The 62,275-nt window shown below is 41.4% G+C and overlaps 1 protein-coding gene across 3 annotated transcripts; it reads right to left on the bottom strand.

Moving 5' to 3' along the window:
- Positions 1 to 23,110: 23,110 nt before the first annotated feature.
- On the bottom strand, positions 23,111 to 51,046 carry MEP1B (meprin A subunit beta). 3 transcript variants are annotated; one of them, XM_045457897.1, is made up of 15 exons: positions 50,834 to 51,046; positions 48,381 to 48,399; positions 47,477 to 47,527; positions 47,347 to 47,390; positions 45,371 to 45,449; positions 38,430 to 38,547; positions 37,197 to 37,375; positions 35,638 to 35,856; positions 34,947 to 35,099; positions 32,916 to 33,131; positions 30,117 to 30,560; positions 28,446 to 28,625; positions 26,131 to 26,257; positions 25,290 to 25,494; positions 23,111 to 23,280 (listed from the first exon to the last, which is right to left on the bottom strand). In XM_045457897.1, the coding sequence occupies exons 1-15, from the start codon at positions 50,894 to 50,896 to the stop codon at positions 23,269 to 23,271; spliced, it is 2,109 nt and encodes a 702-aa protein (XP_045313853.1). In that variant the 5' UTR covers positions 50,897 to 51,046; the 3' UTR covers positions 23,111 to 23,268. The 3 variants fall into 3 exon arrangements, with proteins under 3 accessions (XP_045313853.1, XP_045313852.1, XP_045313854.1); XM_045457896.1 differs by having other exon boundaries at positions 23,111 to 23,283; positions 50,834 to 51,044; XM_045457898.1 differs by having other exon boundaries at positions 23,111 to 23,283; positions 50,886 to 51,044.
- Positions 51,047 to 62,275: the final 11,229 nt, after the last annotated feature.

Raw genomic sequence — 62,275 nt, 5'->3', positions numbered from 1 at the left:
GTACCACAGCAGCACTAGCAGGGACTTAGGCTTTCACTCAATAAAGAGTGACTGTGCACAGACCCTGGTAACACAATGACAAGGCACATTTGGTGTCTGCCTTAGCAGCATTTACATTCCAGAAAGGACTTGTCAAGTGTATTAGTTTCCTAGGACTGATGTAATAGGGCACCTCAAACGGGGTGGCTTAAATAACAGAAATATATCGTCTCGCAGGTCCGGGGGCTAGAATTCCAGGAGCACAGTGCAGGCAGGGCTGTTTCCTTCAGAGGGTTATGAGAGAGAGTATGTTCTGTGCCTCTCCCTCCCTAGGTGGTTTGTTGCAATCTTTGGTGCTTGGTGTGTAGAACCATCACTCCCATCTGTGCCTTCATCTTTATGTGATATTCTCCCTGTGTGCATTTCTGTGTCCAAATTTCCTCTTTTTAAGTATATTTTTTAGAGTTTATTTATTTATTCTGAGAGAGCGCATGAGCAGGAAAGGGAAAGGGGGAAAGAGGGAGAGGGGGAGAGAGGGAGAGAGAGAATCCCAAGCAGGATCCACGATACCAGCACAGAGCCTGACTTAGGGCTCAATCTCGTAAACCATGAGATCATGAATGACCTAAGCCAAGATCAAGAGTCAGATGCTTAACCAACTGAGTCACCCAGGCATCCCTAAATTTCCCCTTTTTATAAGGACACCAGTCATATTGGATTAGGGAGCCCACCCTGCTCCAGTATGACCTCACCTTAACTAGATGTAACTAATTACATCTACAAACACTGTTTTCAAATAAGGTCATATTCTGGGGTACTGGATGGTAGGATATCAACATATGCATAACAGCAGAAGGAACAGTGGTAGGAGCCGGAGCAGGTATGGCTGAATGATGGGTGCCATATGTAATTGAGTTCTTGTGAGAAAACCCCTGGAAATTCTCAAAATTATTGTAGAGGACTTAGAAGTGCCGGGAGGTCTCACATAAGCAGATGGGGACAAAAGACTGAAAAATACAATTTATTGCTTTTATCCTTTTGCTTCTTTTCCAGTTTTATTGAGATAAAATGGACAGATCACATTGTGTAAGGTTAAGGTATACAACGTGATGATTTGATGCATGTATATATTGCAAAATGTTTACCCCAAGAAAGGTGGTTAACACCTTCACATTGTTACCATTTTTGTGTGTATACGAGAACACTTAAGATCTACTCTCTTAGCAACCTTAAGGTATTATAATACAATATTGTTGACTATAGTCACTATGCTGTACATTGTATTCCCAGGACTTATTCTTCTTATAACTAGAGGTTTGTATCCTTTGACTGGCATCTCCCCTTTTCCCCCCACCTCCTGTTCCCTGGTAGCGACAATTCTACTCCCTGTTTCTATGAGTTCAGCCTTACTATTTTTATTTTAAAGATTTTATTTTAAATAATCTCTACACCCAACATGGAGCTCGAACTCACAACCCTGAGATCAAGAGTCACGTGCTCTCTAAGAGCCAGCCAGACGCCCTGAGTTTGCAATTTTTAAATTCCATACATAAGTGAAATCATATGGTGTTTGCTTTTCCCTTAGCATTATATCCTCAAGATCCATCCATGATGTTGCACATGGCAGGATTTCTTTCTTTCTCATTACTGAATAATCCATTGTACATCTATATCGTATCTTCTTTATCCATTCATTTCCATATTTTGGTCATTTCCATATGTTAACTATTGTAAGCAATGTTGCAATAAGCATGGGAGTACAGATGTATTTTTGAGATCCTGATTTCATCTCCTTTAGATATATATCCAGAAATAGGATTGTTAGATCACATGGTAGTTCTATGTTTTTATTTTTTGAGGAACCTCCATACTGTTTTCTATGGTGGCTGCACCGATTTACATTTTTACCAACAGTGCACGAGGGTTTCTTTGTCTCCACATCTTTGCCAACGCTTGTTATTGCTTTTCTTTTTAATAACAACCACTGCAACAGGTCTGAGGTGATATCTCATTATGCTTTTGATTTGCAGTTCCCTGATGATTAGTGGTGCTGGACATCTTTTTGTGTACCTGTTAGCCATTTGTGTGTCTTCTTTAGAGAAGTGTCTCTTTGGGTCCCCTGCCCATTTTTTAATCTAGTTTTTTTTTTTTTTGCTATTGGGTTATATGAGTTCCTTATATATTTTGGATATTAACCCCTTATCAGATAGATAGTTTGCAAATATTTTCTCCTATTTCATAGGTTGCCTTTTCATTTCATTGATTGTTTCATTTACTGTGCAGAAGCTTTTTAGTTTGATATGATCCTACTCGTTCATTTTTGTCTTTGTTTTTTTTGTGTTTTTTGTGTTTTTGATGTCATATCCAAAAACCTGTTGCAACCAATGTCAAGAACACTTTTCCCTATGTTTTCTACTAGGAGTTTTACAGTTTCTGGTTTTACATTTAAGTCTTTAATCCAGTTAGAGTTAATATTTCTGAGTGGTGTAAGATAGGGGGTTAATTTCATCTTTTCACATGTGATTATCCAGTTTGCCCAGCACCATCTGTTGACGAGACTCTTCCGTCCCCATTGAGTATTCTTGACTACCATGTCAAATATTAGCTGACTATATATGCCAGGATGTATCTCTGGGCTCTCTATCCCATTTGTCTATGTATCTGCTGTTGGTTTTCTTTTAAGTTGATTTATTTATTTATTTATTTATTTATTTATTGTAAGAGAGAGTGTGAATGGGGTAGTGGCAGAGAGAGAGACAGAGAGGGAGAGAGAATCCCAAGCAGGCTCCCAGCTGTCAGCACAGAGCCCAACTCAGGACGTGAACTCAAGAAACGGTGAGATCATGACCTGAGCCGAAATCGAGATTTGGATGCTTAGCCTACTGTGCCACCCAGGCGCCCCAGTCTATGTTTGTGTTTCGATGACAGTACCGTATTGTTTTGATTACTCTAGCCTTATCATGTAATTCAGAACAGGAAGTGTGATGCTTCCAGCTTTGTTCTTCTTTCTCATGATTGCTCTGGCTACTTTTAGTCTTTTGTGATTCTATATGAGTTTTAAGATTGTTTTTCAATGTCTGTAAAGTACGCAACCGGAATTTTGACAGGGATTACATTGGATCTATGGATGGCTTTGGAAGGTATGTACATCTTAACAATTTTAGTTCTTCTGATCTGTGAATACTAACTATCTTTCCATTTATCTGTGTCTTCTTCAAATTGTTTTTGTCAAAAAAAGGACTTTTTGGGGGGGTCAAAGTCTTATTGTTTTCAGTGTACAAATCTTTTAGTTCTTTGGTTAAAATTTATTCCCACGTCCTTTATTGTTTTGATGCTATTACAAATGAAATTGTTTTCTTTATTTTTTTTCTTCATTTTTTCAGATATTTCATTGTTAGTATATAGAGCCTCAACTGATTTCTGTTGAGAAATGTATGCTAATTCTGTATCCTGCAACTCTACCAAATTCATTTCTTAGTTCTAACAGGTTTTTTTGGTGGAGTCTTTAGAATTTTCTGCAAATAGGACCACACCATCTGCAAACAGAGACAATTTTACTTCTTCCTCTCTTATGTGAATGCCTTTTAGTTTTTTCTCCTGCATGACTGCTCAGGCTAGGACTCCAGTACTATGTTGACTAGGAGTGGCAAGAGTAGGCATCCTTGTCTTATCCCTGATCTCACAGGAAAACCTTTCAATCTTTCACCACTGAGTACGGTGTTAGCTGTGGGCTTGTCGTGTATGGCCTTTGTTATGCTGAGGTTACTCTTAATGAGACTTCATTTTTACTGCCCAGGCTAAGGCATCGCACACATTTCATATGCTATTCTGTTTTCTTCCAGTTTTTCATGTATTTTTTAATATTCGGGCCTGTGAAGTTTCAAATTCTTTGCAGCATATAGAATAAGCATAAATCTACATTAATTTTTCCATATCCTGATATCCAGTTACCACAATAATTTTTATTTAGTAATGATTTGACAATAGATAATATAGATATATACACTATATCTACAGAACGTACTGTACTATATTCTCCAACTATAGTCTTAGAGAATCAGGAATTCTCAATCTACTTCTATCAGCCATACCCATCCAAGTCTTCCCTTCTACCTCAGGCTCCCAAGGAACTTGGAACAAGAACTCAGGAACTTGGAACCTGCTACAAGAAACTGCAGGTGAGAAAGTCCTGCTTTGGAGGGCGCCTGGATGGCTCCGTCAGTTGAGCGTCTGACTTCGGCTCAGGTCATGATCTCAGCTCGAGAGTTCGAGCTCCACATCAGGCTTTGCATTGACGGTGCGGAGCCTGCTTTGGATTCTCCATCTGCCTCTCTTGGCCCCTCCCCCACTCACACTGTTTCTCAAAAATAAATGTTAAAAAAATTTCTTTTAAAGAAAGAAAGTCCTGCTTTGATAGAACCGAGTAGGTGTCTAATACTCCCAATGTCTCTATGTGATGAAGCTGGGCAAGAACGTGCAATATGGATCTCCCAACTACAGCCGGCACCCCACAAGATAATACCACTTTCTGGCCGGATACCAGACAGGGCAACACAATGATTTGCGGATAGAGAAGAAAGACACCTGGCAGGCCATAAGAGCACTTAGCCAAGTGAATGGCAGGAGCTCAGGCCTGGAGACAGGGAGGCAGAGAGGCGAGCTGAGAGCAGAATTACCAACCACTGCCCCCTCCCCCCACCCCCATAGCCTCTTTCTCCAGTTGTCATATTGCTTCTGTTTCATCAGACATTAATTTTATAATATATGAACAGTGGAATAGAATCCCCTGGGCAATTTATCTTCTGTTAACCTAGTACTATAATGTTTTGGTTTTTATTACTTTCTAAAATGTTTCAAATATGACAGAACAGTTTTATGTAAATATGTACATATTTATAAATTCATTTTGAGTTCTTTGGTCCTCCAGGTGACTATCAAATTGTCAAGTTCTATTTTCTATTCCGTTACAACTTCCATTGATAATGCATCAATGATGCACAAACCTATGTATTACATCCAGTTAGGAATTATTGTCTTCTGTAATGTAACATTCTCATCTGGGATGGGGCACCTGGGTGGCTCAGTCAGTTAAGTGTCCTACTCTTAATTTCTGCTCAGGTCATGATCTCACAGTTTGTGAGTTCCACACTGGCAATGAGGAGCCTGCTTGGAATTTTCTCTCTCTCCTTCTGTCTCTGCCCCTCTCCACCCTTCAAAATAAATAAATAAACTTAAAAAAAATTCTCAACTGGGAATATTATATATCTGTCTGTTTACTCTTGTCTTCTTTTATTTTTCATGCTACAATTTTATCATTTTCTCTTTTTAAAAAAAAAAATATTTATTTATTTTTGAGAGAGAGAGTGAGTGTGTGAGCAGAGGAGTTGCAGAGAGAGAGAGGGATAGAGGATCCAAAGCAGGCTCCATGCTGACAGCAGTGATCCCAACGTGGGACTCGAACTCACAAACCGTGAGATCATGACCTGAGCTGAAGTCAGACGCTCAACTGACTGAGCCACCCAGGCACCCCACAATTTTATGATTTTCTTAAATGTTGTGTGTCCTGAGTTAATCCTCAATAATTCAATATTTGCACAAGCAAAAAAAAAAAAAAACAAAAAAGAAATCAGTGATATTATGATTCATAAGAAATCATCTAAATGACCAAAATATATTTCTCATTATATTTGGTCCTTGTCCATGGTTCATGACTCGGAGCACCCAAAACCCTTGGAATTTCTTGAGCTGATAAGAGCAACAGGAGTGTTTTTTGTCATAATATTTGATCTCTTGTCCTCAGTTCCTGAAATTGCTTTAGAGTCATCACAGTGAAATGGGTGTTTTGTTCTATTTATAAGAAGACCCTTTCCAGCACAACTGGGTTTTAGAAACACGTAAGGATGGGGCTTGTTGCCAGGGAAGCCAACCTTGTGATTAGTGGGTTGGAACCTTCAGTCCCACCCCTCCCCTCACTTCTGGCGAAGGGAGAGGGCCTGGAATTTGAGTTCGATCATCATTGGCCAGTGATTTAATCAACCGTGCCTACATAACGGAGCTTCCATACAAACCCAAAATGACACAGTATGGAGATCTTCTGGGTTGGTGAACCTGGCACAGAGGGAGTGGTGTGGCCAGAGAGGGCATGGAAGCTCCACACCCCTTCCCACATACCTTGACCTTGGCATTTCTTCCATCTGGCAGTTCCTGAGTTATGTTCTCTTATAATAGACCAGGAACCTCGTAAGTAAAATATTTCTTTGAGCTCTGTGAACACTCTAGCAAGTTAACCAAACCCAAAGCACGATTGGGGGTATGGGAACATCCAATCTATAGCCCCTCATGGGAAGCACAAGAATCAACCTGGGCTTTCCACTGGCATCTGAAGTGAGGGGTGAGGAGTGGTGTTGAAGGACTGAGCCCTTCACCTGTGGAATCTGATGCTGTCTCTGGGTAGATAGTGTGGAAACTGAGTTGAATTCTAGGACACTAGCTCTTGTTTTGAAAATTGTTTGCTTATGGGGGAAATCCCCCCTCTCTATACAGACACACACACACACACGAATCGAAATTGGGTACAGAACCCATGTAGCATTATGGCATTCAAATGTACAAATAATCTTGTGTGCTTCTTTTATATATACAATTTTTAAAAAAATTTTTTTTTCAACGTTTATTTATTTTTGGGACAGAGAGAGACAGAGCATGAACGGGGGAGGGGCAGAGAGAGGGAGACACAGAATCGGAAACAGGCTCCAGGCTCTGAGCCATCAGCCCAGAGCCCGACGCGGGGCTCGAACTCACGAACCGTGAGATCGTGACCTGGCTGAAGTCGGACGCTTAACCGACTGCGCCACCCAGGCGCCCCTATATATACAATTTTAAGAACTTATTACCTCTAATAATTTTTAACAGGTTTGTTGTTTTTTTTTTTTTTAAGATTTTTTTAATGTCTATAACCAATGTGTGGCTCGAACTCACAACCCTGAGATCAAGAGATATATGCTCTACTGACTGAGCCCGCCAGGCATCCCTCTTTTTTTTTTTTAAGGCATATTTCATGGGCTTTTTTAAAGTTTATTTTTTTTAAATAATCTCTACACCCAATGTGGGGGCTCAAATTCATCACCCCAAGATCAAGAGACACACGTTTTTGTGAGCCAGCTAAGTGCCCCTAGCTTTCTGGTTTTTCCTTTCTTTTTTTAAAAAAATTCTCCTTCCTTTTATTTTTAAAAAAATTTTTTTTTCAACGTTTATTTATTTTTGGGACAGAGAGAGACAGAGCATGAACAGGGGAGGGGCAGAGAGAGAGGGAGACACAGAATCGGAAACAGGCTCCAGGCTCTGAGCCATCAGCCCAGAGCCTGACGCGGGGCTCGAACTCACGGACCGCGAGATCGTGACCTGGCTGAAGTCGGACGTTTAACCGACTGCGCCACCCAGGCGCCCCTCTCCTTCCTTTTAAAAAAAAATCCTCTTTCCTTCCTTTTTTTTTTTTTTTGTTTATTGTTTATTTGTTTATTTTGAGAGAGAGAGAGAGAGTGTGTGTGTGTGTGTGTGTGTGTGAACAAGGGAGGGGCAGAGAAAGAGGAGAGAAAGAATTCCAACCAGGCTCTCCACTGCCAGCACAGAGCCCAACGCATGGCTCAAACACACTAACTGTGAGATCACGACCCAAGCAGAAATTGAGTAGGACACTCAGGCCATGGAATCCAATCTGGTGTCTTGCTCTGCACTGAACACGGAGCCTACTTAAGATTCTCTCTCACTCTCCCTCTGCCTCCCTCCCCTGCTCTCTCTCTCTCACAAAGTAAAAAATAATAATGAAATGAAATGAAATTGAAATGAAATGAAATAAATGAAATGACATGAAAAAGTGGTCATCCAGGGGGTGCCTGGGTGGCTCAGTCGGTTAGGCATCTGACTTCGGCTCAGGTCACGATCTCACGGTTTTCTCGAGTTCAAGCCCCCTGTCAGGCTCTGTGCTGACAGCTCAGAGCCTGGAACCTGCTTCGGATTCTGTGTCTCCCTCTCTCTCTATGACCCTACCCACTCGCACTCTGTCTCTCTCTCTCTTTCTCTCTCAGAAATAAACATTTTAAAAATTAATAATAAAAAAAGTGGGCATCCAACACAAGGTGATTTCCCAGCAGCTATGTTTCCACCCCCTCCTTGGCCACAGGAGTGTGCACTTGAGCCAAAATGAACCAATCGCAACACTTTACCCACGGCTACAAGAAACTGACACCTACCCTAAACCAGGGAAAGGAACGAATCTTCCCAGGAATGCTTCAGAATGCGGCCAGAGGCAGAAAGCACCACTCCCTGTGTGTGGCCGAGTTGTTGGCACCTGAGGCTGGCACCACTGGGTGCTACATCTCCTGCTACAGAGAGGAGGCTGGTTTGGTGGAATAAAGCCAACAGAGAGAGAGAGAGAGACAGAGACAGAGACAGAGATGGGAGAGCCCAGGAGTAGAGGCAGCCCTGGTGGCTTGCATGTTTCTGATTCCTGACGTTCCTGGGGCCAGCTTGAGCCCCAGCCTCCCCAAGGTCAGAATTTCAAGCCAATCAAGTCCCCATCTCGTGAGGCAAACTTGAAACTTCTTCATACATAACCCAAGGAGTCCTGAATTCTACAGCCAAAGGTCGAGTTTCAACTTCACTGTTTCTGGAGTTTCTCTTTCTCACATCCCTGGAATGCCACTGGAATGTTCGTGACTAATCAGCAGTGATCGTATTGTCTTTAAAGACAACTGCAATTTCTTTCTCACTTCTCACAGACTCTGCAAGTCACAGTGGTTAAATGGATGGACTCTTGGGTCAGAACATGATGATCAAATCTCAGCTGGAGCATTTTACTAGCTGGGAGATCAAAGCCCAGTAGTGACATCTGGAGAAAGTGGCCTGTTTAACTGAGTTCTCTTTAATGGAGAGTCCTTTTTGTAAGCTCCTGTAGGTTGGCATATCACATGGCTTATGAGTCAGTGAGATCTCATAGCATTATCTCCAGAAAATACTCCCATTCTGTCACTCAGAGCCATCATTCTTTAGCTTTTCCTTTACCTGTTCCTTCTCCTGTTGTCATTATAAATGGTCCACGAAGCTATACCGAGAGAAAAACAGACAGAGAAGCGGCAGCAGCAGCCAAAAGAAGACACAGCTCGGAGACAAGATTAAGAATAGAAAATATAGAAGTTTCTTGGGACTGTCAGAGCTTGCAAGGAGAGAAATGTAGTCAGCCCTTTTCTGATATTAACTTCATTTTTTATAGTACCCTAAAATAGGCTTGGGAGTTTTCAGAGGAGGCTGAAAATTAATTCAGGAAACACTGCCAAACTACGGAAGCCAAGAACTTCCTTGTGACTAGGGTGTGTCTATGGCTACGGCTGACAGATAAGAAGTGTTCGGTGTCGATTGCTGACAGTACAGCCCGCCTTATCAGTGCCATCCTGACAATCCCAGAGTTCGTGTTCGTTACCTGAGATAACTTTCCTAGGCTCCATCTAAAAAGAAATGTTTCATAATCCGATCTGCTTCGGGGTGTACCAAGTCACTGTCATTAAGGTTCATGTCATTAAGGTTTATGGCATTAAGGTTTCTTCCCACAGAGGGGAAATCTTTGATCTAAAGGTATTTATCCAGAATAGGTAAGTTCTTGAGGACTCGAGGGTGATTTTTGCTTTATTTGTTATGCAGTTATCAGAAGACAATGACAAAAATTAAATCTGTCTATCATGATTGTTAGAGTAAGAATGCAATTAAACCCCAAAAGATCATGTAATGTTGAAAATATTTAGAAAAGGAAAATGTTAAAAACCCAGATAGCTAACTCAACGCTAAACTATTTACACTTGAGGTCGTTTAATGAAAGGTACCCAAGATTCCTTTTTAAAATGTCTCCTTACAGTTTAGATGGATGTCATAATGTAGTTACTGGAACACATGTGAAGAATCTAGTCACTTAAAAAATTAAAAAGGAGGGGCACCTGGCTGGCTCAGTCGGTAAAGCTCAGGGTCATGAGCTCAAGCCCCACATAGGGTGTAAAGCTTACTTAAAAAAAAAAAAAAAAAAAAAAAATAATTATGGGGCGCCTGGGTGGCGCAGTCGGTTAAGCGTCCGACTTCAGCCAGGTCACGATCTCGCGGTCCGTGAGTTCGAGCCCCGCGTCGGGCTCTGGGCTGACAGCTCAGAGCCTGGAGCCTGTTTCCGATTCTGTGTCTCCCTCTCTCTCTGCCCCTCCCCCGTTCATGCTCTGTCTCTCTCTGTCCCAAAAATAAATAAACGTTAAAAAAAAAATTAAAAAAAAAAAAAAAAAAAAATTAGAGGGGCGCCTGGGTGGCTCAGTCGGTTGAGTGTCTGACTCGGGCTCAGGTCATGATCTCACGGTTCGTGAGTTCGGGCCCCGCATTGGACTTTGTGCTGACAGCTCAGAGCCTGGAGCCTGCTTCAGATTCTGTGTCTCCCTCTCTCTCTCTGCCCGTCTGCCACTCGTACTCTGTCTCTCTCTCTCTCCAAAATAAATAAAACATTTATTAAAAAAAAAATTAGAAAGGAAATACTGTACCCTCCCCTCTTTCTCTTGCTCCTGCCCGTGTATGCCTCTCCTAAGCCTCTGGGAGACCTCTTCGTTCTGTGTACATGGGTGTGGCTGGATAGGGAGCAGGGCGAAGATCTTAAGACATTCTTTCAGAAACTGCAACGGCCATCAGCTCTGGGACAAAAGGGCTTACTGAATTTCAGAACCTGGAACCCAGGCCTTAAGTCTTAGGAAGGTCAAGAGTAGTTAGAAGCAGAGATGAGAAAAGGCCATAGGTCCAAGGCCTAGTCCTTGGATTGGCGGGTCAAATACATTCCTTGGTAAAGCAAACTGCTCAGTCTGAGGCACTCCTCTGTAGTCGCAGTCAAATTTCAAGTCAGATTTTACCTCACATTCCCAAACCAATGATTCTGCTCCCAATTCTGCTATGTAGGGAGTGAGGAGGGTGTCCCCACATCACTAAGCAATTATCTGATACCAGCTGGGTGTCCTGCAAGTCAACTCAATTCTGACACTATCTACCTGGAGATAGGAGTGTCCACAGGGACAGGACCTATGGGCAGAAAGAGCTGCACTGGGGTTGTGCGGAGTGACTGGTTATACTATGGAACTGGGGGAGGTAAAGGCAAAAAGGAAGCCTCCAGAAGGATTTTGATATGCTAAAGAGGACTGGTGAGATATCAGAGGCCTGGCAATTGTCAAGTTAAGGTTGTTTTCCCTCTAGTAAGGCATTAACATTATGCAGTTGGGAGTTCCTGGAGAAATGTTATACTCTGTATTTGCCTCAAGTATTTGTCAATGGGCTGCAGGTTATAAAGACATTTAATTTTACCTGCCGTTTCCTGCTTGCCTTTGTTCCCCACATCACTATGGAGGGGAAGGTGATATTAGGGGCTCTAGGAAACTGAGTCCATAGGTTTCTGGAGATTAAGCTATTGATAAGATTGCCTTTTTCTTGTAATTTACTAAAACATTTGTAAACTGATGGAGACTCATGTCCAGTATGACTGTGATCTCTATCAGCTGACCATTTTTCTTTTCTTTCCTTTGTTTTTGGGCAGCCAGGAGTGCCTGAGGAATATCACATATCCTACATTGGGGACGGGGGATTGTGCCAGCTTGTGTTTTGCACTCTGCTTGCCTTATGGTCCCTCAGCAATATCACCTATCACAAAGGACTCTTTTGAGAATTAAATATATGAAACAGCTTACGCAGAGCTTTGAGTAAGGCTCCCCACAAAATGTTAGTTTCCTTCCTCTGACCAAGAGGAAGTTTAGTTCCTCTGATCCTGCTGATCTCCAAGGTCCCAAAAGTTATGTGCTATCCATCTTCATGAGGCTGTTTCTGCCTCCTGGGTTGGTCTGCAATGAGCATTTAAGTAACCAACGATTGACTATATGTAATATATGATATATATATATATATACACACATATATATATATATTAATTACCTATATATATGTGTGTGTGCGTGAGAAGTAAGGGAGATGATTCATTTTCAGAAATAACAAATAAAAGCTGTGCTGTGTAGTTAACAATAGGTTTACAACCTACTGGAAATATCTACGAACCCCACATCCGCCCCCCAATGGAGTGTCAAACCCTTAGACATTTCACTTCTTGGTTTTTCTTCCCCTCTCCTTTTCACGGGCTTATTTTCATGGGCTTTGAAATGAGCATGCACCAAAGAGCAAAGGGAGGAGGGACTGAAAGTCTCTGCATCATCACTTCAGGGAATGTATATTTGTTCCAGTCTGACTACTTTCTGCCTTACATGGGCATAGGTGACGTCAGGATAAGGCTATAACCTCTGTAGCACTCAGCCAATGAGGAACCAGGGGAGGGACTTGTGCACTAGGAGATAAACTGCCTGCTCTAACTGCCCCGACTGTGCCTGTCCCTCAGACACCACCTCTTGGAAGGTCGGTTAAAGCCTCGCTTCATGGTGCTCCGAGTCTCCTTGTCCCTGAGGGACAAGGTGGGTAGGCTTATTTCTAATTTACGTATGTAAGTAAAATTTGGACCCAGTATGGCTACACAATATTGTTGGGGAAAAAAACCTTCTTCTGCCATATTGGCGTGGATTGTTGGGGTTTGGGAGCAAACGGTCAAGGAAGAATTCTTGAGATGTCTCCGGTGCAAAAAGGGTGATGTTATTAAAGCACGGGGACAGGACCCATGGGCAGAAAGAGCTGCGCTGGGGTGGTGAAGAGTATCTGATTATATACTTTTGTGGTAGAGCCCCTCCCTAAGGAATGGGGTGAAAACCTCAAGACAAGGGAAGACAAGACCTGGCTATGTGCACATGAGCTACCTTCCTCACAACTCTGTAACAGACCGGCCATTCAGACTGTATGTTACCATATATGGGAGACAAAGGAGCAAAAATGGTATAAAAGGCAACCCCTTGATGCGCTCGGGGCTCAGGCTTTCGGGGTCTTAGCCCGCTGAGCCTGTGCAGGCACAAATAAAGTTGCTTCCTGGAAAGAAAAGTCCCGACTCTCTGTGTGTGACTGGCCACTACACTTTCAAGTTGGGAGGGGTTTAGGGATAGGGTAAGTCTCTAAGGAATTTGGAAGCAAGGTTTCCAGGACCTTGAGGGGCTAGCTGCTGTTAGGATAAGGTCATTTACTACTGTCTGTAAAACCTTAATCATGAGACCCTTAAATGTATATCAGAGGTGGATGTTTGGAGGATGATTGTTAACATATATCTTGAGGGGATAGAGACAAAGGAAGTTTCCAAAGGGATTTTCATAGGTTAAAGTCGACTTACAGGATCCTGGAGGTCGGGCTAGTGTTAAGCTAAACTTGTCTCTTGCCTCTAGCGGAGTATTAATATCGAGGCAGCTAAAGCTCCTTGAGGAGGGTCACGCTGCCTGTCTCAAGTACTTTTCAGTGGGCTGTAAGTCGTAAGGAAGTTTAATTTTTCTTTTTCCTTTGCTCTCCCCATCATCATGGTCCTTCTAGCTTGACTTAACCAAATTGACATGAGACAGATTAACAGGAGAAAATCACATTTAAAAGGTGTATGGGGGCGCCTGGGTGGCGCAGTCGGTTAAGCGTCCGACTTCAGCCAGGTCACGATCTCGCGGTTCGTGAGTTCGAGCCCCGCGTCAGGCTCTGGGCTGATGGCTCAGAGCCTGGAGCCTGTTTCCGATTCTGTGTCTCCCTCTCTCTCTGCCCCTCCCCCGTTCATGCTCTGTCTCTCTCTGTCCCAAAAATAAATAAACATTGAAAAAAAAAAATTAAAAATAAATAAATAAATAAATAAAAGGTGTATGTATGGGGAGTCCAGATATGCATGAAATTCCAAAGACCATGAGGCAACAGGAAGCTTGTGTGAGCTAAGGAAAAAGGTAGGGGTCTGAGGTAAGAGGACACTTTGGAAAAACAAGGTTGTTCTATTATGCAGATGAGTTCCAAGCAAAGAGTAGCCTGTGTTAATACTTCTCTTTCTGATGCAGTTCTTTTTTCCAATATAAATTTAGGCAGTTATGGGGGAAGCAGAGAGCTTTTCCTCCATCTGTTGGGTTTTTATTACTTTCAACTCAAAATAATCTTTATGCCAAAGTGGCACATTTTGGGGCAGCCTGCCCCGGGCCCATATGATGTTAATGAATGGCATTTTACCAAAGTATACCTGTTTACTCCCTATTCCGTATGATATATTCATACACTACATATGAGTAGTATGATTACATTTACATATAAGAAATTGGAAGGGATGCTTCTATTCTAGAATGAAAAACTGTAAAATTCTCAAAAATTATCTCCATCTCAATTTGGGAATTCCTGATTATGGAGCAGTAACAGCTTGCCCGTAACTTGGTAGCATTAATCATCCAAGAGCCATGCTGTGGGAGACCAGTAAGGCTGGCTACACAAATGGTCAAGGTCCTGCACAGAAAACCACAACAAGGAGATCAACCTTTAAAGATGAATTTTCTTAACAAGGATTTTTATTGTAAACTGCCACGAACATGTACTGTGAGGAAAAGCACTTACGTAACTACTTTTGCTAATTAGACCCTAACAAAAAACTACTTTTAACAAATCCCCAAATCCATTATCACCCTTAACCAATGGCATGTGGGCAACCCTGTCTTTTCTGTTGCCAAAGTGACTTCCTACAGATGAGGGAGCCAAAAGCAAGCTGAGGACAAATCACAAGCTAACAACGTGCTAGCAACCTCCCTCCCCGCCAGGTGGGATGTGTGTGACATTCCTCAGGCACTCCTGGCTACCCAAGAACAAAGGAAAGGGGAAAACAAATGGTTAACTGATAGAGATCAGTCGTGCAGGACAAGAGTCTCCATCAGTTTGCAACTGTCTTAATGATTTACAAGAAAAAGGCAACCTTATCAGTAGCCTAACCTCCAGAAACCTATATACTCAGTTTTCCTGGATCCCTAACATCACCCTCCCCTCCATAGTGATGTGGGGAACAAAGGCAAGAAGAAAATGTAGATAAAATTAAAATTCACTTAGGGCTTGCAGCCCACTGACAAACAGACAGAGTAGAACATTTCTCTAGAAATTCCCTACTGTCTTAATGTTAATGCCTTACTGGAGAGAAAAACTACCTTAGCTTCACAATAGCTAGACCTCCAGTATCTTATGAGTCCTCTTTAGCATATGAAAGTCCTTCAGGAAAACTCCCTTTTGCCTTGACCTCCCCCAACTCCATAGTTTATAATCAGTCACTCCTCACAACCCCAGCGCAGCTCTTTCTGCCCATGGGTCCTGTCCCATGCCTTAATAAAATCACCTTTTTGCACCAAAGACGTCTCAAGAATTCTTTCTTGGCCGTCGGCTCCAGACCCTCCCTCCCCCCACCCCCACTCCAAAACCTCATCAGTACCTCTTTTTATTCCAAGTTTGTCTGAGACAGGGAAAGTCTACCGTCCATAGTCATTTGTGACAGCTCTCTTCACCTTCAAAATTGTCCCGTTTAGATAATAAATTTTATCACACTTTTTAAAAAAAATTTTTTTTTTTAACATTTATTTATTTTTGAGACAGAGACAGAGCATGAACGGGGGAGGGTCAGAGAGAGGGAGACACAGAATCTGAAACAGGCTCCAGGCTCTGAGCTGTCAGCACAGAGCCCGATGTGGGGCTCGAACTCAGGGACCGGGAGATCATGACCTGAGCCGAAGTCGGATGCTTAACCGACTGAGCCACCCAGGCGCCCCTTTATCACACTTTTAACACTACCTACTTTTCATAGCTACCATTTGTTGCATGCCCGCCATGCACCAGACAACTTACTCTTATTATTTTATTAAAAAACATAAAAATCCCCATATGTAGTGATTGTCCCCATTTGATGGCTGAGGAAATTGAGGCTCAGAAATATTAGGAAGCTTTCCTAAAATTACACAACTAGTATTTACCGAGCCGGCACTCAAACTCAGGTCACTATCCTACCTTCAGCCTTTGTGAAAGGCAAGCAGACAAGAAAAATCATCTAAAACATCACTAACTGTGTACAGAAAAGTCCAAAAGCACTACCTGCATTTCGCTAGTGCAGCTGTTTTCAAAGGGTGGCCCATAGATGCCTAACAGCCTCCCAAATCTTTTCATGGGGTGATGGAAATAAAACATATTGTTATATTAATACTAAAATGTTATTTGCCTCTTCTGTGTTGACACTTGAACTTCTGGTGCAAAAGTATTTGTGAGGCTATGATGAGATTCTACCTTACACCCACGAGGTGTAATTTTTAAATTTTTAAAAATGAAAAATAGGGCACTTGGCTGGCTTAGTCAGTAGAGCATGCAACTTTTGGTCTCACGGTCGTGAGTTTGGGCCCCATGTTAGGTGTAGACATTACTTTTATGTATGTATGTATGCATGTATGTGTGTATGTACATATGTATGTATTTATTTATCTAATATAATCTATTGTCAAGTTAGCTAACATACAGCGTATACAGTGTGCTCTTGGATTTGGGAGGTAGATTCCCGTGATTCCTCACTTACATACAACACTCAGTGCTCATCCCAACAAGCGCCCTCCTCAATGCCCATCACCCATTTTCCCCTCTCCTCTACCCGCCCTCCCCATCAACCCTCAGTTTGTTGTCTGTATTTAAGAGTCTCTTATGGTTTTTTTTTAAACAACAAAATGGAAAATCACAAGTCTGGTGAGGATGTGAAGAAATTGGACCCTTCATACATTGCTGATGGGAATGTGAAAGTGGTGTAGCTGACAAGGAAAACAGTATGAAAGTTCCTCAAAAAGTTAAACACAGAATTGCCAAGTGACTCACCAGTGCTACTCCTACATATATTCCCAAAAGAGATGACAATAGATGTTCGAACAAAAACTTGTACAAAATGTTCATGGCAGCATTATTCACAGTAGCTGAAAGGTGTCAACAACCCAAACGTCCGTCAACTGATGAATGTATGAAAAGTGTGGTATATTCATGCAATAGAATATTATTCGGCCATAAAAAGGATAGGGGCGCCTGGGTGTCTCAGTCAGTTAAGCGTCTGATTTCAGCTCATGTCATAATCTCACAGTTTGTGAGTTCAAGCCCCACATGGGGCTCTGCACTGACAGCTCAGAGCCTGGAGCCTGTTTCAGATTCTGTGTCTCCCTCTCTCTCTGCCCCTCCCCAGCTTGTGCTCTCTCTCTCTCTTTCTCTGTCCTCAAAGATAAATAAATAAGCATTTTTTAAAAAAATGAATGATATATTGATACATGCTAAATAATATGGATGAACCTTGAAAATCTTGTGTTAAGTGAAAGAAGCCAGACACAAAAGTCACATAGTATCTGATTCCATTTACATAAAATGTCCAGACTAGGCAAATCCATAAAGACAGAAAGCAGATTAGTGGTTGTCAGCGGCTGGGGTGGAAAGAGGAAGGAGAATAACTGCTTAATGCATATAGGATTTTCTTTGGCGGTAATGAGAATATTCTGTAACTAAAGAGTGGTGGTGGTTGTATAACATTGTGAAAGTACTGACCGCTACTTTAAAATGGCTAAATGGTGATTTTTATGGGTTTTTTTTTAAAAAATTAGGGGCGCCTGGGTGGCGCAGTCGGTTAAGCGTCCCACTTCAGCCAGGTCACGATCTCGTGGTCCGGGAGTTCGAGCCCCGCGTCGGGCTCTGAGCTGACAGCTCGGAGCCTGGAGCCCGCTTCAGATTCTGTGTCTCTCTCTCTGCCCCTCCCCCGTTCATGCTCTGTCTCTCTCTGTCCCAAAAATAAATAAACGTTGAAAAAAAAAATTAAAAAAAAAATTAATTTATTTATTTATTTTTAAAGTAAACTCTACCCCAACCTGGGGCTGGAACTGACAGCCTTGAGATCAACAGTCACAGATTCTACCAGGTGAGCCAGCCAGATGCCCCATGCATTTTATAGTTTAAAATATTTTACCACAATAAAAAAAATAGGAGCAAAAAGTAATCATTGGTAAAACTGCTGGTGTCTTAGCACAAATCAAGGCAGGGGTACCGAAGTGTCCTTGCCATTTTTATAGTTGCACACTCACAGCAAATAAATAAATGATTTTAAAGCCATTTTTACTTAAGAATGTGCTTAATGAGGCAGTAAACGTTACTAACTGTATGAAATCTTACCCAGTGAGTATACATCTTTTTCATATATATAAATAGAAATTTAAAAAATTTAAATTTTATATGTAACATATATATACTTACACATAATTTAAATATAATAATATATAATAGAATTTATATATATTTCTATATAACTATCTATAGATATACATGTTAATATATAAATAAGTATATATTACATAGAACATAAATCATATGCTACATTTAATATATAAATATAAGCATATTTTATATACTTTCATGTAAATTATTATGTACAAAAATTGTAATACCTAGAGCAACGATTATAAAAGCTGTACAAAGAGGTACACTCAAAAACACTATAGATAAACGGATAGATGGGTAAATGTTCAATGTCATTAGTCATTAGGAAACTACAAATTAAAACCACGGTGAGAGACCACTGCACACTTATCAGAGTGGCTAAAATAAAAAATAGTGACAAGTGAAAGAAATCACTCTGAAAAGGCTACATCCTTTATGGTTTCAACTACATGACACTCTGGAAAAGGCAAAGCTATGGAGACAGTAGAAAGATTAATGGTTGCCAGGGGTTAAGTGGAGGGAGGGATGAATAAATAGGTAGAGCACAGAGGGATTTTTCAGGTGGTGAAACTACCCTGCAGGAGAATGGATACATGTCATCTATACATTTGTCCAAACTCACGGAATATATACCACCAACAGTGGTTCACCAACAGTGAACCTTAATGTAAAGTATGGACTTTGGTCCATACTTTGGTCAATGTAGGTTCACTGATCGCAATAAACTTACCACCGTAGTGATGTTGATTGTGGAAGACGCTGTGGGCGTGGGGGGAAAGAGGTATATGGGAACTCTGTACTCTCTGCTCAGTTTTGCTGTGAATCTAGAAGTACTTTAAAAGAATAGGCTATGTAAAAAAAAAAAAAAAAAAAAAAAAAAAGATAGTGACAACACCAAAAGCTCGTGAAGATGCAGAGAAACTGGATTCCTCACGTGCTGCTTGTGGGAATGGAAAATGGCACAGCCGCTCTGCAAATCAGTCTGGCCGTGTCTTAAAAAACTAAACATGCAGCTACCATATGACCCAGCAATTGCTATCCTGGGCATGTATCCCAGAGAAATGAAGACTTATGTCTACATAAAACCCGTACAGGGCAAGTGGGTGGCTCAGTCGGTTAAGTGTCTGACTCTTTTTTTGTTTTTTAATGTTTATTTATTTTCAGAGAGAGAGCACAAGCTGGGGAGGGGCAGAGAGGGAGACAGAGGATCTGAAGCAGCCTCTGCGCTGACAGCAGCGAGCCCGATGAGGAGCTCGAACTCACGAACCATGAGATCCCAACTGAGCCACCCAGGCACCCCAAGCGTCCAACTCTTCATTTCAGCTCAAGTCACGATCTTGCGTTTGTGACATTGAGCCCCACGTGGGGCTCTGTGCTAACAGTGCAGAGCCTGCTTGGGATTCTCCCTCTCTCTCTGCACCCCACCGTCATAGACTCCGGGTCTAGAGTTCTTTCTCGTCTGGCAAGAAAGCAAGACACAGGATTAAATGCAAGAGATGGCTAATGTCCGGGAGAAGACAAGAGCCCCGAGTAAGGGTCCCTGTTACGTGTTTATTAGGATCAGAAGGCTTACAAACATGGTGATGGACGTGCACAAAGAGACAATAAATCTGTGAACATTAACTCACGGGTGTGAGGGAAAGGGGGGTTTGAAGATATACAGTGTTAGGGGTTTAGGTCAATATAAAACAAAATACTGGCGCCAGGCAGACGGTTAACAGCAGACCTGAGGCGCTGTGTCTGTTTATCTTACCTAGCCTAGGGGATAGGACAGATAAGGCTTGCTACCTCAGGGTCAACAAGGCAACTTTCTTCTACTAATTAGCTCCGCTCTGGGCAACTTCTACCCACAGCGGTCTATAGCGCTGTTTACCTGCTTACCTAATTCGGTCCCTCCTTCCCGTGAAAGCAGCTTTCTGGCGTAGTACTAAATTGGGGGCCATTTCTGGGGGCCTGGGTGGCTCAGTCGGTTAAGCATCAGGTCACGATCTTTGGCTCAGGTCACGATCTCAAGGTTTCTGAGTTTGAGCCCCGCATGGAGCCCTGCATCGGGCTCCGTGCTGTCAGTTTGGAGCATGGAGCTTGCTTCGGATTCTGTGTCTTCTTCTCTCCCTGCTCCTCCCCAGCTCACGCTCTGTCTCTCAAAATGTGAATAAATGTTACATTGGGGGGCATTTCCGTCCTGAATACCTAATCTTGTTTACCCCATATGCCTTTGTATTGGGGCCTTTGCCCTGCCGTCTCTATACCTGTTTACCTCATCTTGTTTATCCAAACTTGGATGTGAGCCTCCTATGGCTTTGTAATTCTTTACGCCTTGTTAACCCATCAGCACAGGCTCAGGAATTCCTAAGCTTATTCCCACACACCCCCTCAAAATAAACAAATAGGCATTAATAAGACAACAACAACCCTGTGCATGAATGTTTATAGCGGCTTTATTTGTAATAGCCCCAAACTGGCAACAACCCAGAAGTCCTTCAACAAGTAAATGGTTACATTGTGCTGAGTCCACACCGTGAACACTACTTGGTGATAAAAAGGAACAAACTCTTGAACATACAACCTAGATGAAGGTACAGAGAATTATGCTGAGTTAAAAAAAAAAAAAAAAAAAAAGCAATGCCCAAAGGTTCTATACTGTATGGTTCTGTTAGTATAACATTTTTTTAAATGACAAAATTGCAGAAACAGAGAACAGACTGATGGTTACCAGGGTTAAGCAGCAGGTAGGGACAATCAGGAGATGGAGTGGCTATTTGAAGGCAACTTGAGGGATTCCTGTGGCAATGAAGATGTTCTGTATTTTGACTGTATCAATGTCAATATCCTGGTAAGTATTGCAAGATGTTCCCATTGAGGGAAACTGCAAGATGGGTACAGGGATCTCTCCCTATTGTTTTTTTGTTGTTTTTTTTTTTTAACAACGGCATGTGAATCTACAATTATTTCAAAGTAAAATTTGAATTAAAACAATTGACTGAAGTGAGCCTGTCACTACAAGGAAGACAGTATTTATTGTCAGTGATAAGATTTAAGCTTTCGAGCAACAATCTGAATCTTGGGAAATTTGCTTTTGCCACCACGAGTGTCAGCTTCCCGAGGATTAAAGACTTTTTTAATACGATCAGTAGTGATATTAACTAACATTATGTTTTGATATCATACAATGAAATGTGCCAAAGGTTGTATGTGCTGCATAACTTAGTGAACCAGTAAGGTATTTTTTAAATGATCAATACACAGTAGTACAAAGTCATGCATAGATGAACGATCCATTTAATATACACGACAGACTGGTGGATGATACTGAACCGAGTACAAAAGTTCATTCATGCCATTTCAGGTGCCAGTTACAACTAACCTTTAAGAAATTACCATTTGTCAAGTTTTAATAAAGTATTCACAAAGAATATGCACAATTACCTGAAAAGATATTTAAATACACCTCCCTTTTCAACTACATATCTGTGTGAGATTAGACTTGCTTTATATCCTTCAGTGAAAATAATATATCACAATAGACTGAATGCAGACACATAATGTGAAAATTTGTTTTCTATTAATCCAGACATTAGAGATTTGCAAAAAAGTATAAAACACTATCCCTTCTTTTGCTAAATTTTCTTGTTTTGAAAAATAGTTATTTTTCATAAAAATATTATATGCTAACATGTAAACATTGGGCTTGTTATTTCTTAATGATTAACAAATACCTAGTGTTAAGTTATTCTGACTTGGATTTCTAATAGAGGAAGTACTAATGAATGTGATGCTCACGAACAGAAGTTCTTTGGGGCTCTCAATAACTTTTAAGAATGTAAAGGCTCTGGGGCGCCTGGGTGGCGCAGTCGGTTAAGCGTCCGACTTCAGCCAGGTCACGATCTCGCGGTCCGTGAGTTCGAGCCCCGCGTCGGGCTCTGGGCTGATGGCTCAGAGCCTGGAGCCTGTTTCCGATTCTGTGTCTCCCTCTCTCTCTGACCCTCCCCCGTTCATGCTCTGTCTCTCTCTGTCCCAAAAATAAATAAACGTTGAAAAAAAAAAAAAAAAAAAAAGAATGTAAAGGCTCCTGGGGCGCCTGGATGGCTCAGTTAAGCATCCAACTCTTGATTTCAGCTCAGGTCATGATCTCGAGGTTCATGAGTTCGAGCCCCACTTTGAGCTCTTCACTGACAGCACAGAGCCTGCTTGGATTATCTCTCTCCCTCTCTCTGCCCTTCCCTCCCCGTCAAAATAAATAAATAAACATCAAAAAGCAGAAGAGGGCTCCTGGGTGGCTCAGTCAGTTAAGCATCCAACTCCTGATTTAGGCTCAGGTCATGATCTCATGGTTTGTGAGTCTGAACCCCTAGTCAGGCTTTGTGCTGACAACTCAGAGCTTGGAGCCTGCTTTGGATTCTATGTCTCCTTCTCTATCTGCCCCATCCCCACTCACACTCTGTCCCTCTCTCTCTCAAAAATAAATAATAAAACATTAAAAATTTTTGTTCTAAAAAGGAGAAGAGGAATATAGAAGCTCTTGAGATCCAGAACTTGGAGAACCCACTGTTCTAGGAGTCAAAAGTTTCTTGATCACAGTTGCATGTTCAAACAAATTCTAAACCCAGCTCACATACTGAAGGGCCAACGTAAGAAAACAAGAGAGTGGCGAGCTTTGGCAAGAGGGAAAGGGAGCTGCCCTACCACCCCTCCCTATCCTGGGACAGGACGACACAGAAATGTTGAGGTTGCACGTGGAAGATCATTCCCATCGGGTGTTTCCAGTGGGTTCCTAGGCAATCATTCATGAGACCACTACACTTGCCCCCCCTCCCCCTGGGAATGATCAGGAATTTGGAAAGCTATCTCTGTTTGTTGTGCTCCTTTTTGTGGATATTATTATACTTCCAGAGGAGCCTGAGTTAATTCCCCTCTTTGAAAAACAAAAACACAAACATGTCACCAGTTAGACTTTTAACAAAATAGTGATTTATAGTATGTCCAGCCATTTACAGAAAAGATCCATTTACAGAAGAACAAGGCAGTTGTAATATATTCTAGGTGAAATCCATGATGAAGAATCCTTTGTAATTTCATTTGCTGGCCATATTGTTGAGTTAATCTTCAAAATGCATGCTGCTAAAAAGGGAAAGAGCAATTGATGATTTAATTTTTAAATTTAAAGACTGCCATTTAAATGAATCACAAGTCTAATTTTTAAATGAAGTGCCATCAACTGGCTCCTGGCATCCGCCCAGCTGGTGGACTGCCCCAGCCTAGTCTCCAGGCAGACGCACTGGCCTGGCCTGCTCATATAATTCAGATACTAAAACATTAAGAGGAACACACAGTGCAGCCTCAGAAAGAAGGGCATTCTGTCTGGAGACCTAAACTAGATCTGGAGGTTCCGTTATCAGTGAATTCACTGTAGAAATGCCTAGACTGAGGAAAATATAAGTTGATTTCTTGCTCTTGGGAATACGGTGGTCAGGGGTGTGTGTGTGTGTGTGTGTGTGTGTGTGTGTGTGTTTACTTAATGGCCCTACCATGACCCAATTACTCTGATAATTTTCCCCTTTCTTGATTTAACTTCCTTCTTTCTTTCTCTTCTCTTTATCATTTTCGTTAACTCCTTCCAATTTTTGCTTAACAGCATTTATATTTTCCAGTTTCTAAAAGAATAACATGGTGGTCCTATCCACCAGCTACTGTCTTCTCTTTTCTAACCACGACTCTAGTTTTCATGTGCATCCCTACTGGCCCAGTGTACCATGCCTACAGGTGCAGCTTCCACCACGTTGGCCTACTAGGTCATTAGCCAATCTGTCCCTTCTATTTTGAGTCATAAAGTAAGCTGGAAATACATGTCTGAAAAGCAAACACAGCAAAACACCTGTATACATTTTAAGTACTTTTCTAATAAGCTTGTGAAATAATCGGGCCATTGCTTTACTATTAGCTTTAAACACTTCCTGACGTTGAGGAAATGTGACAGCCATGTATAGAATAAAACTGTATGCTTTCCGTTCCTTATCATTGTCCATCTTTTACCTAACTTTGCAAATTTAGTGTCTCAATACCAGTTTTTCCACTTCAAAAAGTCATAGTCTTAAAACAGTATGTCTTCAATAACCATTTTTCTGGTTATGGGGCAACCCCCATCCAATGGTTGTTGATGAGGGAGAGTACAACAGCCTGGCCCCCTTGCCTAAATTCAGGACACTATCCCAGCTCCAGAGCCCCTCATAGCAGGGCGAGGCCTCAAGTGAAAGGTCACCACAGTGCAATCTCACCCTCTGCCCTGTCCAGCTTCTCTCACTCTGTTACTCCTTTACTCTGTGTTGCTGGGAGCACTGTCTCCCGGGGAATCCAATCTGAGACCTACAAGAGGCTATTGACATTTTAGAGACCTTCTGAGGCAAGACTTTAAACCCTCTACTTGAAAATCTGGACTCACTTCGGTGGCTCAGTCGGTTAAGCATCTGACTTCGGCTCAGGTCATGATCTCATGGTTCATGGGTTCAAGCCCCACATTGGGCTCTGTGCTGACAGCTCAGAGCCTGGAGCCTGCTTCAGATTCTGTGTCTCCCTTTCTCTCTCTGCCACTCACCTGCTCATGCTGTCTCTATCTCAAAAATGAATAAACACTAAAAAAAATTTTAAAAACATCTGGCCTCAAGGTTAGTTACTGCACATGAAGCCAGAATGAATTGGAACGTTTTTTTAATGGAAAAGCATCAAACATGCCAGCACTCCCTTCCAACAAACCTGAGCTCAATCACCCCTGAAATACCTTTAGAACAAAAACACTTATCACCTGTCACCTCTAACAGGAAGGTTTGAACTTATGGCAAAATCAGTTTTGCCTCTCAGAAGGGTCATAGACCCTCATCCCCGAAAAAATGTACAACCAGACACAATTTTAGATACAAGTCCAGGAGGATATAAACGCCTCCCCCAAAGCCTTCATGGACTCCAAGAACCGTTGACTTATAGCGAAGGTAACAGGAATGTATAGTTTCAAAGCTGTTATCCAACACAGGGAATAAAGAGATTTCTTTTTAAAGTATGTAAGAAAGTCCTAATTTTTCTGCATATGATTTCATCAGTAGGTTTTGAATAACCAAATACCAGGCTCAACTTACATTTTCCAGAGTCATATCTGTTGTATTTGAAGTTGTCCTCCTACGATATCTCTTCCTGGTACAATAGACACTGACGAGGGTGACTATCAGCATCAGGGCAAACACAGCAACGGTAGAAGATACAGCGATGACAATGGTATCCTGGGTGGAGCCTCTCCTCTCACACCTTTCGCCCAGGAACCACCAGTCTTCCCCTGACAGACACCTGCACGTCGGAACGTGACCCAGAGTTATGAGTTGATATTTCAGTCTGAAAATCTTCGCCATTAAGGGTGCGGCTCAACATTCGGGTCATTGGCATATGGAACTCAACTGGAGGGGAATGGATAGACTAGCTCCAGAGGGCCAGGCAAGGCCAGTGGCAAAGACATGGAATCACTGTTCATCTGGTACTCACAATAGTGGCTCTGAGGTAGGAAAGGAAGGTGGTGTAGGTAACGGAGAAAATTTGGTTCTCGGTGTTTCAGTCCCTTAACCTCCCCCCCATATCTCTTGGCCAAACTCATCCCAGAACTTCTGAGAACAATCTCCATCTAAAAAATAGTGACAGTCACACTTTACCACCCAAGACTGTTGTGAGGACTTAATAAGGTCTATAACACATGAGGACTTTTTCAGGCAATTACAATACAATGTACTATTTCTTCATAAATAATTTTATTCTTCTTGTGGCTATCCAAAGTCCCAAATGGAGACCAAAAAATAAATATCCCATGAATGGCTTTGAGATGAGAATCAACTGATTTCACTCACAGAAAATATCAGTATCTAATCCTATATTGTGTAAATGATAACATTTCTAACAGGAGAGTGGGGAGATCTTGTCCAAGTGACCCCTTACCTGCACTCGGCCTTGCCATTTCGGACAACGCAGATGCCGTCGTTCTCACATTTGAAGTTTGTGCAGAGGTCATCGATGTTAGAGGTTGGGATTGGTGGAATTTGTGTAGAGTTAAGGTGGGATATGTCTAAGGAGGGCAGAGGGAGAGCATGGACGGACATCAGTTTGACTTTAACAAGCATTTGATCCTTAAGTTTCAAAATAGATGCTTAGGTTTCCCAGCCAGTAAAATAATTAATAGGTAGAAATCTAGATACAGACGGGAACTGGACCAGCCTTTGGGGTCATCAACTGAACCACATGCTTACCTGAGCTTGGGCTTGCTTGAGCTAGAAAGGGTCTAAGCCCTTATAATCCACCCTCAAGGGACAGACATGAAGACAAAGCACAGAAATGCAAGGTGACTGATGGGCTTGCCCAAGGTCACAGGATTCTTGCTCAGGAAGAGCAAGTTGGTGGATATCTGACACAAGCTACCAGGCCCCCCTAACAACCAGGGCTCTGATGCTTGTAGTGTTTTCTATTGCTTCTCATCCAAACAGTGTTGAACCGAGGTGATGAATATGTGACTTTTTCTCTGCTACATAAAAGTAGCAGTTGTTTGTCCCTCAGCAAAGTTATTCTTTTTTTTTTTAATTTTTAATGACTTTATTTATTTTTTAACATTTATTCATTTTTTTGAGAGACAGAGTGCTAGTGGGGGAGGGGCAGAGGGAGACACAGAATCCAAAGCAGGTTCCAGGCTCCGAGCTGTTAGCACAGAGCCTGACGTGGGGCTCGAACTCATGAACCATGAGATCATGACCTGACCTGAAGTCGGATGCCCAACTGACTGAGCCACCCAGGCACCCCAAAGATTTTATTTTTTTAGTGTTAATTTATTTTTGAGAGAGTGTAAGTGGCAGAGGGACAGAAAGAGAGGAGGACAGAGGATCTGAAGTGGGCTCTGTGCCCACAGCAGTAAGCCTGATACAGGGCTCGAACTCACAAACCGTGAGATCATGACCTGAGCCAAAGTTGGAAGCTCAACCAACTCAGCCACCCAGAGGTGCCCCTAAAAGATTTTATTTTTAAGTAACCTCTATATCCAACATGGAGCTTGAACTTACAACTCCAAGATCGAGTGTTGTATGCTCTACCAACTGAGCCAGCTAGACACCCTGCAGGAAAGTTATTCTTGAATAATTTTTTCCAAGAAGTATCATCTAGATTTACTCTAATTGACACTGACATAAAAATTTCATGGGTTTTGGGGCAGCTGAGTGGCTCAGTCAGTTAAGCATCCAACTCTTTTTTTTTTTTTTTTTAATGTTTGTTTATTTATTTATTTATTTATTTAGAGAGTACTCATGTGGGCAGGGGTGGGGCAGAGAGAGGGGGAGAGAGAGAAAACCAAGAGTCTCCATATTCTCACAACTGTGAGATCATGACCTGAGCTGAAATCAAGAGTCAGACGCTCAACTGACAGAACCACCCAGGTGCCTCTACTATCCAACTCTTGGTACCAGCTCAGGTCATGAATCTCGCAGTCGTGAGATAAAGCCCTGCATTGGGCTCCATGCTGAGTGTGGAGCCAGCTTGGAATTCTCTCTTTCCCTCTCTCTGTGCCCCTCTCCCTGCTTATGCTCGTGCGCCCTCTCTCCTAAATAAACTAAAAAAAGATTTCATGGATTTTAATTGCACCACCTTTCATCACAAACAAGATTCTGATTTACAGAGCTGTAAGAGGGTCTATAATAGTAAATGACTTAAAATTGTGCTACATGAAACCCAGAAACCACCAGTATTCCTGGAAAATGTATTTACTAGCTGCCGTGGTTAAGAAATTTAAAAGACAATAGATTAATGCTATTACTGACAAAATATATATGTGTATGCTTATATATGATACATAAAATATACATTTGTGTGCTCATATATATGTATATATGTATGAATATATATTTGAAAGACACAATAGAGACAGTTCATTTCCAGTTTCATTTCATGTGCTTGTGTGATATTTCTATTTCTGGAATCTTAGAGTATAATTTAGGGTATAGTAGCTATACTTTAACTTGTTTCTAGAGAAAATTTCTGTCCTAATTTTCCATTGCTCCATGTAGTGGTAATTAAATTCTTTATCCTGGAATGGTCACTTTTTTAATTTAAATTACTTTCTTGTTGTTAATAATTTATGCCAGAAAGAAAAACTCCCACTCATGCCCATTTACTCCTATACCTAAAAATGGAGCCCAGAAGAACGTAGTCAATAATCAATGGCCACGACAACAACAACAAAAATAGCTTGTATAAAACTATTTTTGCTGACATACCTTCCACGGTCAGTAGGATATAAACATCATCTCCTTTTATAAAATCTCTGCTTTTCAGCCTCTTGTAGGTTATAAAGGCAGCGGTTCCAAAGCCCATACCTCTTCTAAACTCCGTTCCATTAGGGAAAAAAGCCACTAATCCCACTTTGGATGGCCTGTCCCAAAAATAGTTTCCATTATCTGAAAAAGCAATTTATATTAATGGATTGTGTTTAGCATCATCATAGCTTTTTGTGGTAGGAAAGAACGGGCAATGTGAAACGCAATTAGGATAGAGCTCAAAATAATTAAATGATGCTATTGACCTGTGATGTATTCTCTGGCAAGTCACTGAAGCTTGTTCATTTATACTGTCCTAAAGAAAATGAGATTGCCTAGTAAGGAGGAGCACATTCTGGAATCTGAGTGGAGAGATACCAAAAGTTTCCTAGATGCGGTATCACACCTATACTTCCTGACCAGTATAGAAACTCCCTCCCCATTAAAATCATTTCTCAGTGGCCTCGAGTCATAGGTGGTCCTTTTAACTAAGTTGAATCAATACGTTTCTGAGAGAGGTTTTTTTTTATTGTATTTTTTAAGTAATCTTTACAATGTGGGGTTCAAACTCATGACCACGAGATTAAGAGTCACATGCTCTACCGACTGAGGCAGCCAGGTGTCCTGAGAGAGTTTTGAATATTAACATAGAACAATTCATCTCATTAACTGAATTATTCACCTAACAGCAAAGTCCTTCTAGAAGACAGTGAGAAGCACTGCTTCTGGGGAAAGGTGATGACCCACCCAACTTTGAGCCATTTTCAATGTCATTCAGGCAAAAATGCTTTGGGAAAAAAAAAAGTGAAGAAATCTGAGCATCAAGTCCTACAATCCTCTTTGTGAGTATTTTTTTTTCCTAACAAATTAATGGTTTTTCTTTTTCCTAAGTCACATAGGTCCATTTTTTTTTCATATATAGAATTCAGATTTGGCAATAATAGTCACCTTGCCATAATTTCATTTTTTATTAGGCTCCCAGAAGGCAAAGGATTATTAAAATTAGAAATGTGATCATTGCCTTCTGGGAGCTGTTCCTTTTTGAGACTGAAAAGATGGGGAATGATGTCACCATTGGCGAGCTCTCCAGAATTCTTTAGTAAGAAATTATGATCCATTCTCACAGCCTTCCCAACACTCCAGGAGCTCAACATCTTTCCTCTCATCAGAAACCATCCCCTTCTACCAGAGCTGAATTTTGTCTGACAGTCCCAGTGGCGAGGGGTGGTTACTATTACTGCCCCAGTTTTACTGCTGAGGAAACTGAGGCTCCAAAAGACTATTTAATCAACATCACATAGCTAATGAGAGGCAAACCTTGGATTTTAACCGAGGCATGCCAGACTGCAAAACCAACACTCCTTGGACAACTGGAATTCAGGTATGATCAATTGCCAGGAATAGTGTCTTCTCTATTTTTCAGAGACAGTGCCTCTTGACATTCTTCACAGCGGCCTGCCTGGGGTACTCTGTCCACACCTGCTGAAGCCCTTCCCTTCAATGTCTTGTGTTCCTAAAATCTGGGGCTCAGAAATCCCTAAGTACCTGACTGTGCAGTCTCTCATTCCCAAATTGTCCATCCCTCCTAGACAAATGACTGTGTATTAGCAGTAAAGGAAATAAGTCACGAACCGGTGGTCATAAATGGGTCTGTAGTTATACTCCGCTGGTTGGACATACGCTGTCGAATGTCAGGATTTTGATCCAAGAGTGTCATCGTGGCTTGTTGCCAAGGACATGGCCATTGTAATTGATCATCATTGGCTCCAGAGATCAAGTGGAAATATATTCCTGCGTTAGTCGAATGATTCAGATTCAACTGAATCTGGAAGGCATAACCTTTAGAAGAATAAAATGGAGGGCTATATATAGTTTCATTCGAGCTGCCAATAATCTGTGTGAAATTCTTTATATGCCAGATATGATGAGGGCACTGTGTTTCTGAAAGATTGATGTCATCAAGAGACAGGCCACCCAATGATGCACCAGTGCCTCTGACCCCTCCAAACACCACTCTAAATTTGTTGGTCACTTTCAATGTCACATGGTAAAGTTGCCAGCTTCCAATGGGTATATCTGCAAAAGAGACATTATTATTTCAAAGAAGACAAAGGACTACGAATCGTGTGCAAATCAACATTGGAGTTTTAACCTTCGCAGGACAGATTATCATCCTAGAGCTATTGGTTCCTACAGGTCTGCAGTGTGTTTTTCTCACTTCTCCAGCCCAAGCCCATTCACTTCAAGGCATTTCTGTGGGGTCAAACTGCTCCCTGGAATATCTGGATGTTTACCTGCTTGTTTCTCAGGTAGTCACCTGTGTCCAGCGAAGGGTAAGCAAACACCAACATCTAATTTATGAGTATTCCATGCCCTAAATAGGAGTTGTCTCCCATTATATGCTAGTTAAAACTGATATCTACACGGTGCCCAGGATTCCTGGGATACTGAACCAAAGCTTTATTTGACGTATTTATAGTTTGAAATACTTCCTTCACATGCCCAACTTTCAGTCAGTGTTTTGGCAGTATTACACAGAAATCCACCCAACCCTAGAAAGCCCACACCCACAATTGAGTCCTTAGATCATTTACCAGTGACTCAACATTATAAATATTTATCTAGTATTTGATAGCATCAGCCTTCTGCCCGGTGCATACTTCCCCCTTTGCTATCATCCCCTACCCTTAGCTAGCAGCACAGGCTATGTTATCTTGTCTTATTTTCTTACATCACATGCCCAAATAAGGAGCGATACACTTAAAAAATTTCAGAAGCCCCCAAGTAGAGAAAACAGCTCAGGAATTCATGTCGAACTGGTAGTTCACACGATGACTTCAAACTTAAACGTACTGGCACTTAATGTGAAGCACAATTATGTGAAAATAAGGCAAAAATATCCAAATGACAGAAAATGCTATTGTCCGTGGATAGACTCTGGATTGAACAAAAAGCTTCCACGAGAGATTCCACTTCATTACTATCAGTACTGTTCATTTAAATTCTGTTAAATTCTGGGGCGCCTGGGTGGCGCAGTCGGTTAAGCGTCCGACTTCAGCCAGGTCACGATCTCGCGGTCCATGAGTTCGAGCCCCGCGTCAGGCTCTGGGCTGATGGCTCAGAGCCTGGAGCCTGTTTCCGATTCTGTGTCTCCCTCTCTCTCTGCCCCTCCCCCGTTCATGCTCTGTCTCTCTCTGTCCCAAAAATAAATAAACGTTGAAAAAAAAAAAATTAAATTCTGTTAAATTCTTTCTCATAAGCAAGTTTCTTAAGTACCCTTTGTGCTATTGATTGTTAGTGATAACACCCACCCACAGATTGTTAATGGAAAGGATTAAATATATACTATATATAATGTGTGTGTATATATACATATATATATATGTGATGTTATATATGGAATTGTACAGTATATATAATTATGTTATATATGTACAGCATGTGATATACACATATATGTATATGTTTATATAAAATGATATTAAGACCCTATTGTAGGTGTTCACAAAAGAAAGTATCATCTGTGTTGCAGACTGTTTCCCATTGTTAAATGGGAAGAAAATGGTATGACACATAGCATAATGTAGATCGATTTTATAATAGGTTTTACTCAATTCATTCAAACCAAGTGGTCAATATGTGGAGAGACAGTGATAGAGTTGGCAGCCCACGGCCCCTCCCTTCCTGAAATTTCTTAACCATCTGCTTTTAAAGTTGGTCAACACGACCCATCTCTCTGCCACATGATTGGAATGAGTGTTGCTTTCTCTTCGCTCAAGAATTACTCTAGAAGTTGCACTTAACCCAAATCATAACAATTAGAATTCTTCACTGGGTTGTTTTTTTTTTTTTTTCAAGCTAGAAATTGGAGGAAGTGTCCCTTTTCCAGGCTAATGGCACATTTGATTAACTGTAAGCTGAGAAGTAAAATACCCAAAGCACCAGTTTTGTGGACCGGGCCCATCTGGCATAACATGAGAGGTCTCCAACCATGTTCAGGGACAGGTCCAGTCCTGCACGAGGCCAGTTCTTTCCTCGTCCATCCCACAATTCCTTTACATTCAGTAATTCTTCCCATTTTGCCTAGTTTTCATTATATTTGTATTACTAGCCAAGAAAGGACCTCCTCAGTACTAGAGACTTAAAGAATTAAGATGGCCAGGGGAGCCTGGGTGGCTCAGTCGGTTAAGCGGCCGACTTCAGCTCAGGTCGTGATCTCGCGGTCCGTGAGTTCGAGCCCCGCATCGGGCTCTGGGCTGACAGTTCAGAGCCTGGAACCTGTTTCAGATTCTGTGTCTCCCTCTCTCTGACCCTCCCCCGTTCATGCTCTGTCTCTCTGTCTCAAAAATAAATAAACGTTAAAAAAAAAAATTAAAAAAGAATTAAGATGGCCTTATCTGGACTCAGACAATAAGAATGTCAATATTGTACCTTTTATTTCTTCCACAAGCGTTAGAGTACCATTCACGTTGTCTGCAGAATACTCCCTGATGTAGATGTTCAGTTGGTCGTTTTCACTTCCACTGTTATATAAATAAAACTCCAAGCACTGAAATCCTCTTTTAGGGTAGAATGTTCTACTTTCCAGTACTGCTGTGGCCCCCACACTTACAGAGCTACTGTTGAAATGCATGAAGAAACCAGAACCTGTTATGAAAACAAAAGCAGAATTGAGAGAAAACAGATACTACATAGAGGAATGCACGTCTTGTGGGCACAGTAGTTCCCCTCAGTACCCGCTGTGTGTAAAACACTATATTGGGCATTTAAATGCAGCTCCAGGAGCAGGCAGTTTCTAAAAGAGACATTAGGCCACCTTTTTTCCATACTATAGCTTTCAAAATCAGAAAAAAGCGTCACCTACTTGGTCTAGTCTCTCTCTCTCTCTCTCCTTCTCCCTCCCTCCTTTCTTTTCTCCTTCTTTTGGCCTATGGAGGACCACTACCCACTATCCAAATCTGCATTTTATTTTATTTTATTTTATTTTATTTTATTTTATTTTTTAACATTTTTATTTATTTTTTGAGAGACAGGGAGAGACAGAGCTCAAGGGGGCGAGGGGCAGAGAGCGAGAAGGAGACACAGTATCTGAAGCAGGCTCCAGGCTCTGAGCAAGCGGTCAACACAGAGCCTGATGTAGGGCTCGAACCCACAAACTGTGAGATCATGACCCAAGCTGAAGTCAGACGCTTAACCGACTGAACCACCCAGGTGCCCCTGCATTTTATTTTATTTTTAGTGTTTATTTATTTTGAGAGAGAGACAGAAAGAGTGTGAGCATGAGTGTGGGAGGGACAGAGAGAGAGGGAGAGAGAATCCCAAGCAGGCTCATGCTGTCAGAGTAGAGCCCAATGCAGGGCTTGATCCCACAAATGGTGAGATCACAACCTGAGCTGAAATCAAGAGTCAGACACTTAACCAACTGAGCCACCCAAGTGCCCCCTAATCTGCATTTTAAAAGAAAATTGTATTTTTATTGATGTATATTTGACATATAGCATGGTGCAAATTTAAGGTGTACAAGATGTTAATTTGACACATTTATATATTATAAGATGACTGCTACTGTAGCAATAATTAACAACCCCTAACATGTCACATAATTATTATCCCTTTTTTGTTGTAAGAATAATTAAGTTCCAGTTGTTAATAATGATTAGCATATAATATTCCTGTCTATAGTCACTACACTGTGCATTAGATTTCCAGGGCTTATTATTACTGATTGCAAGTTTGTACCCTTAACATCTGTCTTCTCCGCCGTCCCCCCCACCCCACCCCACCATCCTCCAAGAAAGAAAAAGAAAAAGAAAAAGACTTTTTGCTGTTAGGGACCTCAACCACTGCCTAGACTGGCTGAGCTCTCATGCAATGACCCTAAGTTTTGAAGTCTAGTTTTACATCTTTATTGCCAGAAGTGAGCAAATAAATAAAAATTGAGTACTTGTAGCCAAATAAATGACTATTTAATTTAAAACAAAATTATTATGGAAAAGGATACTCATCTGAAAAAAATTAAATCAATTGTACTTTGACTCTTCATTTTAAGGATTCTTGTAACAGGAGCATGTAATCACAACCAGCTGGAATTCTGAAAGTGATTAATTCACATTGTGCCGTTGGCTGCAAAGTGTCTTGTATCTGGCAAGCTTTGAGAAAACCACCCCACTGCCCTGTAGATAAGAGTCTTTCCGGGAGATACTGTCCCCTCCTGCTGTGGGCACGTATAGGTAGAGAGGCTTCACAGAGCCCAATTCTGACTCACAGAAAGACAAGTCAGAGAGTAAAAGCAAAGAAATGAACCATGTCCTTACAAGGCACAGAACTGTTTCCTTAGTAGCAACTGAATGGGTTATCATTAATAGTTCAGATAGAAATTAGAGACAAAATCCCAGTTTTCATGGCCAAGGAAAAGACTGGAGCCACCAAGTGTAAAATCTAGAAGTATCTCACTCCTGTTACCTTTGCACTGGCCCATGTTGGAGTGATCGCTCTCTGGGCCCCTGGAGACCTGGGAAGTCCGTTGCCAGTCAGCACTATCACCTGAACTTTGAATCATACCGCACACGTTTTCCAGTTCAAAGTTGCACGAGTCCAGAAAGCTCAAGGAAGAGGCTACAAAAGCAAAAACAAACAAACAAACAAACCACACACACACACACACACACACACACAGTTATTGACACTCCTACAACATGATAACCTAGGTAATAAAAACTGTCATGGAAGTACTGGGAAATGCCAGGATGGCGTTAAAGGGAACACCTCGCTGATTCTGGAACGTAAGTCTACACTCTTCTCGTTACCCAGATTATTAAACAGCAACCCAGATTATAAAATCCCATTGATATGATGGCTCCTTCTTTAAAAATCGACATGGGGCATGTTACTATAGGACCCAATTTGTTTGTAGAGCTAAAGGCCAGAACTTCTAAGAAGAAAAATATTGCTTCCCAGGTATGAATTGGGATTTGGGTGTTTATACGTTTGTTATTTTTTTTAATATCAAACTTCAACTATAAAAACTATAATTATCGATTATCTAACCATAATCGCAGAAAAGCCAGCAATGCCGGACAAAATGGCACGGCACGTCATTTTCCCCTCCATGGCAGAGAGACACGGAAAACATTTCAAAGAACCTGCCACATACAGCAATTATACAGTCGATTCAACTTTAAGAGATCATAGTCGCTGAAATCCATTCGCTGGCCGATCACATCCATGAAGTCTGAGATTCGTGTTACAATTGTTGGTTCTGTTCCATTTTGGAAAGCCGTCTTACTGTAGTGCATTACTGACGTGTAATCATAGGGAACATTCAAGGAGTCTGATTCTTGGTCATCGTAGGTGTTAAAATTGTGCTCTCTGCCTAAATGTTAAATTTAAAAAGATCTTTAATTACTCGATGTTCACAAAATTTAGCTTATCTTACTCTAGGCTTCCATCACTGCCCAAGATTGGACATTAGCATTTAGTGTAAGGTTCTAAGAGCTTCTATTAGAAAGGTAGATCCTAAAAGGTGTTATCGACACAGTCAAGGTCATTGGCAGGTGCTCGTGGGAGGGTGGGGGCACCCAAAGCAGATGGAGGTGGAGGTAAGAGGACGTTGGGAAGGGTGGTGGGAAGGGACCTCGGAATGATAATACAGGCAGGAGTCCTTAGAAAGAACTGACGTACTCAGGGATTTCACGGTTACTGGAACACGTGTGCAAGTTTTTAAAATGAATACATTCAGAGAAGATACCTGGTTGTTTAGCATCACACTGATGAGCGTCTGGTTGCAACTTGAAATGGGATGATTTAGGGGAAACAGTGAGGTGGAACTGATCTCCAAAGCTTATAGATGTGTTATCAAATCTGGACAGAAGAAGTTTCTGTCAAAGTAAGACCCAGGGAATCTTAAAGAGTGAGATGATGGATTGAAGCTAAGCACTTGTCTTGCTCCAGAAATCTTGTAGTCCACTGCTGTGCCTTACCCCAGTTGAGATCACCAGACAGCAATATCACTGAGCTGTGATGTTCAGGGGTCTCAGTACCGAGCAGCCCCCACAATGCCTCATAGGACAGCAATACCACTCCCTCCACCGTACCCTCTGCAGGCAGGACAGATGGGGACACTAAGCGTCCTTGTGGAAAACACGAGCTTCAGTTGTACAATGTTATTAAGACATTTCTGACTTGGAATAGGAAGTCCCAAAAAGTTCCGGCTCATCAATTGCTGCAGTGTTTCCCAGTATGGGCTCCATAGAACAACAAACACAAATACTCAAAAAAAAAAAAAAAAAAAAAAGGCGATGATCAAGTCAGTTCGGGAAATGCTTCGTATTTGGAGATTTACAATATGTGTTACTCTAACGGAGACTCTGAACAGTAAAGTGGTATCAGTAACTCAAGTTTAATTTATTTTAACCTAGGATTTCCCAAACTAATTGGACTGTGGATCTCTTTCCGCACACATCTGGGAGCATTTCGTGGGACAGCACTCCCTAAAAATGTGTTTTGGGAAACACCAGTTTCTTAGATCCTGTCCAGCTCCAATGCACCAGGGGTCTGGGGTATCAGTGCCCCAACAACCTTCAGGCACGTGAACTCATGCTCGTGAAGTAAAGCATCACTTCAGTTTTCCCATTATTAGCGGTCGGCAGGAGATAGCACATGCTTAGAAATTCAGTTTGTGGCCCAAAATGTAAGAAAACGAAAGAAATGTACCTGACAGAATCCTGTCCCACATTATCATGACGTAGTCATCCCGATCGGAACGAGACTGCTCATGCCAGAACCCCAGGGCGTGGAGGAACTCGTGTTGAACTGTCGCTATTCTGTCACAGTTCTCCCCGATGGAGAGTTCTTGCTTCCCAACATGCATGTTGCCCACTGAAGACCAGCAGCTTACAGGAGAGTTCACGGGACAGGGGGAGAGGGTGTTCTCACCATGCAGGCTGAGGCCTCGGGGCACAATCCCCAGTGCCCCGTCCTCTCCTTTAACCCACCTACATCCTTCACTCTTTTATCAAGACACTGCCTCCCTCTCATAACCTCACAGATCACATGATTTTTGGAGAAGTGGTCCTGCCACCAAATATTACACGGGAGCAAGGCATCCCCCGATCAACCGAGTCCTGATTTTTTTCTAGAAATGTCCAAGTTTTTCACATGGTCCTTGGTATGTTGATGACCACTCATAAAGTTTTATAGGTGTAAAAACCACATGGAATTGCCAACCCCCAGGCAAATAATACTCAGTGTAACTCAAGCAGTAAGTGTAGTTAGGTTAAAATAAATTGAAATACGGAAAATCTACCCCCAAAACCAAGAGCACACTATATACAACGCATGTTAGCTAACTTGACAATAAATTATATTAAAAAAAAAAAAAAGAGCATGGACTCAGGACTTAGCCATTCCTCTAGCTGAGCCCATTTCTTCATCTGTAAAATGGGAGAGAAAACCAGTACCTATGTTGCAGGTTAGCTCTGAAGACTAAATTAGTTAATACTTATAAAACTCTTAAAATAATGCCTGGCACAATTTAGTGCTACATGTTTTGAATTACACAATCAAATAAAAAATATCCAAAGCCTTTAAAAAAAGAGAAAGAGAAAGAAAAAGAAAATAAATTGAAATACACGTGTGTACACGCGTTTTACTGAAAGAGGGAAATAAAAACTATGTAAACTACGAATGGTTGAAGTTCCTTAAGTTATGGGCTGGATGGCATGCAATCCCACCCTCCTTGTCTTAATGTGGGTAGTCTGGTTGCATGTGTGAAAATATTATTTTTATGGCTAGAGAAACTAGATGTAGTTTGTCTTTTATGCTCCAGCAAACAGCTAAGGAAGCCCCCACCCACCCTCAGGGTCAGGGACTAGGGCAATTGTTGTGACAGGCCATACCTGCAATGGTTGGCATTTGAGCCCTTAGAAGACAAACTTTCCACCTTACCCACTGCCCTTGAACACTGATATATAGTTAGCTTCTCCAGTCCAAGGCTTGAAGTCAATGCATGTTTTTAGGCGATAGCGTTCAAATGCGTTAAGGATAACTCCCTTAGCATTCATTTCTGAAGGAAGAAAACCAACAAAAAATACACTGATTAACATTATCACCGTTGAACAATTCACCATGGAAATGGGCTATGCATTACATTGTTTATCATGAGTTAGTCCCTTCCTGAATGTTTAGTGTTTCATTTTTACCAAATTTAGTATTCAGTCCCAATTAAGTATGTATCATATGCAAGTATTTGGTTCTTCTTCAGATCCTTGATTTTGCCCCATATTTGTTTCTTTGGAACCACTAGAGGTGCGTTACTGAACAACAACAACAAAAACCATACCCTTACCTCAGAGCACAAATACCTTGGATCACAGGCAGCCAGAGTGAACCATCGCTGTCACATGCTTCATCTGAGAAGCTACAGTATGTATTTAAAGCCTCACAGCAGAGCTTGTAATTTGAGGACCTTGAGATGGGAGTCCAGGAATATTCCAGAATGGTAGGTGCAGCATCCATATCTGTACTTCTATCATCTGTATCTATTCTGTATCTATATCATCTATATATCACCTATGTATTTATATCTCATCTGTAGCTGTCTATACCTATATCTGCAAAGTGCATTTCCTGGAGAAACTGTTCATAAGATTCTCAAGTGAGTTCAGGACCCAAATTAGAGTTAACCATTGTTTCAAAGAAGGCAGAGGCATGAAAGCAACAAAGACATTCAGGAAAAGAAGCTTGGAGGGCAACCCCGGAGGAAGGGGTTCCCGGGAAGGATGGTGGTTCCTGGGAAGTGGGAGACAGTGTGGCCAAGTGGCAAGCACTTGGACTCTGAGCCAGAGACGCCTAAGTTCTTTCCCATCCTCATCACTTTTGATGCGTAACCTTTGCCAATTCAATTCACCTTCAGAGTTTTCTAAAATTATCAGCTAAGTGGGGAAATAAAATCAACTTTGCAGGCGCAAAGTTAAGCATCAGACTCAGCCAGTTAGGTGTTGGACTGTTGGTTTCAGCTCAGGTCATGATCTTAAGGTTAGTGAATTCAAGCCCCACATTGGGCTCTGTGATGGCAGCTGGCAGTGTGGAGCCTGCTTGGGATTTTCTCTCTCTCTCTCTCTGCCCCTCCCTGACTCACGCTGTCTCTGTCTCTCTCAAAATAAATAAATAAACTTAAAAATAAAATAAAATAAGGCGTGTCGGTTGAGCGTCCGACTTCAGCCAGGTCACGATCTCGCAGTCCTCAAGTTTGAGCCCCACGTCGGGCTCTGTGCTGACAGCTCAGAGCCTGGAGCCTGTTTCAGATTCTGTGTTTCCTTCTTTCTCTGACCCTCCCCTGTTCATGCTCTCTCTCTCTCTGTCTCAAAAATAAAAAATAAAATAAAATAAACATTAAAAAAATTTTTTTTAATAAAATAAAATCAACTTTTCAGGAGATAATGTGAGGATAGGAGAAAGCAGAGGGGCAGTTCCAAGTAAAATGAGCATTTATCGAGTGTTCATTTCCTTCCTCCCTTCTTACATGACCATTGCACTTTTGAAAACAATTAGTAGGAATGTCCTCTGTTTCGGTGAGGATCAAGAACAGGACTCACATAGGGGGCCCTAAAATCCATATGAATTTATATGAGGCACCCAGAATTCCACCTTCTATAATACCACACAAATAAAACATGTTCTTTGCAAGTAAGTTAGAAAATGCAGATAAACAAAAAGAAGGAAATTATAAAATCTTATCACTTCAGAAATAATCAGCCACTCTCATCAAGCTTCTTGCTTGTGTGTTATATACTCACAATATACACATATTTTTTAGAAAATACAAATCAGTCTACATATTTTATAAACTATGTGTTTCACTAAATAGTATATCATTAAAAGCTTTATCAAGTGTTCTTTTTATCATTTTAATGGCTACCTTATATGGCTGTAACATATACAAGTAACTTCCTATTGTCAGATATTTAAAGTGTTTCTGGATTTTCTGTACTATAAATATCATGTTTGCATTCTTATGTCAGATCTAACACTTCCTTACAATAAGACACGATGATACCCACCACCACAAGCCTGTTTTAAGGACAGGCTATAAAAGGAGCATGCAGGTCTAGGCCTTTTATCAAAGTTTAATGAGGATAGCTTTTTTTTTTATTTTTTATTTTTTATCTTTGAGAGACAGAGAGTGACAGAGCGGAGTCGGGAAGGGGCAGAGAGAGACAGACACAGAATCCGAAGCACGCTCCAGGCTCTGAGCTGTCAGCACAGAGACCGACACGGGGCTCAAACTCACAGACCGTTAGATCATGACCTGAGCCAAAGTCGGATGCTTAACTGACTGAGCCACCCAGGCGCCCCACGAGGATAGTTTTTACCCTTCATTGAATTGAGAGTCAAATAAGGAAACATATGTGAAAGTTTTGTGAAAGGGATATAGCCCTCTACCAAGATAAGCTCTTCATTTACTGTGTGCCTTCATTACCAAAGGCTAATTATCTTTGACTCATAGATGCAGGAGCCCCCCCCCCCACCCGGGATCATGTTATTTAAATCCCCAGGCTCTGAAGGCTAAAGCAGGTCCTAGATAAGCCTAGGAATTAAGCAAGCAGCTGCTCAGGATTATTTTTCTCTTTAGCCCTTTCAGGTTTGTAGCACCTTGATTTTCATTTCCATCCCCCCTCCTTTTACCCTGTCTGCTCTCTACCTGCCCCACACACATCAAGTCTGACACCCAGGCAAGGAATGATCACTTATTCACAGGAAGCTATCCATGGCTGCCTCAAGAGTCACCCCTTCCAGAAAAGCTGCATCTAACAGCCAGGTAACACCCGGAATGTAAGCAAAAAGACTAAAGCAGAATTGAATATGTTGGTTAAGAGCGATTTCTGGAGAGCCCAAAGTCACTTCCAGTAAACCCTTCATAGGTATTTACTAACTCTTCATAGGTATTTACTTTTGCTACCTGTAAGGGTGGCTTTGCTTAGTGATTTCCTCAGTCAGAGTCATTTCAAGATGGTATAAATTTCAGAAATATGAGGAAATCTTCTTCTCACTTTAAGCATAGAGAGTAAGTTCAATGCTACAATATTAAACAGGGGTAAAGTATTTTCCAAATGAGAAAGAATCAAAATCATGGAATTAAAAAAATGACCTAAAAATTTGGGGTTTAATCATATTATAAAACTAGCACAAAATAATGCTGTAATATCAATTGAAAAGAGCAGATTTAAAAATTTAAAACGGGGGCTCCTGGCTGGCTCAGTTGGTGGAGCATGTGACTTGATCTCTGGGTCATGAAGTTCACTCCCCAAGTTGGGCATAGAGTTTACTCTTAAATAAATAAATAAATAAATAGAATAAAAAATGAAGCAAAACAACTTAACAATTTTTTAAGTTTATTTATTTTGAGAGAGAAGTTGGAGGGGCAGAAAGAGAGGGAGAGAGAGAGAATCCCATTCTGCATAGTCAGTGTGGAGCCTGATACAGGGCTCAAACCCACAAACCATGAGACCGTGGCCTGAGCTGAAGTCAGACGCTTAACTGAGTCACCCAGTGCCTCTAAAAAAAATTTAAAACACTATAGTTATACCCATATAAAAATGTACACAGTTTGGATGGTAAGATGTGGACTGAATTTTTTACCTGACATGTTTGATTCGTATATGTTATCAATTTATATATATATATATATATATATATTTTTTTTTTTTTAGTAAACTCTATGCCCACCATGGGGCTCAAACTCACATCCTTCAGATCAAGAGTCACATGCTCAAGGAAGCTGGGTGGCTCAGTTGGTTAAGCGACTGACTTCAGCCTAGATCATGATCTCACCATTCCCGAGTTCGAGCCCTGCATCAGGCTCTGTGCTGACGGCTCAGAGCCTGAAGCCTGTTTCAGATTCTGTGTCTCCCTCCCTCTCTCTCTGCCCTTCTCCCACTCACACTCTGTCTCTCTCAAAAATAAATAAACATTAAAAAAAAAAAGTCACATGTTCTACCAACTGAGCTAGATAGTCACCCCAGTTTATCAATTTAGTTTTAAAAAGATGTATTAACTGCCTATAAAATGTCAGAGACTATGCTAATCCTCAGATTTGCAAGATGAAAAATAGCTCTGGGCCTCAAGGCATTCGCTATGTTGTTTTATAATGTGTAAAAACAGGTACATTAAGCTCATAAAGTTACAATAGCTTTGGTTAAAATTCAGGGCAAAAGTAGCCAAGAGATACAATGAAATTTAAAGCTCACTGGTATTTCATAGAACACCTGAGGAGAACAATTTTTCTAATTTTTATAAATAATTTGAAAATAAAAGAATTTTTATATTTTTAATCAAAACATTAAGACCAAAAAATATTATAAATATTTAAAGGCATTCAGATTTCCCCCCCATTCCTAAAGTCAGTGACTATCTTTCCCTTCCACATTATAGTTTCTAATCCCACCTCTGGCCTTGGCTTTTTCTACCTCCTCTTGGTTTTTCATCTATGTTTCTGGCCAGTCCTCCCTTCTCAGTCACTTCTAACAGATCCTCCGTCTATATCAATTCCAGAAAGTTGTTCTCCCAAGCTGAATTCCAATCTTGGCCATCTTCTCGCTCAATACAATCTTCTTGGGCCACTCAATACGCTCCATCTATCTAAGGAGTACGTGTTATATGCAGGGCACCGTGCAAGGGGCTCATCGCACCAGTGGCTTCAACCACCTCCCACAGCCTAAGAACACCCAAATCTCTCTCTATCCTGAATGATTAGGCTGTACACCAACACTTCATATGATCTCTCCACCCCAGTGGGCCTGATACATTTCGAACTCTGCATGACAATTTCCACCACACTTCTGTATCCCACCCTCTTTCAGACATACTCCCTGTTCTTGTTACAGGCACTACCATGCACTCAGTTGCCTAAGACTGAATCCTGGGCACCAGCATCTCTTTACCTCGATCCCTTTTCTTGCAGTCAATCACTAAATCTAACAATTGCCTCCTAAGGCTGTCTTAGAATTGTCCGTTCTTGTCTATCCTCGCTGAGAGAGACTTGGTTCAGAAACTCTCAATCCTTCCCTGAATTTCTTCTACAGATTCCTTATTTGATCTCTTTTCCTTTCCCCCCCCCCCCCACTAATGATACATCTTCTCTATGGCAACTAGCTTGATCACAATCTCACACCCACATTAAAACTTCTGGAGGTTCCATGTCACCATCAGTATGCACACCAAGTTCTTTAATGTGGGAAACACTCAAGTCTTTCCAAACTAGATTCTGCCTACCTGTTCAACCTCACTAACTCCCCATTTCCAACCAAAATTCCAGTTAAGGGTTTACCCTTTCCCCATGCCCTTGCGCATAGTGGTCCATCTGCCTGGAGCACCCTTCCCTTGCTATCAGAAGCCGTGCTGGCCCGCATGACGCCTTTCTGTGGATTATTACAAAGGAGCACTTCGTCTGGGCAGATGCTGCAAGTCTTGACGTGGCAGGTAGTAAATAGCACTTCATGCAAAGAAACAAATGCCTCTTGATGAACGAAATGCAAACCTGATCTCAGTCCCACTTCCCCCTTCCCAGGCGCCTATGTACCATGTACAACTTGCATAAATGTCCTGGTAGCCCTGCTACGTAGTGTCACCTGCCCCCTGATGCCTTTACATCTAGGCTGAGTCACGTGCCCCTGCAATGCGCTCCCACAGCTTTTCAACATGTCATTAAGCAAAATATGTATCCCGTTCTATTGTAATTAACTTTTGGCCGATCTGAATCTCCATTGAAATGTATGAACTTTAAGAAAACTTTCCAGGGGCACCTCAGTGGCTCATTTGGCTAAGCATCTGACTCTTGATTTGGCTTAGGTCATGATCGTGTCACGGTTGTGAGACTGAGCCCCACGTTGGGCTCTGAGCCGACAGCTCAGAGCCTGCTTGGGATTCTCTCTCTCTGCTCCTTCCTGCTTGTGTGCTCACTCTCCCTCTCTCTCTCTTTCTCTCTCTCTCCCTCCCTCCCCAAATAAATAAATAAACTTAAAAAAAAGAAAAGAAAAGAAGAGTTTCCCAAACAACAGTTGCTAAAATGATTCTGGCAACTGAAACCGTAAATAAAATGAGGACCACATTTAGAGTTTTCCTTTGCAATTAAATTTCTTCTATACAGTTTTTTGTTTTGGATTGGATTCTTCTTTTTAGTGTTAAAATATTATTTATGTTATGAAAAGATGATGATAAAGATAGTGGGTTCTTATTGTTGGGTAAGTTCCTCGCTTGGCAAAATAAAATTTTGGCAAACCAATGCCAGTCCCTAAGTTTTGTTTGGTTGTTTTATGTTTGCTTATTTTGGGTTTTTTTTTTTTAATGTAATGTTTGTTCATTTTTGAGAGAGAGCCAGCGAGGGAGCATTGTGGGCGAAGGGGCAGAGGATCCGAAGCGGGCTCTGCACCGACAGCAGCAAGCCCGATGCAAGGCTGTAACCTACAAACTGTAAGATGGTGACCTGAGCTGAAGTCGGACACTCAGCTGGCCGAGCCACCCAGGAGCCCCTGGTTGTTTTTGTTTTCAACTCATACGTAAAACCTGACCATAGAGGAAACCGCTGCTTTCAGATAAAGACTACCTTCCTGATCTTTGTGTCTCCAGCAGCCAACACAAAGTAGGCTCTCCATAAATGTTGGTTGCGTTAATCCCTTTCTTGGTCAAAATTCAGCAAATATTTCAGACAAAATCACTGTGGTTCTTTTCATTGTTCATTTTGCTTATTTTTATAAGTAAATATTTGTCCATAGCCACATAAAGCAACAAATAAATCCTGAAAGCCCATAAGAGCCTACTCGTGAAAATACTGTGATTATATTCTGTCAGGAATATACATCAGTTATGGATTCTCCAAGGTATATACTAACCCAAGCTATCTTCTAGAACATATGGGATGGTATGAGGCCATCTGTATTTTTCTCCGATGATGGAATTTCTATCTTGTGCCTGTCAAAAATAAATGTGAAGGGTTAATTAAATGAATCAGGCAAAAACCTAGGGAACAATGAACAGTTAATCTAGAAATAAATGAAATTTAAAATGTAAGAAAATAAGTAGGTTTAAGCAGGATAAATTTAAAGGTAGTGGAGGAAGGCTGCTAGTTCTGAGGGGCGAATACACTCGGTATGTTCTGAGTCTGTTTTGAGGCCAGTAGCCTAAAGAGTTAAGAGAGAAAAGAGACACAGTAAGAGAGAAGGAGAGGAGATGGGAGGACAGTGGGCAGGAGTTAAATTATGCAAGGTCTTGAAGGCTGTGGGTAAGTTTGGCTATTGTTCTACACGCAGTAGGAAGCTGTTGAAGAGTTTCAAGCCCGGAAGTGAAATGATATCATTGCTGGTTTAAAAGACCACTTTGTGGGGCTCCTGGGTGGCTCAGTCGGTTAAGCATCTGACTCTCGGTTTCGGCTCAGGTCATGATCTCATGGTTCATGAGATCAAACCCCACATTGTGCTCTGCATTGACAGTGCGAAGCCTGCTTGGGATCCTCTCTCTCTCTCTCTCTCTCCCTCTTTGCCCCTTCCCACTTGTGTTCTCGCTCTCTCTCTCAAGATAAACAAACTTAAAAAATAAATAAATAAAAGACTACTTTGCTGGGAGGGAAGTGGGGACAGGGACAGGGAGAAAAAAATTATAGGGGAGCAATATTTGAAATAGAGAGACAAATTAAAGTGGGTTATTTGGGGCATGTGTTGCATTGGAAATGACAGAACTTACTGATGGATCTGATGGAGGGGTGAGAGAAAGAGCAGAAGCAAAGGTGACTCCTGGATTTTTTACTTATTCAGAGGAGTAGGGTGATGACTTTGCCAAGAGCGAAGGTCAAGGAGGAGCAGTTTGCATGAAACTGGTGTCCAGTTGAGAACGCCTTACATGTGAGGCACCTCATAAACGCGGAAATGGAACTGACCAGTTGGCACCTAGATAGACAAGTCTGGAGTGCAGGAGAAGGAATGGATAAGAGTCACACCTTCGGAATCATCAGCATAGACATGACGTTTAAAGCCCTTGGACAAGGTGAGATCCAGAGGGAAAGAGTACAGATAGAACAAGCCCAAGACTAAACCTGAGACACCGCAGCTCTGCTTCTTGAGTTGAAGTTCCCAGCGGAACTACCTGTAAGTAATCTATGCTCATCCATGTGCCATAAACTCTTCACGCATAGATTTGGCAAGATCTTTACTTGGCAACACCATCTTTAGCTGTCAGGATAGAAGTCACAAAATCTATCTTTTACAGTAAAAAGTCTGATTCATTGATATGTTTAAAAATTCAGTTTAATTTGGCCTCAACTAGATTAAATCAGGGAGGTTTTATTTAAAAATGAAAACATCAGGGCACCTGGGTGGCTCAGTTGGTTAAGCACCTGCCTCTTGGTTTTGGCTCAAGTCATGATTTCACAGTTCATGAGTTCGAGCCCTGTGCGGGGGCTCTGTGCTGACAGCGTGGAACCTGCTTGGGATTCTCTCTCTTCCTCTCCCTCTGCCCCTCCTCTGTTCCCTTGTGCTCTCTCTCAAAATAAATACATAAACTTAAATGAAAATAAAAATGAAAGCATCATATTGTCCCAATAATGAAAATTCATCGGACCAATAAGATCAAGGCATACATAGTGAGTGATGATGGCTTTAACCACACAGAAATCTGAGTAATGGATAATGAAGGCATTATTATGCAAGTCCCTCAGGGTATAATGTATTTATTGAATACATCTGTCTCTATGATACTGTATCTCTAGAGACAGTTGGGCTTAACAAAGCCCATGTTGTCCAATCATTCTCATATACTCTGTACTTTAATTTGCAGTAATTAATAGAAGATTCTTCCTTGCTTTGTTTCGACTCACCCCATCAAGTCTGATGTCTCCCTCAAATAGATCCAGCCCCAAATCTAAGAGGGAAGATAAAAATTCATGTTAGCAAATTGTATTCAAACCCTCTACTTACTAAAATATGTAAAAAAGAAAATCTACAAACCTTCATTGATATCAAATATATCTTGATCAATTCCACCATCTACATCTTTAACTAAAGGAAAGAGAAAAACGCATTGAGCATTATGTTTTGAAAGAAGACAATCTTTATCAATTACCAAATTAAAAGTAAGGAAAGTTCTTTGTATCAGGTAAGTGACTACTAGGTTCTGATTCAACATACATTGATTGATTGATTGATTGATTGACTGGTTGACTGATTGAGAACCTCCCATGAGCCAGGCTTGGGGCTATGGGGCTTTTGCATATATGCTTTTGTCCTATCCATGTCCCTTGAATGTCAAATGACTTCAGGAATAAGAAATTGGTCACTCTGTATAATATTAAACTGAATTTGAAAGACTAGACTAGATGACTAGATTAAATGAGAAGCAAATGTTTAAATCTGGTCAAACCAGCCCAATCTACCCATATGTATATATCCCTTTGCTAGTAACATATCTTGGAACTCTCAAGCAAAAGTCCTAATTTAAATTTGAATTACTCTTGTAAGTTGCAAAGGAGTAAATAATAGGGCCAAATCTCTAAGGGTATGACAGAATAGGATGGACATCGGGTCCACCTGATTTGATGCAAAATAGCAAAAGTAGTAATAGCAAGCATTTATAGGATGTCTCATGTGAATCATTGTGTTTGGATTTTCCTATATCACCATCTGTTTTTCTGCTGGGTATGTGGAACCCTGGAACAGGAACAATAAAACGGTTCTCAATAAATCAAAAGAAGCCAGTGTTTGACTAAAGTTCAATGCAATTATACAATTATGCATACGTAATTATGCATTGTGCCTAGCATTAAATGTGTCCTAAGTTATTCTGTCCTGTTGTTCTATCATCCACACGACTTTCTTTTACTATAACTTAGAACAAAACTCAAAATAGACTCACCAAAGTTTTCTGGAGTTGGCTGAGAAACAAACACATAAAAAAAAACAAAAAAAGGCATTATTATGACACCCATGACATAAAAGACCTTCTTGGTTCCAATTTATATCTAGTAATTTGTAGAGGGAGGGGAGTTCTTTAATATTAATATATTAATAATTTCTGGCTTATATCTAAGACAGCTAATTTGGAGTCTAAAATAATTTTTGGATGACAGGGTCTTCTTATCTCATGTAAAAAATAAAATTGGCTATTGTATGGATTTGAAGGTGAAAGAAACAAGAAACTAACTTCACAGATTGAAAAGAAGGCAGCATGTAAGACTCCAGCCCTCAGATAAATGTTCACTTTAAACATGATTCTCTGAAGGATTCATGGAGCAATGTTTGAAAAACCTAATAATTTATCCCCATGGAAATATTATTGTAATTTATAACAACCCCTTATAAAGAAATTTTATTGAAGACCTCATTAATCATGGTTTACTTTCACGTTTTTCTCAAGACGCTGCTTGAGAAATGTTAAAAAAAAATCAATGGGTATACTTTGCAATTAAAAAAAAACCTTAAGGGGCATCTAGATGGCTTAGTCAGTTAAGTGTCCGACTCTTGATTTCAGCTCAGGTCATGATCTTATGGTTTGTGAGTTCAAGCTCCACATGAGGCACTGCACTGACAGCGTGGAGCCTGCTTGGGACTCTCTCTGTCACTCTGTCCCTTCCCTGCTCAGGTGTGTGCACTCTCTCTCTCAAAAATACAATAAATGTTAAAAAAAAAAAACATACACACACTAAGGAGCGCCTGGGTGGCTCAGTCGGTTAAGCTTCTGATTTTGGCTCAGGTCATGATCTCACAGTTTGTGGGTTCGAGCCCCGCATTGGGCTCTGGGCTGACGGCTCAGAGCCTGGAACCTGCTTCGGATTCTGTGTCTCCTTCTCTCTCTGTCCCTCCCTTGCTCTTGCTCTCTCTCTCTCTCTCAAAAATAAACATTAAAAAAAAAAAAACACTTCTGAAAATAGGTTCTCTACAAGTGACCAAATGAAAAACCTAGACTATATGCCCAATGGAAAAAATGAAGTAAACCTGAGAAATTTCTTTTTTTTAATTTTTTTAAATGTTTATTGATTTTTGAGAGAGAAAAAGAGCACAAGCAGGGGAGGAGCAGAGAGAAAGAGGGAGACACAGAATCTGAAGCAGGCTCCAGGCTTTGAGCTGTCAGCACAGAGGCTGACACAAGGCTCCAACCCACGAACTGTGAGATCATGACCTGAGCTGAAGTCAGATGCTTAACCGACTGAGCCACCCAGGCACCCCTTAAACCTGAGAAATTTCTTAGGGAAGTCTAGAGTCTAGTGAGAAAGCTCATGGGACTGGCAGGCAGCAGGTCTGGGTTTTATGCCTGGTTCCACCAATTCACAGCAAGTCAGTTCACCTTCCAGAAACTCAGACTATCTGTAAAATAGGTTAATACAGCTTACATATCTAAATACCAGAATCATATGGACTGTTTGGCAAGCAGTAGGAATGAACTGGTTGGATAGTTACTCCTCTTGATATTAAGAAGTGCCTGTTTGTCTCACACATTAGCCACACGTAGGCACACTCACAGAGGAATGCTAATGTGCCTAATGATAAAAGTCATCAAGAGGTGCCTGGGTGGCTCAGTCAGTTAAGGGTCTGACTTCAGCTCAGGTCATGATCTCATGGTTTGTGAGTTCGAGCCCTGCACCGGGCTCTGTGCTAACAGCTCTGCTTCAGATTCTGTGTTTCCCTCTCCCTCTGCCCCTCCCCTGTTCATGCTCTCTCTCTTAAAAATAAATAAACATTAAAAAAATTTTAATTATCAAGTATTTGTTCATAACTACAGTTATAATGTGTCTTAAATGGCATCTCTTGTTCTCAATGTTGTAGGTCCTGTTCATAGAATATCAGCTCAATATAATAGCTAATTTTAAAATCACAACTAAAATTCCCCCTAGGCATTTTGGTTTTTAACCCCCTAGGTTTAAAACTTTGGGTTGGTCTACGGTACAAACTACCTGTCACTGTAGAAAGATTGGTCTAACCTGACAAAGAGGCAGACGAGAAACCCCATGCTACAAAACCGTAAGCTCTGGCTTTGCCTGTGACATCCACCATTCATGTCTTACGGCACCGCAACAGTAATATGCATTTCACGCGGCAGTAAAAAATGGAATGCTTTTCAAATTGCACGTTTTCCACCTTATCAGGAGAAAACTTGTTACACAAAAATGAAACTGAAAGAAATATATAACTTTATGTCCATGTCCCTGACTCTGTCTCTGACGGGGCTGCTTCTCACCCCGTGACCCTGCCTGCCCCAGCTCGCCCCGCTCATTTCATTAACATCTTGAAATTCCTAAAAAGCAAAAACATGAACAAACAGGCAATAGGCCCCCAATTTTTCTCATTGTTTTCCAAACACAGTTTCCTTACCAAGCCAGGAACCAGGAAGAGAATGGCAAAGAACAGAAACCAAGGCAGATACCATGAATCCATGTTGTGGCTTCCAGTTGAAATGTGCAAACTAAGAAAGTCAGAGTAGCATTTACTTCTTAAAAGGCAAACATCATAATTTGTAGCCTTTGATCTCAAAGATCCATCTTGCAGGTCAGCTCGCTGTAGTAGTATTATCTGCACTCAGAGAGTTAAAGTCCAGTATCCTGAACACAGCTCTGCAGCTTTGTTTGTTGGCTTTTTTTTTTTTCCCCCTGAGTCAACATTCAGTAGTTAAGTGCCTGGCTGAGACCTGTTAATGAAATAAGTTCTCTAATTTATACATATTTGTCCTCAGAATTATTGACGACCACTTGAGCAAAAGAAAATATCACATTAATTTTTATTTATTTTTTATTTATTTATTTTTATGTTTTCCTTTTGTGAATTCCTGAAATTAACTTTTAATCTTTCAAACAGTAACGTTTGTGAAGCTCCTTCTGCTCATCTAACCCTGTGCTGCTTTCATATATCCAGTTATGTCCATGGCTTTTTTTTTTATCATTCATTCATGTATTAGAAAATTTATTGAGTTTCAAAATCCATTTATGTGTTAGAAATCTGGCATATTTTGATCATTATATATAAAGTAGCAAAACAGCAACATACCTCACTCGTGAAAATTCCCATCAAGCAAACCTAAGGGGGAGGGTCCAAAGCTAGGAATGGTCACCGGTTTTCTGATAAACTAGTGTTCCAATCCATCTCTCAGTTCTTTCCCTTTTTCCTTGTTTTCTTGGGCTAACTTTTCTTTAGAGACAACCTACTCTCTGTGTTCCCACGGTTCCACTCTCAACCGTGATGCGATATAATATTTTTGCAACACCACTTTTTCCCTCAGCAATTCCCTCCCCACTCAGGATTGGTCCTTGCCCCACTCTGCGCTCATAGGAAGGATGTCAAAAGACGCATGGTAGAGACAAAGGACTTGGGAGGATGCTCTTTGTGAGTTTGAGCCAGTCATTCCCAACCTCTGAGGGGAGAGTAAGTGTTCAAAGGGAAAGTTACAAACCCAACTCCTCACTTGTTCCCAGGGATCCTGCGGATGGTTTCTGGGATCCCCAATCAAATGGGCCTGTTTCCTGACTAGAGCTACAAGGAGACAAAAACACTCTGCAAAAGAATGTCTTGGAAGGAAGGAGAATAACTCCTAAGAGACCAGAGTGGCACACAAGTATCAGGGAAAGCCCCACACCTGCGGGGCCATGTGGATAGGAATCCGAGTGTCTCCATAGAGGGCTGCATAGAAGGACAACCAACGACCAGACGAGAGACAGATGTTTCAGAGCGTGCCTGAGGGGGGATGCCACCGGGATGAGATGGGGCCTTGGGCTGTCAAACTTAGGCATGAGCCTCAGAGTAAAAGATGGGAATCCTTTATCGGCAGCAGTTAAATTTCTCCCATTTATGTGGATGGGGACTCAAAACAATACTTACAGTTACCGAAAAATAAAAGTATTTATTATGCATATCTGCTTTTGTGAGCCACGTGCAACTGAGACCCCTGACTGCAAGCCATGCGTTAGGGCAGACGGCTCACATTCCAAGTTAGGAAGTTGCAGTCAGGGAGGTAGGAAGCAACAGTTCCGAGGACGGTTGTAGTCTGCTGTGAACCCTACCTAACACAGCACATGGGCAGCCCCTCTAGGAATCTCATGGACAGTCATGGGGGCGTGGCTGAAATCCAACTCCAGAAATGTGTTTTGACTGTAATTAATGGATAGATTTTACATTTCATTCTTCCTGGGATGGTCACTGAGGCTCTAATGCAGAAGCTACCCTTGGCTGGTCTAACATAGCTCCAGCCCCGCTCACTTGTCTCCTGGAGAGCGTGTCTGCCTCTGGCTGCTGGTCCTCCTCTGGTCTTCATTTCTCCCGGGGACTATCGCGAACCGTGCTCAAGATTCCAGCCATATGGATTGTTCTGAGAGCTCCTGGAACTATCAGGAAAGCGCATTTCTCTCAGGAATGTGATTCTCAAAACCCCCCATGGAATACGAGAATATTCTAGACCTAAGGATGGCAGATCTCAAGAATGAAAAGCTTTCTAATAGGAAATAGTACAGAGGTTGCAACACAAGATTCATATCTTTCCTCTTAGAACGCCCACTTCCTTCACCCAGTTCTTCTTCCAAAAACAACAACAAAAAGTTTTTGTAAGTTATGTCATGTGTTCCCCAATGGTCGCTCTTTATGAAATCTTATCAACACTTCTATAAACTTATTAGGGAGGTGCATGTAATTGAATTTAAATTAAATTAAATGGAACTAGGAAAAAAGGAAGAAAATGGAGGTGTGGTGACTAAAGAAGTCCCTGGGCAGCAAGGAGAATACAAATTCATTATGGCCCCAGCCAATTAAAGGGCAAAAGAGCTCATAAGACATCTGCACCCCCTGCGATTGAGCACAATAAATCGCATTCTTCTAAGCCCCTCCCCAAACTCCCATCTCTTACTCGATTTTTCAAAATTGTGCTATATTACTGTATTAGTCAAGGTTCTCCAGAGAAGCAGAACCAATAGGATCTGTATATAGATAGAGAAATTTACTTAAGGAATTGGCTCACATAACTGTGGAAGCTGGCAAATCCAAAGTCTGCAGGGTGGGCTGGTAGACTGGAGACCCAGAGAAAAAGCAATGTTGCAGCTTGAGTCCAAAAGCAGTCTGCTAGCAGAATTCTCTCTTCTTCTGGCAGTCTTGGTCTTTTGTCTCTTAAGGCCTTCAACTGATTAGATGAGGCCCACCCACACAAAGAAAGGAAATTGGCTTTGCTCAAAGTCTACTGATTTAAATGTTAGTATCATCTGGAAAGTATCTTCACAGTGACATTTAGACTAGTATTTGACCAGATATCTGGATTCCATGGACTAGCCAAGTTGTCACATAAAATGAACCATCAGTTCTCTTTTTTGTTCTCTTCTTTTATTTGCCAGACTCTTCACAGTCTCCTGTTTATGGGCTAGCTATTGGTTACACTAAAGGTGGCTATTACGGCCAACTCAACACAATTGGCTGGACTGCCAGCCACACCCCTGGCTGAAGACAAAGATGCTATCTATTGTGTTCCATGGTGAACATCAATGACAATATGGTCACATCTGTAACACTAGGAAAATACCGAGGGACCGAGAGTTGCTCTTCAGATTTCAAAGCCAGTTGGCTGAGGCGGTGAGGAACAATTCTATTCTTACACAGTATGATCCTACTTCAAATTCCTGGACTGTTTTGTTTTGCTTTGTTTTGTTTTGTAAGTAACTGTTATACCCAACACGGGGCTTGAACTCATAGCACTGAGATCAAGAGTTACATGCTCTACTGACTGAGCCAGCCAGGCACCCCTCTGGACTGGCTTTACACAGGGAGCTTTTTGATGCTGGAAGCTAGCCCACAAAGAAACAGTGGGGGGAGAATTGCAGCAGGATGATGAGATAGCAGCTTCCTCCCACCATCACAAGAGGATCACCAGGTGGCCCGAAAAGTTTGGCAACCCTACTGTAGCTCAGCGGGCGTGGTGCCATTAAAAATTCACCCCAAGCCAGAACAGGTCTAAAATGGGTGTCCATTGGGGTGCCTGGGTGGTTCAGTTGGTTGAGTGTCTGACTTCGGCTCAGGTCATGATCTCACGGTTCGGTTCCACGCTCACAGCTCAGAGCCTGGAGCCTGCTTCAGATTCTGTGTCTCCCTCTCTCGTTGCCCCTCCCCTGCTCATGCTCTGTCTCTCTCTCTGTGTCTCTCTCTCTCAAAATTAAATAAACATTAAAAAAAAATTTAATGGACATTAAGCATTTGCTGCAGGTGGGAGCAGATTTGCTGGACAGAAGCAAAAAAAAAAAAAAATTGAGAGAAAGTCTTCTTTCTTCCTTCTTTTTTTGGGCTCCAGCTTTTAACCCGCAGTAACATTCAGCCTAGGCTGCTTTAACCACAAAAATGAGAAAGGAAAGATGGAATGTACGATTGATCTCACCAGTCTCCCATGAATGGGAAACGTCTCGGGCATTCTGCTGGAAGTGTTTGCCTCCTGTCCCCTCCTGTCACATGTGCCTTACTCCACAGCGGTCCTCAAATTTTTTTGCCTTGAAACCCCTTTTCATTGTGAAAAGTGACTGAGAACTCACAAAGAAGTTTTATTATTTTATCTATCAATATTGACCTTCTTAGAAATTCACACTGAAAAATTTTTGAAATATTATTAATTGATTAAAAGTAATTTTAAATAAATTTTAAACCTATTATATGTTAATATAAATAATATATTTTAAGGGCGCCTGGGTGGCTTTGTCGGTTGAGCATCCAACTCTTGATTTCAGCTCAGGTCATGATCTCACAGTTCGTGAGATCGGGCTCTGCGCTGACAGGGTGGAGCCTGCTTGGGATTCTCTCTCTCTCCCTCTCTCTCTGCCCCTCCCCCACTCGCTCACGCATGCTCTCTCTCTCTGTCAAAAATAAACTTTAAAATATATATTTTAATGAAAAGTGAGCACATATTCAAAAAATAATGGGAAGAGTGGCACTGCTTTACATCTTGGCAAATCTCTTAATGTCTGGCTTACTAGAAGGCAGTTGAATTCTCAGATCTGCTGTGATACGTTGTCACAATTCAAGCATATGAAGATAATTCAGCCTCAGACAGAAATGTAGTTGAAAAGAGGAGCAGGGGCGCCTGGTGGCCCAGTAGGTTGAGTGTCCGACTTCGGCTCAGGTCATGATCTCACAGTCCGTGAGTTTGAGCCCCACGTCGGGCTCTGTGCTGACAGCTCTGAGCCTGGAGCTTGCTTCGGATTCTGTGTCTCCCTCTCTCTCTGTCCCTCCCCCGCTTGCACTCTGTGTCTCTCTCTCAAAATAAACGTTAAAAGAAACAAATCCTTTCATGGCTACCAAAAAAAGAAAAAAAAGAAAGAAAAAAGAAAAGAGGAGGAGTATTTTAACAGCCTTTTTAGATGATTGTGGCTGTTCTTCTTAAATACTACACCCAAATTTCACATGCCATGGTTTCTTCAATCACAACAATGAACTTTTCATACTTTGTTATATTAAAATCCATTGGTCTAATCTTGCATTTCAAACGGATGCTTTCCCTATGCATAATTTGTTTTTTTTTAATTTTTTTACATGTTTATTATTTTTGAGAGAGACAGAGCGTGAGCGGGGGAGGGACAGAGAGAGAGAGAGTCACAGAATCCGAAGCAGGCTCCAGGCTCCGAGCTGCCAGCACATAGCCCGACGCGGGGTTCGAACTCACAGCCTGAGAGATCATGACTTAAGCTGAAGTCGGCCGCTCAACGACTGAGCCACCAGGCGCCCCTCCCTAGGCATGATTTGTAACACCACTTGTCCTTCAGAAAATCTAGATCTTCCCAATGTTGACACATTTCGTATCCCTTATCAGATAAATCTCTTGGTCGACACCACCAATCTCATCCGAAGAGCTGATAAAGATTTGGGAAACCATTAAATTCGCAGTGACGAATTTCCGGACACAGGTGTTCCAAAAATTCTTTATCTTGAAAGCTCAAGTTTTAGCATTGGTAATAAATACCGTCAGTTGGTTTCCTGGATAGGTTAAGCCCACTCCATTCGTTTTCAAGAACATTTCTGCGAAATACCTAATAATCACAGTCTGCCTACTGCTTGTTCTATAAGCAAATACGGTGTTCTATGAAAAAAGCAGCTGGAGCAGCTCACGTCTCAAGCAATCACACAAATGCTTTGCCCAAAACAAAGATCATATTTTGGCATGCAGCACAAGTGCTCTGTGTGTACTTCCCATTTTATGACACAGAATATTAAAAAGATGTGCACTCAAGGGCCTAGATTTAATAAAATTAATTTTTATAGCTTCATCAGGACATTTTCAAGTGAGACTGTGGTTGTTTTTACTGCAAGGGCATGGTGCTGAAGAATTCAACAGCTACTAGGGATGCCTGGGTGGTTCAGTCAGTTAAGCATCTGACTCTTGGTCTCAGCTAAGGTCTTGATCTCAGGGTGTTGAATTCAAGCCCTCTGTTTCACTCTGTGCTCAGCATGGAGCCTGCTTAAAAGACAAAAAAAAAAAATACAATGGCTACTGCTGCCACTGCTTTTGCATCAAGGTGCAATTGTCAACACATTAAAAAGACAACAACAATAAAAAACAACAACAACAACAACCCGGGGGCCTGGGTAGCTCAGTGGGTTGAGAATCCAACTTTGGTTTCAGCTCTGGTCATAATCTCACAGTTCATGAGTTTGAGCCCCATATGGGGCTCTGTGCTGGCAACAAGGAGCCTGCTTGGGATTCTCTGTCTCCTCTCTCTCTGCCCCTCCCCCGCTTGTGAGCATGCATTCTCTGGCTCTCTCTCTCAAAAATAAATAAACTTAAGTTTTTACAAAAAGGCCAAAATGTCAGTATTATTATGAAGATAGTTTTGGCTTGTGGATCCCTACAAGGGTCTCTGGGACATTTCAGGAGTCTGTGGACCACACTTGGAGAACTATTGCTTTATAATGACAGGAAGGTAGAACAAGACTCAGAAAGACAAGGGTTTGGGCCCTTAGATAAGAGGTTCATCAATTTAAGGGCAGCTGGCTGGCTCAGTCACAAGAGCATGAGACTCTTGATCTTGGGGTAATGAGTTTGAGCCCCACGTTGGGTTTAGAGATCACTAAAAACATAAATAAACTTAAAAAAAATAGAAGAAGTTCATCAATTTAATAGCTACCTGAGCATGGGAAAGTTAAACTCTCTGGGTCTGTACACACACACACACACACACATATACACACAATGGAATATTACTCAGCCATCAAAAAGAACGAAATCTGGCCATTTGCCATGATGTGGTCGGAGCTAAAATGTATTATGCTAAGCAAAATAAGTCAATCGGAGACAGACAAATACCATATAATTTCATTCATATATGGACTTTAAGAAACAAAACAGATACACATGTGGGAAGTGTGTTCAGGGGGGATGGAGAGAAGAGAGAGAAACAAACCACAAAAAACTCTTAATGATAGAGAACTATGGGTTGATAGAGGGAGGGGGGTGGGAGATGGGTTAGAAGGGTGATGGGTACTAAGGAGGACACTTGTTGTGATGAGCTCTAGGTGTTGTATATAAGTGATGAATCTCTGAATTTTACTCCTGAAACCAATATTGCACCATATGTTAACTAACTAAGATTTAAATTAAGAAAATAAATCTGTTCCTGAAAAAAGAGTATGTTCAGCATATTAAAAACTATGTATATAAAGTTAGTGCCTAGAATATAGACAACACTAGAATATGGACCAGAGATGTGTACGTAGGGGAGTTCATGAACAAGCGAAATTATTGGAGAAAACCAAAGTATACTTTAATTAGCATATTTATTCCAAAATATTTATAGAAAGCCACAACCAGGCCCTGTGCCATGTGGAGATATAGAAACAAGTGGCATGATCCCTGCTCTTGAAAAGTTTATAGGAGTGTTTAAATCAACTCGGCACTAAAGCCATCTGTAAAGACTCAACCTGATCATTGTTACAAAGAAAGGTAGGTACCAAGGACCAAGGTCCAACGGTGAAGTACTTGCTTGTAGTCTATACATGGATTTAGGAAGCCAACTGAAAAGGGAAGATGGACTCTTGGGCCAGTCCAGGGGAGAAGGTGACAGCCTGGTTTTTGGCAAGTTTACTGGTCACCAAGGTACCTGATAAGCTAACAGGAAGGTGGGGAACCCCATCATTCTGAACTAAAGACTATGCCCTTGGATGGGGAAGAGAGTCATAGCTCTGGATTTTCAGATCTCTGCCATAATGGTGAGAAGCAGTAGCATCTGATTCCTCACACATCCATCATGGAATCTTTGGATATAGATAAATAATGCTCAGCCGCTCTGTGACCAGGGATTTATGCTTTGACAGGTGCTGCTGTGGGTTCTGGGCCCTCCAGCTGTTGCCTTTGCTCTGTATGGCCAGAAGAGCAAGGTGTGCATGGAGTAGGTGACATGTGATTCATTGCAATTAGGGTAAGAATAAAAGGGAAAGAACAACATTGGCTTCAAGAGTCATCATTCAAGTGTCATAATTGAAGCTACTTGTCAATGTTTCCATGGAGTTGGCTCTCCAGATGAGCGTGCTGTAGGGTTATGCCTCAGCCTAGAACATGAAAGAACAAAACCTCACAGACACTGCAGATGAAGTCATTGCCGTTTTCTGACAAAACAGACAGGAAGGACAGGCTGCGGTTCCATCTTCATCTAAGAGAAGAGAGAGGAGAAAGAGAGGTAATGAACAGTCATGGAAATGAGTGTCAGCTTATACATATGTTGGGGGATTTTACTGCCAACCATTAGACATTTCAGGACTGAGGACCAAAAGCCAAGAGTAACCTGCCTATTTCACAAATTGGCCCTAAAAACTAGTCCTGCATAGTGATGTGACTTGATTTGCTTTGATAATCCTAGGGAATGGATCTATCATAGATGATCCTTTGCACTAATGTAGATATTTCCTGGTATGAGGTTATGAGCAAGGGAGATAAGTTACACATTCCTATCTTTATAGCATGGTATCATTATTAAATGTATGATTGAATGTTTAGATGGATGGTTGGATGGATGGATGGGAAGGTAGGTTGGTGGTGGTGGTTTGGTATGAAATGTGAACTTTAGAGCTAAAGGTGAAATAAATTTTAGGAAATTAAAAACTTCTAAGGTGGGATACCTAAGAAGAGCTGTCTGGGGAATCATTTGCTCAAAGAATAGAGTATAGTTCAGAGTCCTACCTCTAGCCTTGAACTAGAGATTAGAAATCACTTCAAACATCTCAAATATCCAAAGGTCTGACTAATACTACAACAGGAGAGTTGGGGACAGTGGTTCTGGGGGCTAAGAGAAGCAGAGACTCAGCCCCAGAATCTGGTAAGGTCGAGAGTCATTTGGTGTCTGTAATCCTCCCATATAATAATTCATGATGGTGGGACATCTCTCAGCCACCATTGATCTTAACTTGAGATCCACATTTATCGATCGAATTCAGGAGTTCTGTGAATTTGATGGAGAAAATAATTATGTAAAATAATTACATCTCAATTTCATTGACTTTTAATTAAAATGTAGGATTTCCTCCCATTGCAAAATAAGCACAAACCTTAATAGGTATCAATACTTGTGACTGTCACCAATAAAAATAACAAATATTTTCATATCAGATAACAGTAAGTGTTAATAACTCAAAATGTTGTGTATGCTCATTGCTGCTTTGAATTATGGCAGTCATGGAGCTCATAGCTAGGTCTAGTCATTTACTACATTAACAAACACATGTATTACTGTATCACAAACATTCTTTTTGTTAACTAGATTTCAATACAATTGTAGGTTTTTTGGTAATCTTACGTATTTTATTTTATGCATTTAAAACATTATTCTGGGGCCACGTGGGTGGCTCAGTCGGTTGAGCATCTGATTCTTGATTTCGGCTCAGGTCATGATCTCACGGTTCATGAGACTGAGCTTTGAGTCAGGCTCCATCCACTGCAGAGCCCGCTTGGGATTCTCTCTCTATTTCTCTCTGTCCCTCTCCCCTGATCATGCGCGCTCTCTCTCTCTTTCTCAAAATAAATAAATAAGCACAAATAAATAAATAAATAAAACATTATCCTGAGAAGGGAGCTTCTCAGGAGCTTCACCAGACTAACAAAAGGTGTCCATGGCCCAAAAATGTTAGGGTGACAACAGCATGGATGGATCTAGAAAGTATAATGCTAAGCTAAATAAATCAGTTAGAGAAAGACAACTACCATACGATTTCACTCATAGCTGGAAGTTGAGAAACAAAACAAATGAACAAAGGAGAAAAAAGAGAGACAAACCAAGAAACTGACTGTTAACTGTAGAGTAAACACTGATGGTCGCCCGAGGGGAGGTGGTGGGGGATGGGTAAAATAGCTGATGGAGACTAAGGAGTGCATTTGTGATGAGCACTGGGTGATGTATGGAATTTTGAGTCACTATATTGTATACCTGAAATGAATATAACACTGTATGTTACTTACATTGGAATTAGAACTTAAAACCTAATAAGAATGAAAAACAATGTTACGGTGAGAGAGCTGCTTCTTTCCATCGTGCCTCATCTTCCCTGGATGGACATCACACTGAATTCTCATGAAGGGATAGGCAGTTTTTCCTGACATTTCCAGGAAGCAGCTCAAACCATCAAGCCCAAGGACTGTAAGCAAGCTGTTTTATCCATTAGGCACCATAGAAACGGGGCCTAGGGCCAATGAGCTTGAACAATGCTGTCTACAAAAACACTTAAGACAGAGCTAGGGGGAAAATTTTTTGCTCTAAACTAAAAATAAAGCTACAGATGTGCAATTAATAAATGTCTAATTAAATGTACCACATTTCATGTGTCAAATGCATCTGTCATTACATTTAATATTCACAAATATTTTTGCATTTGAAAAATTTACAGATCAGATTTTCTCACTTGCAAGAAATCTCAAATAAACATGATTATGAAGAAAAACAATAAAAAATTAAAGTTACAGCCAAATATTTTCAAAAGTAGAATTATATAAATACACGTAATATTTTGTGGGCGGGGGGGAACTAGACTAATGGAATGTGTAATGTCAGTACATTTAGTACATTCTATTATGTTTGAGGGGTGCCTGGGTAGCTTAGTCAGTTGAGCAACTGACTCTGGCTCAGGTCATGAACTCATGGTTTGTGAGTCCGAGACCCCCATGAGGCTTTGCTCTGACAGCATAGACCCTCTTCAGATTCTCTGTCTCCCTCTCACTCTGCCCCTCTCCCACTTGTGCTTTCCCTCTCTCTCTCTCTCCCTCTCTCCTCCCTCTTTCTGAAAAATAAATAAACATTAAAGAAAAAGTACGAAAGAAATGTCAGGGGGCGAGGGGGTTCTCCAAAGAATCAAATGGACCCAGGCCTTCAAAGGTCTCAAAACTGCACTGGCCTGAAATTGTAAACCTGTCCTCTTGGACCCTCAAAAGGAGCACAGCCCCAGAGTTTGGGCCCTTGGAAGACTCCTACCGTCTCCATCCCTTGCCCCATACACCCTCCCAAGGCTTCCCAATCCTCCCCCACTCTTCCTTACCCCTCAAAGTCCACCTCACTCCCTGGCCCTGGGGACTTCAGTTTCTCAGAAAGATCAAAGAATTCCAGCCTTTTTCGTTTTGGTGGAGATGCCTGGAATCGAATGCAGGGCCTCACTCCTTTGGGGTTTCGCAAATAGCACTAGGAGGTTAGCTGGGTTCTCCTCTGCCCAGCTCTCTGACCCTCTAACAGGCAGGCCTGGCCCTCCACCGGTCGGAATTCTCCCAGGTCATGTCTCTTGGCTTTTCCTCTTTTCATCAGAAATGCTCTGTCTGGTTTCCTGAAAAAGCACTGG

Source organism: Leopardus geoffroyi, chromosome D3 (assembly GCF_018350155.1).
Source record: "Leopardus geoffroyi isolate Oge1 chromosome D3, O.geoffroyi_Oge1_pat1.0, whole genome shotgun sequence".
In the NCBI taxonomy this organism is placed as follows: domain Eukaryota; kingdom Metazoa; phylum Chordata; class Mammalia; order Carnivora; family Felidae; genus Leopardus; species Leopardus geoffroyi.
The sequence above is the reverse complement of the archived record's forward strand: the minus strand, read 5'-3'. Positions and strand labels throughout refer to the sequence as shown.

What these genes read in the sequence shown, in the direction of transcription:
- MEP1B (XM_045457896.1), bottom strand. Translation starts at nt 50,896, where the DNA reads ATGGATTCATGGTATCTGCCTTGGTTTCTGTTCTTTGCCATTCTCTTC. An exon ending in TGTTCTAGAAGATAGCTTGG is followed by an intron (nt 38,548 to 45,370) that starts GTTAGTATATAC and finishes TTCTTCCTTCAG; the next exon opens with AAATGAATGCTAAGGGAGTT. An exon ending in AGACCCATTTATGACCACCG is followed by an intron (nt 28,626 to 30,116) that starts GTTCGTGACTTA and finishes TTGCTTTTTCAG; the next exon opens with ATAATGGAAACTATTTTTGG.